The sequence below is a fragment of the Apodemus sylvaticus genome, chromosome 14 (assembly GCF_947179515.1).
Source record: "Apodemus sylvaticus chromosome 14, mApoSyl1.1, whole genome shotgun sequence".
Lineage (NCBI taxonomy): Eukaryota > Metazoa > Chordata > Mammalia > Rodentia > Muridae > Apodemus > Apodemus sylvaticus.
The window spans coordinates 18,141,853-18,204,545 of NC_067485.1; the positions used below are offsets into that span (position 1 = coordinate 18,141,853).

A 62,693-nucleotide genomic window follows, 5' to 3' on the forward strand; every position below is an offset into this window, starting at 1 on the left:
AGGACTTTCATCCCATGTGTTAGGGCCTCAGCCACTGAGTCCCGAACATTCACTCAACACTGACGTGAAGGTCTTCAACACCGCTCATTCATGGCAACCGACATCATTCACCAAGTGCACCATTAAAACCAAGCAAGACTTTATAAACTTGGGCTTAATGTTAAGTCCATAAGAAAATCTCTGTAATTTCCTGCTGGGCAATGGGGATGCTGTCTGGTTCCTACAGGCCATAATTTTAAGGGGAGAGAAATGTTCCTCATCACACAAATGATAGGAAGTCAGTAGTTACAGTTCTGGGCAGCTGTTGACACTGGGAAACTGTGTGGCAGACTTCCACCTACCTCAGCTAAATGGTATCTTTATGAGATCCGTGAGCTTCGGCCTCAGTGAAGGGCAGCAAAGATAAATAAATAAACAAATAAATAAACTTTCAAAGCCTAATATCATTGTCAAACTGACCTTTGGGAAATATTTTTCCCACCCAGTTTCCAAGCTGAGGGAAAATGTATACTTTATGCAAAGAGGAGCACCCTATAAGGAATACCAGGGAGCACTACAGGCAGGAAGAGCACTTGCTGGACTCTCAGGGAGTCCTAGAATTATAAGAAGGCCTGGTGATACACGGACCCTGAGATAGGAATACCAGAATAGTGCAGACATTCTGGGTCCCCTCCTGGCAATGGACTTAAGGAGCCAGGCCTGGCCTCACAGAGCACATACTCTGAGAAATAGACTGAGGAGACGGCAGTCTCTCTTCTCTCTCTCTCTCTCTCTCTCTCTCTCTCTCTCTCTCTCTCTCTCTCTCTCTCTCCCCCTCACACACACACACACACACACACACACACACACACACACACAAATGAGATGGAGGTAACAAAGGAAGACACATGCTATGATATCAACCCCTGGCCTGCATTTGTACACACACAGCGTGGACACACGTTCACACACACATCCATGAAAGAGTGAGGAGAGGAGCAGGGGTGACCCGGGCTGATATGGGGGGGCATCTGCTGTCCATCAGACTCCTGGCTGCCCTGGGGACTTGTCCCTCCAGTCCTGTGGGACCTCCTCTTTGCATGCTGTAATGGGGCCCAGCAGTGGCACCTTTGTGGCTCTGGTTTTTATGGTGCCTGGAACAGGAGGCAAGGGGCAGTACAGCAGGCTGCTGACTCTTCCTGCTCCCTCTCAGATCTCTGCCTCAGACTCCCAAACTCTGGGAATCTGCCTGGTTGGCTGAGCTAGTAATGAAACCCTGGGAGTTGGGGGTTGGGGGTTGGGGGTTGGGGGTTGGGGGTTTCATCACCCACCTCATGATGAAAGTACCTGTCATCACCTTGCATTCAGTTGGGGAAACTGAGGCACACTAGGTCAAGTCAGATACACAGGGTGTTCCTTCCAGGCTCGGGAAGCTAAGGAGAGGAGAGGGGCCCTTTGGTGGGTTTCTCACCTCTGTCCTTCTTAGAGGAGGAACAGTTACTAATTACCACTCACTAATTACCGCTCAGGCAATTTCACTAATTGTCTCAAAGGGGGAAAAGGCGATGAGCTAAGTCCTAAGTTGTGAGGGAAAGCAGCCCCCGGGAAGCCAAGCCAAGGGAGCACGTGGCCACCCTCGGGAGCCCTGGAATGTCTGCATCCAGCCTCCCTGCTCCCCAGCACACAGAAAGGGAAACTGAGGCCGGCCAGGCAGGGTGTCAGACCTCACACACACACAGAGGGCCGGCCTGCAACCCAGAAGGCCGCACTCCCCGTGAAGACCTTGGGACCCTCGGAATCCATCAGGCCTCTCGCCCTGGACAACCCTCCCGGGGCCGCGCACGCTTCCTTGAAGCTAATTGCCTTAGTTTGAGGTAATATTCGTCACAGAAACACCAGCAGTAACCTTTGGTCTTGGCAAATTCTCCCCTCAATCACATAACGTAAACAGCGATAAACGAGGGCTTTTTAAGGCTTTCTTCATAATACGTTACACATGCATTTGTTACCGAATCTGGGCCCTCCAAGCCCTGAAACCCGAGCTCAGCGGGGCGGTGAGCTGGCTGGGCCCCCGTGCTGGGGTCAGGGTCCCCCCAACCCGGACCATGCTGCCCCTCCCCCTCCCGGGCCTGCTCTCCCTTTTCTCCCCACCCCTTGCACTAGCTCCCTTTGTTTCTCCTCCCTCCCTCCCTCCCTCTCTCTCCCTCTCTTTCCTTCTTTCTTTTACCCTCTGGACCTGTGTTTCTTCTTTGTTACCTTGTCTCAGTTTCTGTCTCTGATGTTTCTCTCCTTACCTTGTCTCTGCCTCTCTCTGTCTCTTACTGCCTCTCCCCGTGCACCCTGTCTCACCCTCCAGTTCTCCTCAGACACAGGCCAAGTAAGGGCCTGTTCCCAGTCCTGACTCTTTCCTTCTGCCTCAAGCCGGTTGGTATTTGAGGCCCAGCAGGCCCAGCCTGGAGAACCAGCAAAGGCACATACAGGGAAGAGAGGAGTACCAGGTTCAGGAGGGATGGGGGAAATCACAGTGGGCTGCATGGCAGCGGTGACAGGCACAATGTTGGAGAGGAGCAATAGGAACTGGCCACAGGAGAACCGTGAGGTGAGAGTAAGCATTCCAGGCTAGGCAGAGAGTCTGTGAGGGAACAGAATCAGGTAGCTGGGAAGAGCTGATGGCCTGTGTGGGTAGACCCTGCCTCCGTCAAGGAAACTCCTCAAGGCCTGGAAAGCAGGTCCTTGTCTTGTCCACAAGGCTGCTTGTGAGCCTCGTGGGAATAACTTCCAAATCCATGCCAACTTTCCCATGTCCTGTGGGTGTGGCTTTCCCACATGCTGTGGGTGTGGCCACGAGGCTTGAAACCGAATGACAAGGAATGCTGAGGGAAACTAGGGATACCCTCCCTGACAGGAATCTCACTTCCTAAAGACACCTGGCAACTGGGGAAACTGAGGCAGCGAGGTTCAGGCAGCAGGAGTATGCAGAACCAGGGACATGCCTGCCCTCCTGGGCCCAGACAGGCTGCCCCTCTTTGCTGGGCTTCAGAGAGACTCAGGAAAGTGACCGGCTGAGTCTTGCCAGAAGCTCTTTGGTGTGTGAGGGACCCTCAGCCACATCATGGAGCGGACCGTATGATCTGCAGAACCAGCGGGAGAGAGGGATGGGCAGAGAGAGCATGCTGTGGAGGCTGGAGACTGAGGCAGGGCTTCCGAGCCTCTTCTTTATATTCTAGATAAACCCCACAGGGCACAGAAGGGCTGGCTCCAGGAAGGCCCAGCTGCATGCAAAGCTTGCTTCCGGAGAACCAGCAGGTCCGTTCCCAGCCCACAGAAAGATCCACATTCTCCCTTCTTGCCCTTATCCAAGATAGCTTTCTGTCTATCTGTCCTGTCTATCTGTCCAGCAAGCCCTCAGCCAACCCTGGGTAATAGAAGCAGCCTACCTTTCAGGGACCCCTTACCCAGAGCCTGAGTTTCACTCCAGGTCTTACCCGAGACACTCCCTGGTCTCTTTCTTTGCAGAACTGCCCAGCCTCCCTTTTCTGGGGTCTCATATCCCATGACCCTGAGCTTTCTAGTTATCTCCCACTCTTCCCCTGCACCTGAGTGGGCTCCGGAACTGGGCGTTGCCTGCCCAGCCCTGTCTCTGGGATACTGTGGGTGGGGTGAGAGTCCCCGGTTCCCAGGTAACCCCTTCATTCCTCAGACCCTTCTGGGACCTTCACACATGGAGGGGTTGAGTGGTGGATTGCTAGGAGGTATGGCAGGTATGACATTACAGAAGCCAGCCTCAGAAGCCAGCCTCTGTGGTAAGGCTAGCCACACTCAGGGAGGAATATCCACAGGCTAAAGCTAGGTCAAGGCTACAGACCTCTGAGTCTCTCCCATCTCGCTGGAATTCAGGGAGCTGGTCTCTCCTGGAGACTATCTCCTGTACACTGGCTATACCTGGGACCCTCCCCCAACTGAGCCCGTGTGGCCTGGTACTGTTCCGAATATTGAGAAAATTGAAAATTGAAGCAATTTATTGTATAAGGCCAATTCCCTTCAGCAGTCACTTTGGTGAGACCAAGGCGAGGCTGAAAGTGATTTCCTGGGGTCCAGGCCCAAAAGGGGGGGCACCTTTACACAGCCTCCCCAATTCCCGGAGCTACACCCCAACACCAGCAAGGATTGCCTGCAGCTGCTCCCCTCCTGTGGAGGCCACTGCCTCTGAGCATCTCTACTAGCCTCTGGTCTCCAAACTCCTCCCTCCAATCCTGCACCTCCCCTCTGCATGTTGGGGTGGGGGTTGAGGTGCATATCCCAAACACTCAGGCAAGTCTGAGATGGTTGTTCACAATAAACCCATCCACTACCGATCTCTGGCAGCCCATGGGTGCCCTTGGAAATCTGGATCCACAGATCATCTTCCAGACATTGACTCCTCTGAGAAGGGGCCATCTTTCTCCCAAAGATCCTTGGTTTCATTTTGTGGGATGGTGATGAACTTACCCTAGGCAGTCCAGGAGAACTTGGGAGATGAAGGTGATGGTTCCACGAGGGGAAGATAAAAGTTTCAGAAATAAGTTTTGTTCATATGTGCTAGTGCGATACATATGTATGTAGTGTGTAGGCATGTGCATTGTATGTGGATATACCGCATGCACATGTATGAATGTACAGCCTGTGCAACTGCATCTGTGTGTTTGTTATGTATGCATCTAGATTGTGCATCTGTGAATATATATATGTACACATGTGTAAAAGGCCATTTCCTACTTGCATGTAAGAAGGTACCATGTGTGTATGCTGTTCCTCTGTGTCTGTTATATGGAGAAGGCGTGTGTGTGTATACATATATATATGTGTGTGTGTTTGTGTATATATATGTGTGTATATATATGTGTGTGTGTATATATATGTGTGTATATATGTGTGTGTGTATATATGCATATTTATCTGTACATGAAGGTATATAAAGATATGTGATATATAAATTATATATGCTTATGTATTATGTATACATTCATATTATATGCAAAATGGTTTTTTTTTTTTTTGGTTTTTTTGAGACAGGGTTTCTCTGTGTAGCCCTGGCTGTCCTGGAACTTACTCTGTAGACTAGGCTGGCCTCGAACTCAGAAATCCGCCTGCCTCTGTCTGCCAGAGTGCTGGGATTACAGGCATGTGCTGCAAAATGTTTATGTGTGTAAAAACTGTCTGCCTGTGTATATTGTGGGAAGTATGTATTGTGTGACATACATGTGCTGTGTATTGATATGCACGTATGTGTGTGAGTATGTATGTTTTGCATTTGTGTGTATGTGTGTGGGGAGCAGGTCATGTTTATGTATATGTATGTACACTGCTCCAAGTAAGGACAAATGGCCAAGGCAAGCATGCAGCTGAAACCCCGCCTGCAATTTAATGCATGCAAGACATCGGACCTGTGAAACACTATCACCATGGGGCATGAAGACGGCACAATGGCACCCATTTCCTGAGGCTTCCAGAAGGTTCTTCTGTGCAAGAACCCACCACACACCTGTAGAGTAGGTGCAGTGAGAGCATCAGACACCCAGGACTCTTGGAACTCCCACCCACGCACATTGTTCAAAGAAATCGCAGGAATGAGGACTGGACGCTGAGCTCTATCCAAGGCTGCTGTGTGCCCTGTGAGCTCAGTGGGGACTCCTGGGAACAAGGCCACCTTTGCATAATAAGTTCCTCCGCTATTGCTGCCCCAGAAGTAGCCAGAGCTGACTGTGGGAGCCCTGTCCGCTGGAGCAGCCTGGACAAGGGGTCCTGTATCAGCCTCAGGGCTGGCAGCAGGGCCTTTGTCCAAATATCTTAGCCCTCTCCCACATCCCACTGCCCATTACCACCCAACTCTGGACAAAGGGGCATTTGAGCCTCAGACACCGTGACACTCCCACTCTGTGCTCCCTGCCCAGGAAGCCAAGGTCAGAAGGAAGATACAGTCCAAGGTGACAAGGTCTGGGGTTCGTGACCATGTCACCATAGCGCTCTTACACACAAACACACACCTCACTCAAACACATGTACACACCACACAAAATATCACACACCATACATATCATATAAGCATATATAACATTCATACACTGTCTTAGTTAAGGTTTCCATTGCTGTGAACAGACACCATGACCAAGGCAACTCTTATAAAGGACAACATTTAATTGGGGCTGGCTTACAGGTTCTGAGGTTCAGTCCATTATCATCATGGCAGGAAGGATGACAGTGCCCAGGCCGACATGGTGCTGGAGGAGCTGAGAGTTCTACATCTTGATCTGAAGGCTGCTAGGAGAAGCAGCTAGAAGGAAGGACCAAAGCCCATCCCCCACAGTGACACATTTCCTCCAACAAGGCCACACCTAATAGTGCCACTCCCTGGGCCAAGCATATTCAAACCACTGCATACACCAATACTCCATAACATATATGCATGGCACACAACATGTGCATATACCACATGCACAGCACCTCCAGCATGCACACAATAGTGGGCGCTCACCCTGTCTCAGGCGCACTGGCTGGGCCTGGGCATTGATACAGCCCTGGGTTCAGCGGCTGGGGATGAGTCTGAGGATCAGTTACTCGCTGAGCTACCCCATTACTGAGCCCTGATGCTCTGACAGCTTTGGAAGCCGGCTCTCCTACCTATCTCCTTCCCAGGGGTGAAATGCAGAGGCAGAGGCGGGTCTGTAGCAGGCAGCAGGGGGAGAGCTCATCCCAAGCCTCACTGATGGGCCTGGCCACTGTGAAGGGCTCCACACCTGCCCCAGCATGCTGCTAAGATGGAATCTTACTGAGTAGCCCAGTGTGGTCTCAAACTTGCAGTCCCCCTGCCTCAGCTTCCCATATGCTGAGAATTTAGATCTATGCCAACATCCCTAGTTTCCTTGGCTGCTTTTACTTACTGCTCCTCTTAGAATCTGCTCCCCCAAGACACTACCCTCAGACCCTGTCCCCCAGTGCACTGGGATACTAGAACGCCAGAGCTCCATCCTTCCAACCAGGTATTCGGAGATGAGACTCTATCCGATGAATCACTTGTGGCCAACACCCAGCCAAGTATGAGGTGCCAAACCACCAAATTCAGACATGTCTCAGTGGCCTTTATTGACCAAATACCTAAAAGCACTTGACTATCAAATTCTAAAATATAGCAGACATGACAAATCCTACTAGCTCTGCCTTCCAGTGCCAACTCTCATCACATTCTCAGGCTGAGCTTTAAGGGTCTTTGGCAGAACATGGCGAGAACTGTGCATTGTACACACAACGGATGGAGAATGTCCCAGAATGTGTACATCAGGCTTAGCTGGTCGTTGCCTGTGATGGTCAGTCAGGAACACGTCAGTCCTCACTTGGCTTGAGCACACAGTATGCCCCATAGGAGGCTTCGTGGCTACTGATTGACTGGCTCCACATCTGCCAGGGGTTTCTTGGCTATTTTTTGTGCCTTCTCCCGAGTCACTTCTATACTGGCTCTGCTTGAGATCTGTGACTGTCCTCACATCTGTGTGACTCTGAAGTGGGCCAGGACCCTGCTGGCTAGAAGACTAAGTAAGCGCTGCGTTCGGTAGGATGGCAGACACGAAGGGCTGCTTTCAGAGATGAGACTGCTGTGACTTTCCAAGACAGGAACAAAGCCAGCGTGTCCTGGACACGGGGCTGGAGAGGGGGGCAGGGAGTGATGAGGGCAGGGACAGGCATGGGGGTGCCCAGGGCTGCATTGGCAGGAGCTAGAGAGAAGGCTCGGTTGGTAAAGCCCTCGCCTCACAAGCTTGAGAGGCAGAGTCCCAACTCCCGAATTCTCATGGTGAAAGCTGTGGTGACAGACCTGTAATTCCAGCGCAGGAAAGGATCCCCGGGGCTTGCTCGAAGCCAGCCTAGCCTACTTGACAAGACAAAGATAGGAGGATGCCTGGTTTGCAGACAGCCAGCCTCGCCTACTTGATAAGCAGAGAGAGACAGCTTTCCTGAAGATGATATCTAGGTTGCCCTCTGGCTTCCATGTGTACATACACACGTGTATGCATGTATGCACACATACATGCACACATACAGGAACTTGTGCATATATTAAAAGGAAAGAAACAGTGCAATAGCAGAGGACTTGTGGTGGCTTTGGGACCCTTCTTGTCCTATGTCGGGCCATGCCTTAGAGAGAAACACATAAAAAAAAATACAGATTAAAAAAATGGAACCAAGGGGCTGGAGCAATGACTCACTCAGTAAAGTTTGTGCTGTGCAGGTGTGAGGACCTAGTTTGATCTCTAGCACCTGCATGAAAACCAAGCATGGTGACACACACACACACACACATGCACACACACATACATACAGGAAGAGAGGAGACAAGCAGGTCTGCAGAGCTCACTGGCCCAGCTAATTGGTGAACTCGGGATTCAATAAGAGATCTTGTCTCTGTGGATGTAGCCTTGGATGGCAGAGTACTGGTCTCTCGAGGACAGGCTCTAGATTTAAATCCCAGCACTGAAAACACAACACAAAACCTCAAGACAGCCATGTGGCACCACGCCTGCAGTCCCACACTTGGGAGGCGTGGGTGGGAGAACCAGGAGCTTGAGGTCGACCTGGGCTGTCTCAAAAAACAAACAAACAAACAAACAAAACTCAACCAACAACAACAACAAAAATAACGAACACAAACTGAGTATAACAGCTAAAATCCTAACACCCTCAGAATAAAACATGAGTGTGAATATTTATGACCTTAGATTTGGTCGTGGGTTTGTAGGTAAGACACCAAAGAGTGGTCGACAGAACAATAAGGAGCTCTCTGAACTTCAGATTGAAGACCTGAAGAAAGTGAGAAGCCTGGCATGGTGGCCACACCTCCACACGGGTGTTCAGATTCTGGGTACATATGGAGAGGGTTCCTAGAGAGGATGGTCTGGGGGCGGGGCTTAGATGGGGCGGGGCTTGGATGGGGCGGGGCTTGGATGGGGCGGGGCTTAGATGTGGGCAGCACATCCTACAGATCTGGGGCCTGGATGGAATAACTGGGGCCTGGATGGAATAACTGGGGCCTGGATGGAATAACGGGAGAAAACGATGGAAACAAACTGAGCTCCAATACTCATCATCCCCTTTCTCTCTGCTTCCGACAACAACGATGGAAACAGCTTTCTTCTGTCTCACAGGAGGTACAAAGAACCAAATGACTATGAACTGATCTCTCTGAAACCATGATCCAAAGCAAATCCTTCCCGTAAGTTGTCTGTGTCGGGCATTTTGGTCACAAAGGCAGAAAGTAACAAATGCTTGGACGTGCAGAAGAATCTTGAATCTGATGCCAAACTACATAGTGAGAACCTGCCTGTGAGTGAGGGGCATGGCTGGGGGAGGGGCAGATGAGAGATTGCGTGCCTTGTGGGACAAAATAATTGCAAATCACATATATGATCAGGAATCGATATCCAGAATATTAAAGAACTCCAATAATTCAACGACAACAACAAATACGGTCCAAAAATGGGCAAAGGACTTAAACAGGCATTTCTATACACAAGACCAACAGGCACAGAAGATGCTTAGTTTCAGTAGCCTTAGGGAATTCCCATCAAATCCATGGGGAGAGACACGTCATACCTGTTAAAATGGCAGATAGCAAGGTCTGAAAGAATATGGAGAAGTTAGAGCCTTCATACATTAATACGGTAAGTTGGTGCAGCCACTGTGGGGAACAGCTTAGAAACTCTTCAAAAACTCGACTGTAGAACTAACTATATCCCAGGAAATCCCAAAGGACTAAGAGAGGACTCAGAGTGACACTTACATGTTAATATTCATTGCAGTCATTAAATCGTCAAAAGGTGAGAGCAGCCCTGGTGTCAATGAACAGAAGAGAGGATAGATCCACTGTGACACGTATGCACAGTGGGAAATTGTTCAGCCCAAAAAGGGAATGGGTGGCCATGCTGGCACATGGGCGAACTTAAAAAAGGGCACAGTCGGAGAGATGGGCCAGACACAGAGGGAACCCCATGATGCCCTTTTGTAGACTATCTAGAAGTGGTATTGTAGATAGGAAAGCTTGGTGAACAGTCTCTGGGTGCTGGATGGGGCTGGGGGGGCGGTAGGCGGGGGAGTCAATGCCTAATAGAGCGTCAGCTGGAGCAGATGAACATTCTGGAACTAGACAGAGGTCACTAGACATGGCACTGTGAATATGATGAAAGGTCCCAGAACTAGAAGCTAAAAATAGTTACATCACAACTTGAAAATTAATTGGGTAAGGAATGTATCGTTGAAATACACACACTAGAAATGAGTTAGTTACATTATGTGAATTCAACATAATATATATATATGTATGTATGTATGTATATGTGTATATATACACATTATTAATGAGGCATTGTATGAGCATATTTACAGTTTACCCTCTGTATTCACAGACCCCATTTTGGAGATTCAACAAGTCTCTGATCAAAATTAGTAACATTATGTCTATATGGAATACTCGTTTTCCCTTACATTGCCCTCTTTTTAAAAAGCACAGTATAATAAGGCTGGCTCTGCATAACAGCTCTGGCCATGGGATGGAGGTGACACAGGAAAGGTCTCAGCGAGCCACCGCTGTGCAATGGACCACCCCAGAGCGAGGGCAGCACCTCGCTCATACGGAGGTGGCCGGCTTGGTAGTTTGGTTTGTCTGAGCTGACTTGGGTATCAGGGAGGCTGCAGTCTTCTCAGCCCACTCACAGGTTCAGAGGGTGACTGGCTGGATGCAGGCCAAGGTGAGCTTAGCAGGCATGGCTTCCCACTGCTCTGTGTCACCTTTGATCTTAGGGACTGAATATGGACCACCTACCCCCATGTAAGACCTTTCAGAATAATTAGGCCATGAGAGCCATCGAGAGTCTCATTACTGTGTTGTTAGTTTCCTCACCACTGTGACAAAATACCTGACCCAGCAACTTGAGGAAGGAGGCTTTATGTTGGTTCGCAAATTGAGGCTACTGTCAATCACAACAGGGGAAGCATGGAGGCGGGAGGATAAGGCGACTGGTCACATGGTATCTTCACCCGGCAAGCACAAAGTGGTGAATGTCAGAGTTCAGATCACTAACTTGCCATTCAGTCTGGGCCTCAGCCTATGGAAAGGTGCTGCTGCCCACTCAGCGTGGGTCTTCTTACTTCAGTCAACATAATGTAGAAAATTGACCCCAGACATGCCCAAGATCTTGTCTCTTAGGTGTCTTCATATCCTGCCATATTGACAATCAATATTGAGCATCTCAGAATTTCTTTAAGAAGGCTGGAAAGATGGTTCAGTGGGTAAGGGTGCTTGCTAACAAGCCTGAGGACCTGAGTTTGACTCCTGGGACTCACAGGATGAAGAGAACTGAATCCCATTAGTTAGTAACTGATCTTCACATATATGTCATACTGCACACATGCACACACACACACACACACACACACACACACACATTTATTAAGAGAGAGAAACTAAAATCCTATTTCCCCTCTGTTTTTGGGTACACAGTGAAAGTCAGGCTGTCTCAACCCTGGTAGAGCAGTCCTTGGATCTGCTAATGGTCTGGATGGACTTCTAGCCAGTAGATACTGAGACATACATGTCTGCTACTTCAGCCACCCAGCCTTCACTAAAGCGTTAGAGGGGCCGGCATCAAGTCAGAGGCCTAAGGAGTTCTTGTTCTATGCAGCCCAGACCTGGCAAGTGGGGTCTGACCTTTATTTTGTGAATAAAATTTTATTGACACTCAACCATCCCCTCTTCTGTAGCACCTATAAATATTTTACGTTACAAGAGAAACTAAGGAGTACTGTGACTCAGTGGCAGAATGCTCAGCTACCGATGGCTTACACACACACACACACACACACACACACACTTCAGAAATTACAACAAAGTGACCTGCAGGATCCAATGTGCATTATCTGATCCTTTCTGTAAAATACTTGCTGACCCCCAAATCAACTGCAGAAGGGGAGACTCTGAAGGGCTGCCCAGGCTCAGATCATTTCAGAGGCACTGGCGGGGAGGATTTGGTTAAGACCCTCCAGGCCCCGACTCTCCGACAGTGTGGTTCTGGGTGGGCCAGACCCCCACTAGCCTCAGCACCACACGTGCAAAATGGTCATAATTGCTGCCCCGGGGGAGGGGGGGAGCTTCAAGCATCCAGAGAAAATACCCATGGTAGTCTCGCCCTAGTCCAGCATGGCTGGGAGCTCTGAACAATCTTGCTGGTGTGGAGAGGTCCCTCCCCACCTTCCTCCCCATTCTGCTGCTGGGACAAATTCCTGTAGCCTTGCATCTGAGGACAGATCTGCTTCCCTATCTGTGTTCTGCTAATAAAGAGAAAACACACTTGGCGAGGTTAGACAAACAACCGGGCTGTGATTGACAGCCCAGCCCACTCTGAGCGCTCCCGCCAACACAGAGCTCCTGAGAAAATGCAGCGCAGCCTAGGCTCTCCCCAGCGCAGGGGCCTGTTTGCTTTCTATTAGCCTCACATTGTGCCCTTTAGTCACACCGCTGCCACATCCCCCCAGGACTAGGGCCTGGAATCTGCTCTAGGTGGACTGCTGCCTAGGCTTTCTCAGTTGCTTCTGTGGGGCATCTTGGCTGGTCTCTGAGTTCCTGTTGTCCCCACCTGTTCAGTGATGCTCAGAATGATTCTGCCCAGGATCCCTCACTGGGACTCCGATGAGGCCCAGTTGCTTCTCAATTACCTGAGCCATTCTACCAGCAGACCTGAGTTGAGCTGGCCTGGGCTTTGACTAGCAGCATTCCTGTAGCTGGCCAGGGGACCTGGTACCTGGTCAGCGTGGGTCTAAGATGGCAGGGTATACTGCACAGAGGGTAGCAGTATTTACTTCACTTGAAAATCTCTTCTGCCGCGAGTTGGAGGTCCCATCTCAGTTCTTCCGAGGCCATGGGAGAGGCCCAGGAGCAGACCGCTACACAGCAACACAGTGGAGTCTCTCATCCCTTCTACACCTCTCATCCTTTCCTTGGTCAGGTTTGTTTCCAGTGAGAGGGACTGTCTCCCAGGGTTGGATGAAGAGCTGCCCCAGGTAGTCTGTTTTACCCAAGCTAGGTGACAAGCCTCTCTGTGAACCATTTCTAAGTGCAATGGAGAAACTGAGGCTCAGTGTACGGAGGTCAGATGCCCCCAAACTCCTTGAGATGGGTTAAGATTCTCACCCAGGCCAGCTGAGCCAGCCCTGTCCTGTCCTATACTATCCAGTCCTCCCACACTGTTAGAATAACGAGTAATATAATAATCTTCTATATACTGAGTCCCTTTACTGGAGCCACTGCAGAAAACCCATCAGCTGATGTTTTAGAGTAAGTCTCGGCTGGCTCAGGCCTCAGTTTCCCTTTCTGTGTGTGTGTGTGGGGTCTGTCACCACTCTGGTGAGGCCATGAGGAGGTGCCAGCAGCTGCTACTAATGATGGTGGGTAGTCTGTGCCCGTCTGACCAGAGAGACGCTAGGCCCAGGGTCCTGTGCAGCCTGTCTCCCCCAAAGGGGTCCTTCTACCTCCCTTCACGTGAAGGGAAATTACCCATTAATGAGACAGAATTACAATGTAGTGCCTGGCCCTCAGCCCAAGGTCCTTGGGCGAGTCAGGAGGGAGCCGTGGTTCTGGATGGGGAATTGGAAACAAATGCAGGAGGTGCGGATACACTCACACACACACACACACACACACACACACACACACACACACACACACTATTATTATTATTATTGTGGACTCCCTGCCCTCCCCACTCCATTCCCTACCACTGTCCCAAATTTGGACTTTTACGGAAACGGATTTCATGCCTGGGCTTCCCGTGAACTCTCTTAATTTAATTGTGGGGCCATTATCGGCACCGGGTGTAATGGGCTGTTTCCGCAGCCTTGGGGAGGCGGAGGAGGGGGGTGGGTGCATCTCCCTTCTGCAGGTGGGGGCCATAGGAGAGGGGAGTTAGAACAAGCTGGACTCGTGAGCACTGCCTGCTGAGTTAGGGATGTGAGAACCCAGTGTCCAGGGCGACAGGAGGCTAAAGCTCAACACAGGGCCTTGGTGTTCAGGCTCCAGGCCCAGTGAAGACAGAGGGCAAAGGATCTGTAGGCCGGCAACTTGGGGCTGCTGCTCACATTCTAAGAGGTCATAGTGGGAGGACTCGGCTCTTGCAGCTCTGAATGGGATCACCATCTGCCCAGAAGCCAAGGGTCTAGCCAGCGAGCCCCTTCCTGAGCTCCTCTCTTCGGGGAGCTTCTTCCATCCCTGAGTCCCTGCTGGGAGCTCACCCACCACCTTCTCCAGGAGGCCCGCCCGGGGCTCCCACAGAGGCTCCAATTCTGCCTTCAAGGCATCTGTGACACAGTGGCCTTGATCCTACCTCAGGGAACTCTGTTCAAGCACTGGCACAAGACAGAATCCTGGAGGAGAAAAGACTAGAAGGAGGACTCTTCTATCTCTGGGTCAGAGCAGAGTCTGCAGAGATGGCTGCTGGAGCCGCCAGCACCTCCTTCCCTTAAGTCCGGGGTCACACCCTTCTTAGAAGGCTAGCTAGTATCCTCAAGGTGAGAGCAGCGGTATAGCAGCTTGTGGAGGGTTTTCCTTCTGTAAAACAAAGCTCAGCTTCCCTGCATGACTGAGGAGGGGAAGAGAGGCTAGAATGAAGACTTACGGAGTCAATTCCTCTGCCCTTCATGCCCAGACCCTGGTCTTTGATATCAGCGCTTGGGAGGCAGAGGCAGGTGGATCTCTGGTTGTGGTGATTTGAATGAGTGGCCCCCCTAGACTCGTAGATTTGAATGGTTGGTCATTACAGAGAGGCACTACTTGAGAGAGGTTAGGAGGAGGGAGTTGTAGCCTTCTCAGGAAAAGTGTGTCACAGGGGTGACCCGAACCAGTCCCAGTGTCTTCCTGCTGCCTGGTCATCCAGATGTAGAAGCCAAAGCCCCTCCTCTAGCACCATGTCTGCCTGCATGGCGCCATGCTTGCCACCCTGATGCTAATGGACTAAACTGCTGAACTGTAAGCCAGCCCCAGGTAGATGTTTCCCTTTATAAGAGCTGCTGTGGTCATGCTGGGAGGTGATAGCACACTCCTCTAATCCCAGCACTCAGGAGGCAGAGGCAGGCGGATCTCAGAGTTCGAGGCCAGCCTGGTCTACAGAGCGAGTTTCAGGACAGCCAGGGCTACACAGAGAACCATGTCTTGAGAGACAGAGAGAGAGAGAGAAGAGAAGAGAAGAGAAGAGAAGAGAAGAGAAGAGAAGAGAAGAGAAGAGAAGAGAAAAAAGAGAAGAAAAGAAAAGTGGTCCTTACTAAAAATAGGTATGGGGGAGGGGAGAAGGGAGAGATGGGATGGGGAAAGAAGTAGAGAGGAAAGAGAGGAGAGAAAAGGGGGAGAGGGAAAGAGGGGGCAGAGAAGCAGAAGACAGAGGAGAAAAAAGAAGGGAGAGAAAAGCAAAAGCAGAAAAAAGATGAGGAAGAAAGAAAACAGAGAAAGGGGGAAGAGAGGAATAGAGTACAGAGGGAGAAGGGGGAGAGAGAGAGAGGAACAAAGAGGAGAGGAGAGGGAGGGAGGGAGAGCGCACTTCCTGGGACCTCAGTCACCTCTTTAAAGATCCTACCTCCAAAAGAGGTCACAGTCTCAGGTCCTGGTGCTTAGAACTTCAATCTAAGAACCTGGGAGATGGGCAATCAGGAAAGACAAACCTCAGGTAGAAAGCAAAGACAGAAGGCAGAAATGTGAAAATTATTTCAAGAAGCACATGGCCATGGCTGCCCTCTCAGAGTTGGACTTCTGTGTGGTCAGGGCCTAGGACAAGCCAGAATCTTCCCCTCTCCAGTAGCTGGCCTCTGACACGGCCACGGCCCCTTGTTCCCCTATCCTCCCCTTCCCCCCAAAAAGGTAGACCCACCAAGGCCACTGGGGTCATTCAGAGGGTCCCTCCTGGGAACAGAACCAGGAGCTAAAGCAAGCAGCAGGCCCCTTAAAGCAGTCCTGACCAGAAGCTGGGAGAGGGCTTCCTAGGGTTACCTAGGGCTCCCTCACCTGCACGCCCTGAAAGCAGGGAGTGGGGAACTGGGCAGAGGCAGCTGCCCGGTCTCTTTCTCAGAGCCCTTTGCTGGTCTATCACAGATGTCCTTCCAAATGACAAAGACTTTCCTCCAGGTGTTTGTCTGCATTTCTATTGTCTCGGATCTGTAGAGGAAAGAGTGTGTGTTGAAAGGCCCCGATTTTCTAGGCTACAGACAGAGTTGACATGGGGCAGAAGTGGGCTGGGAGGAAGCGGGCAGTACCGGGCACCAGTGGCCAGTCTTCCCCAGGCCCCTGGAGAGGGTGGGCACCGCAGAGCAGCCTCCCTATCAGATCCCAGGGCTGTCCCAGCCCCACTCCCAAGGGAAGACAGCCAAGGCGGGCAGAACTTCAAATACTTTGGGGTTATTTTATTTTATTTTATTTTACATAAGTGGAAGCAAAAATTGGTTTCTCGTGTGGTCTGGAGCTTTCCAAGCAGTAAGAGCTCTTCCAGCTCCGTCCTCGTGAGGTGGGGGGTGGGCCGAGACTGGGAATGAGCCTGGAGATTGTTTCCTCTCACAAGGACACAAGAGCAATGTGCCCTTAGCCTCCATGAAGCCCTTACTGGGTCTCTGGCTGGCTGTGCAGGCTGCGTAGGCCACCCACCCTCTTTAGTTCATGTCCCCTGGAGTATAAAATGCTCTAAAGGGGGCTGGATGGATGGCCTTTCGAGGATCAGGGTTTGATTCCTGGCATGCATGTGGTGGCTCGGTGAATCCAGAAGCTTTCTTTTGGCCTCTGTGAACACTGGGCATCCACAAGGTGCCCAGACATAAATCTGGGCAAAACACTCACATACACACAAACAAACACAACTCTTTTAGACATGCTCTAAGAGTTCCTTTGTCTACATGAAGCATTCTGGGGGTTGTGAATATCTCCACAGGCCAGAAAGCCACTGTGTCAACTGAGAGAGACCTCCCCCTGGGACTGGACTCCCGCTTCCCTGGTCCCTGAGGCAGTCCCTTCCTTTGATAAAGCTCACTTTACCCTGGGCAGGGAACATGTGGAGACCTAGGGGATACCTAGGTCTGACACTCATCCCAACAGGCTTCCATCACAGCCTGTGCTTCTTCCACCCCTAATCCCATCACCCTCCCTCAGTTTACCACGGATACTCTCCAGGGACTCTGGAGAATATGCTCTCCAGCTAAGCTCCCCATTTTTCCTGACTTCTCCCTCTGCCCCCCCCCCCCCATTTCCTCCCCTTCTTCAATCTCTGCTCTAGCTGCCTGAGGGAAGTACCCAGGCTCCAGGCCCAAACATAGCCCAGAATATTCAAGTCTGCTCTGGCTCTAAACTGCTCTCAGGACAGAGCCACCCAGGGCCCCTGAGGTCCTGCCTCTGCCCACCCCTGCAGACTCATCTCCCTCTGCTGTCCTGACTCCCAGCATCCCGCCAAGTATCTGAGAAATGGATGATTTTCTCCCCACTTTTCTGCCTACCTTAAACCCGAGCATCCCTATCCGACATCCTGACCTCCAACCTGTAGCTTCTAATCCCAAAAACTATATGCCTTCCATTCCCCAGGCCTTCCTTCACGGGCATGGTATTGGACATGCACGTCAGCCAGCTCCTGCCATAGACTATAATACATTAGCCCACCACGTAGCGGCTGAAATTTCCCAACTCACCTGCAAAATAGCCATTTACAAAGTTCGCATTCAAGAACTGTATAATACATTGCAAAAAAAAAAATCTCATAATCTTTTTAGTAAGTGTATAATTTGTGTTGTGCCGTATCTACAGCCTCATGGGTTGCATGGGGCCCTAATTTCACAGTCTGGGTTAGGTGGCAGCTAAAATATCTTGGGACTGGGGCAGGGTGACAGAACAGCCTTGCTGTTACTGAGCCTTGTTCAGCTCCAGGGTACACACGTGGTGATGTTCTCAGAGATAGTGCTCACCCCAGGGCTGGCGGCTTCTCCCTCCATCACAGGCTCAAGTCCGATGTCTAAGGAACTCCCTGACTCATGGGGGACTGGTGGGCAGACACTGAAGGTCATCAGACTTACAGTGTGCTGGCTTCTGGAGGCTCCTCTCCAAGGCCTGGGTACCTTCACAGCCCCTCCCTTTGAGGGCTTCGACACTAGCGACACTAGCGTTTCAGCCTCTAGGAGGATCAAGGGGCCAAGGGGCCTGAATCCTAGAAGAGCAGCAGATCCCAACGTGCAGACTTGTAGTGGCTATTCCTGGTTGTCAACTTGACTATATCTGGAATGAACTACAGTCTAGAATTGGAAGGCTCACCTATGATCCTAATTTGGAGGCTCAGAGATGTAAGTTTTTGACCTGGATCTTGGCATGGAGACCTTGAAGCATGGTGGCTAAGACATGGAGATCTCTGAGTTCAAGATCATTTGGGATTAAAGGCATGGATGCACACACCTTTAATCTGGGCCACACCCTCTGCTGGAGACCTACAGCCTTTAATCTGGGCTACACCCTCTGCTGGAGATATATAAGGACATTGGAAGAAGGAAGATTCTCTCTCATTCTTCCTTGCCTGCTTGCTTCGTGGGACTGAGAAACTGCTAGATCCTTGGACTTCCATCCACAGCTGCTGCTGATCATTGTTGGGGAGTTGGACTATAGACTGTAAGTCATTGACAAATTTCCTAACTATATAAAGACTATCCATATGTTCTGTGACTCTAGAGAACCCAAACTAATACAAGACTAGAAGAAAAAGCAAGTTCTGTCTACCTCCTGGTCCCCTCTGGAAGAGGCTCTCCAGGTCACTGTCCCTGGAGAACTCAGCCGCTAGCTCCAGTGATGGCTACAGTTTTTTTTTTTTTTTTTATCTGCACAGTAGAGAGTCATCCCACCTGTCTAGAGGGCTTCCAAAAGACCCAAGGGGCACCAGGATTGGGTGGACGGTATTTACTCCCTCCGGGGTTTCTTGGGCTCAGATCCCCGCCCGGCAGCTTCCAGCAGTGGGGCTTTGGCAGTGAAAACAAAAAGAAGCGACAAGAGTCTCAGAGTGCTCAAGGGCCAAGGGTGTCCCAGGACTGAGCCAGGCTGGGCCACTCCATGATGACAGATACCCAGCTCCCACTGCATCTCAGACCCTGTCCATCCTTCTCAAGCTCAGGGCAGCTTCATCAAGAATCCACCCAGGGACTGGCAGACCTGTCACTCAAGCCTAATCCCCACCCATTATCCACCAGCCACCTGTGCCTCCTGCTTCCACTCCCTCCCCATGGTTTTGTCAGGGACAGAGAATGTGGTGGGCAGGGCAGACAGAACACCCTGCACTGAGACCTGTGCACCTCTCCCCCCCCACCCCCACCCCACTACCCTATCTACGATCGGGGCTCTTCTGAAAATATTCAGAGCCTTGCTAAAGGGACACTCTGCCTGGCTGATGACAGAGATGGCTCCAATAAAACGTTCAGATGCCCACAAATTTCTGTCTTGAGGGGACTGGGTACAGAACCTGGTGGCCAGGGACCCCCTAAGTCACGTGGTACTCCTTGGGCTCCAGAGTTGGAGCCAGGAAATACAGAAATCACTCTCTTGTTGGTCAGAACAGAAGCCAGATCTCTCCTTAGACTGTCAAGCTCAGATCCCGTCACTGTCCCGTTGGGTCCTATTTATACCCTCCAGACTTCACGTGTCCTCTCCAGGCCTTGCCTCAGCGCCTGCATCTGTCTCAGCTGGCATCACTCTGCCAATCAGCCCGAGTCCTTGGAACTGGCAAGAAGCCACAGCACACCACCCAAAGTTTTTTGGTGTGTTTCTATGAAGTCCCAACAGATGCAGCTCAACTATACAAGATAAGGCTGACCAATACATGTGTGTTGTTAACAAGGAATCCTTTATCACGTATCCTTTCATGTGCTTGCTTTAGCACAACATCCTCTCTCCTGTGTCTGCTTCAGTGTCACATCCCTTCTCAAGTTTGCCTTAACTTTTCACACCTGTGTCCACTTTAACAAACCATTTCTTCACATGTCTGCCTCAGCAAAACATTATCCAACCCACTTTCCAAAGAACCCTTAAGTTTCCACTTCAGTCTTGGGCTTGGCCACATCCACCCAATGGTACTCTAAGGTGTCCTTTGCCATCAGAGGAGGGAGGAGGACACATCCTGGGGCCACACAATAGAACCTCCACATCAGGCTGGAGAGATGGTTCAGTGGGTAAGAGCACTGACTACTCTTTCAGGGGTCCTGAGTTCAATTCCCAGCAACCACCTGGTGGCTCACAACCATCTGTAATGGGATCCAATGCCCTCTTCTGGTGTGTCTGAAGACAGCTACAATGTATTCATATACATAAAATAAATAAATCTTAAAAAAAAAAAAAAGAACCTCCACATCTAGCCCCTTGCCTGGAGACTCCTGAGGTGACAGGTCTCTGCGGCAGAAGTGTCCATCCTCTCCCCATCTTGATCTTTGGCCATCCCTTTAGTCACAGAGAGTGAAGTTTCTCTCCTGAGGAGACCTCAGTTCACAGCACTGTCCAGCCAGACTGCATCTGGTATTCACATCTTATGGTAGATGGGAGGGGAAGGGTCCTCCCCTGCTTTGGATGCTCTTCCAATTCTCTGCCCTGCTCTCCTGACTGCTCCCCAATTGCTGTCACTGCTGCATCCTACTGCCCTGCCCCAGCACTGAGCAGCCTGGAGGCCAGATCCTGTGGAGTGTCTGAGATGCTCGCCCGCTCACCCGCCCCTGTGTCTTGTCCACTGACAGACACAGAGCTGGCGGGGCCCTCCAGGGACCAAGCGACATTCCGCACCTCACCTTTGCTCAGAGAAACATGGCTTCAGGCATGTGGCTGGCTCTGTCACTGAATATCAGATACTGATCCAGTCTGGGCTTTCCTGAGTCTCCCCCCGGGGAGGCCATGGCTCAGAGAATGGAAGTGGTTATCCCCAGTTGAGCCGCTGTCCCCAAGAAAACACACAGGAGCGCTCAGAAAGAATGTTAATTGCAGCCGTGTTTTTGTTGCAAAGCTCTGGGCCCACCTAAATGGTGCCTGCACCCATCAATAGGCAGTAACAGAACAGATGAGGGAGCTCACAGCGGCTTGGAGATAGAGGATGGATGCCTGTTTGGGCAGGTTAAGAGCCTGGGAATCACAGCGTGACAAAGACAGCTACAATTCAGAGAGGCCCAGGACACGGGCCCGGTGAAGCCCTCAACACCCCAGTAAATCCTGCACCAAACAAACAATCCAAGGAAGACATACTTGAGGTAACTGGGCGAATGTGGATGCCTCTGGGCCTTAGATGCTCATTTTGCTGTGCTGTGCTGAGGGACGAGTTATCTGATCTTGAGGTCGCTATGTCCCAAGATGCTGGCTGGAGGTAAATATATCCCAAGACACTGGCTGACTTTTTTTTTTAGCATGTCAGCTAAACGTGGGGACTCTCAGAATCTCGATCACATGTTCAGAAAAGAGCATCCTCCATTTCTGTCCAAAATGATCTCTCCCTTTAGAGACGACTGGTTGGTTCTGATGAGGGGTTGGACTTTCCTTTTCCTAACCAGAGACAGACGAGCAGCCCTCAGCTCTGTCCTCTCTAGACATCCAGTCAGAGGCCTGAGCCAGTTGAAGCTGGTTCCTTCCCAAGTGCCTATCTCCCCAGTCCATGTTAATGCGCAGCACACAGGACCAGACCCAACAGTCACGACCCAGGTCCAAGGACAGGTTGCTCAAAACCTGCTTCTCACTCCCCAGCTGACCAGCCTCTAGCTAGTCACTCACAGACCTTGTGCCTCTGTGTGGCTCTCTACCCATGATGCCCTAGCAGTGCTCCTGAGGAGGAAGGGTATGTGCTCAATGCTCATTCAGCACCTAACTGACAATAAGCCCTCGGTCAACTTGCCCAGTGTTGTGATGGCTCCCAGCATCAGCACCATCATCGTTGCCATGGAAACCCAGCACTGGCCAGTGGCTGTATTTCCACAGCCAAAGTTCCGGCTCTCTTCTGCCCCTCATCCAGTTTACCTTTCCTCGATACCAATGGCATTCCTTCTGGCTGTTGTCACAGTTCACAGGACAGTACAAAGATGACCAAGGGGAGCCCAGGCAATAGCATCAGCTATAGTAGACAGAGTGGCCTCGGTCCAGAGAAGCCCCTCTGCATGCAGCAGGAATCTGGGATAGAGAAGACCCTGCTGGGTACTTGCTAGCCCTGGACTACATGCCTTCCCTGCCTGTAGCTAAATGTCACCAAGTCCACAGTGACAATAACAGCAGAAGTGACATCCCATGAGCCACCTTAGATGTGTTAGCTAGCTAGGTCAAGGCCATGCAACAGGGGCCTGTAGCAATCTAGTTTTCTGTATGCACAAAGCAGGGCAGAATATCTACAATGAGGCCGGCTTCAGCTACAGAGAGCCAGCTGGAGTCTAGACTCCAGAGGAGGAGCTGGCCAAAGTCACGGAGCTGGCATGGCTGGGCCAGGAGGAAAGCTACGAGCTGCTGAGCTGGCCTTGCTTCCTATGCCACCTGGTACTCTGGTCACTCTTCTGGGACTCAGAGTCCAGTGCTCCCCGCTTTAACTGGAAGAGTCAAGCAAAGCCACAGCACAGCCCCGGCGCCACAGATGCCGCCTGCCGGAGGCCCCGGGCAGCCACAGGATCTGCAGTCGTGCACATGATTGATGTCAGCTTCGCGGAGGGCGAGGGTCCACAGGAAATTGGAGTGGATGAATTTAAGAGAGAAACCCCTTGTTTAAACAGAACTACTTTAGAAAATAAATACTGCTGAGCTTGATGGTAAATACAGATATTTGTGAGGGATGGAGGTGGAAATACGAATTTAATAAAGTTGGCGGCACGTGGCTCTGTTCCAGGGAGGGCTCTAAGTGACTGTCCCAACAGCTCAGGGCAGAGCTGGGCATCCCAGTGGCTGGCACCAGCTGGCCCACTTACTGTTTCTGTACTTGGTAACTTGTATCTACTGAGCCTCGAAGGGAGTCAGCAAACTCCTGCTGGCAAATGGGGGAGATGGTGGCATATCCCACCTTGTCTGAAAGTTCCCTGTCCCCCAAGCCACCGAACTGCCATGTGACAAGATCATATTAGGGACAGAGACTTGGTTCGTGTTGTCCCTCCTGCCAGGAGTCCCCATGACTCCCACCTGTCTTGTCCTCTAGCCCTCTATAACCCAGTGTCCCTCTCCTCCAGGGATGTCCCCTGGCCTGGCTGTGTTCATGACACCCTTGGTCCTATACCAGCTGCCCCGGGCTATAAGCCCACAACCTCTCACACCTCTCCCGGGACCAGAAGACCTCAACCCCATTGGTTTGAAAACACAGTAGTTCCAGGGGCTACAATAAACGTCCCCAGATGACATAGAAAACAAGTGTCAGAAAGAGCAGCCCAGGGTTGGAGATATGACCGTTTCAAGGGGGCAGGGCCAAACTGTGGCCTCGGTCCAGCTTCCAAGGAGTAGCAAAGTGGAATGAAACGGTGAAGCTCTGTGGGGGCTGGCTCCTGTGTGTGCCTTTCTCTCCCTGGGTGTTGTCTAGTCTCTTTTACAACCCAGTGTAAGAATGTGAGAGACGCTGGAACATCTGCTGTGACCACACATACCCCATCTATGACGGATGGATGGATGGGCTTGGCCAAGCTGTCTGTATCTCCTAGTTTTCAAAGTGGGGACCATTTATGGCTTGCCAGAATGGCCAAGATGGCTGATACCACCTCATAGAGACAGAGCCTCAGCATCTCCAACACAGGGATTGGGGTTCCCAGAGAGGAAGTCACAGCACAGCCATGGCCTCTCATCTGGAGAAGCCCGGGGCAGACAGTCCAGGTCATGGCTTGCTCTGCTCCCAAGCACAATGCATGCTTCCTTTTCCCGGAATCTCTAGAGAAGGTGCTGGCACCACTTTTACTTTCAGATGGGGAAACCAGGGCATAGACAGGGAAGGATGCAGCCTAGGGACCTAACAGCATGTGTCAGCCTGAGGCTGTCTACAAGGCAGTCTCTGGATGCTGAACTCACACCTACCTTATTCATATGCCCTCCTCAGAGCTGAGCACAGAGAGGACTCGGACGACAGAGTCTGATGACAGTCTAGCCAAGTAAGCAGAGCCCGGCATCCCTTTCTCTCATAGGAAAACTGATAACAGCCCCCAGGCCCTTGAGGGCTGACTCAACAGATGGGCAGGTAGCAGAGGCCACATCCCTCCAGAGCAGAGCAAAAGACACCTGGTATGGGTGGGCGCCCACTCTGGGAGACAGGTCTCAGGAGCAGGTCCCCTGCTATGTCAACACATGTTGCACGGGAGGTGATTTACATGGGCCTCCTAATCCCCCGCCGGGCACCCTGACTCATGCAGCCTGGCACCCCTGCCCACCACAGGTGGACGGACACTCACGGCGTCTGCTGCAGAGCCGCTGTTAGTTTTTCATAAGCCTGCCTTGAAATTTGTCAAACCGCATATTGTTCCAGCCCACACCCGTCAGAAGAGCGAGCCGCCAGATGGGCCTCCTCCTCCCCCCCCCCCCCAACTCGCTCCAGGCAGAGAAGTTACACACAGGCTTTGTGTCAAGCCTTTAAGAGGAGGAAAATAAAAAGAGAAGACGGGGCAGAAATTCTTTAAGAAGGGGGGAAAAGTGAATTGGAGTTTGAATAGGGCAGGTCTCTGGCTCTGCACAAATCCGAGCCTGCTAGTGCCGGGGGTTCACACGAAAAACCCCAGCCAGTGGTAAATAAAACTTCCCGCCTGTCAAACCGTTCATTACCGAGGTGCACATAATTTATGTACTTAAGAGCTGCCTCAGCCAAGCTATCACACGGCGAGCATGCTTCATAGGTGTTAGTGTTTATACGGACAGTAAATAAATGTCAAACACACACAAAATCCACTCTCTGGCGGGTGGTGACGTGGTCCCATCCATCACTGGAGCTAGAGGCTCCAGCCCCGACTGCCAAGGCCTCTAGGCTGCTCGGCCTGGCAGCTGGGCTGGTGGGGGCAGAAAAGGCTCTATGTAGGAAGGGGGAAGCCTTGGAAGGGAGGAAGGTTCCTACCTGTACAAAGGTGCAGAGGCATCTTGAGCTGGGACAACAGCCCTGTGCCCAGCACCCTCACACAGTCAGTCTGTTAGGAGTGAGTAGGCCCCACGCCTCCCCTGGCCTTGGAGAGTGCATCCAAGCCCAGCCAAGCCAGCTGAGCCTGAGTCTGGAGCCACCTCAGAGGCCAGAGCTAATAATAGCAGCGCCTACCAGTGAGCCCAGCCAGACTAGAGAGTTTCCATCCGTTAGCTCACTGTTCCTCACGAAGCCCACCAGGTAGGTCCTGTTTTTCAAGGCTTCAAACTAGTTTAATGGGATTTTCAAATTCAGAAAGAATGTTTTGCATGTTTTACCGTGTGAGATGCACAAGGGGTAGGCACAGGCCTCCCCCAGCCCCACTCTGCTTGGTCCATCCCATCCTGTGGGAGCCACGCATGCCTGGACTTAGCCACCCGAAACTGTAGGAGCTGTCCTAGCATCCTCAGGAAATGTCACAAGCATCCTGTCATGCAGGTCCCCTCGCTCTCCTCCAAGTCAAGCAGCCATCCAGGTATTCATGCAGGAAGCTGAAGGGCTACTGTAAAATATGTCCCACCCCCACACCCCGTATACATCTCAGTGTGACACTTTACTTGGCAATAGGGCTGGTGACCAGGATATTAGTTAAGATGAGGTGATGGTGAAATTGACTGGGACCTAATCCTGTATGGCTGTGTCCTTACAAAAAGAAGAAATTCAGACAGAGATTCATGCCCAGAGGAAAGGAGGCAGCAGGGGGAGGCTGCGGGTGGCTCCTGATCAAGGAGGAAGCTGTCAGAAGCTCGAGAGGCCCAAGCGGGTTCATAGGAACAAGTCTGCCAATACTTTGATCTTGGACTTGCCACGTTGAGAAGAAAGAGACGCAGTCTCAGCCGTCCAGGCCACCGGGCTTTGCCCCCACAGTCCCAGGAAGGTTACAGGGACACTGAGGGCTTGCAGCACACACCTCCAGGCACACACAGGGAATAGGCTAAGGGAAAGTTTGGGGACTGGATGGTCCTGGGGGTGGATGTAGGTCTCGCCTCTCTGGGGGTGAGTATCCATGAGTCACATGACCTCTCTGGACTCCCTGTTCATCCACAGAATGGGACAATAGGAAGACTACGGCAGCTATGATGAACACAGCCCCAGGCTCCCAGGAGATGTCAATGAAGACCACTCTCCAGACAGAGCTTAAGGGCAGAGTCATAGTGAAATCCATCACCAGAGACATTCTCACTGTCATGGTGAGCCTCATCTTGGAGGTAACTTACTGCTCACAGCTAGTTAACCCAAAGGCTTCTGGGAGAGAGTGATGGTAAGGTAGAAGTTATACAACCATCATGGACTCAGCCCAACCTCCCGTGCTCTACAGGTGAGAAAGTCACCCGGGTGTGTGAATGAGCTCAGGGCCCGGTGACTCTGAAGCCCAGATGAGGCTGAAGTCCCTGACTCTAGTGCTCCCTTCAGCCTGTGCTGCCGTGCTCCCTGTCCACCCATCACAAGAATCATGTGGTAACAGCCTAGTGCAGCGTTTCTGTTGCCACCAGACCTCTCGGGAGTCTGGTATCCACTCTGCTGGGCCACCAGCTATTGACTTGGTTAGCTGGGACTGCAAACATGTTGTTTAACCATTGATCCAAGCACGTCAGTAACACCCAAGCATTCAATAGTCAGTAATGCAAAAGCAGGGACTTAGTTAGAATGCCCACGGCTCCACTGTCTGCTGAGGTTAGGTTAGCAGAGATTGAATGGGGCAGTTTGTCTGTCCCACAGCAACATGAAAGGCATAAGGCAGAAGCTATAAGTACAAACGCACACCTTTAAGGTCAGGCTCCCCAGGAGGTGCACATCCCATGTGTGACTGCTAATATTGATTGTCAAGTTTGCAGGATCTAGACTCATCCAGAAAAGTCTGCCTCACACTGGTCTACCCCACTGTAGGCCCAACCCACCACTGCTCCATTAAACCACAGAGAAGCCCACATCACCCCCACTGGGGGTTGCATCTGCTTCTGGCCACACCCAGATCACACCCCTCCTCACACTGGGCCCAGCCCATTCCAGGCTCCCTTCCCCATGAGTCCCCCCTCTAGATCCCACCCTGCAAGTGTGATTTTGTGACTTCCTGTGACCTCAGAGAGGTCTGGTTATCTCTTCTACAGAATGTGGCGATGTCGTGTGTTTGAGGATTAGCCTGTCACATCTCCTTACAGAACCCTAAACCTCTAGCCCATAAACCAGAGGTACAGAGGGTACAAACAGGGGGTCGTTCCCAGCCACACCCCTAAAACAGAACCCTGGGACCAGCACCTTACAGTTGGACCCAGGACTCACAGTTGGCAGGAATTTCTGCCGACCCGCTAGCTCACTGGTCCGCATGTCGTGCTCTGGAACTTTCGTCGGGGAGACTGGACACATGATTTCTCTCAGTCACTTAACCCCACTTCTTTATCCATGGCTCAAGCCAGCCAGCCTCATCCTGACATGGGCTCTGAAGCCTGGGTCACTTGGCACCCTGGTGGGCTGCTAGACATGGTGACTTTAGTCTTCCCCATCAAAGCTCATGTCAAAATCCCAGTGGGATCTGTGGGAAAAGGTCTCACCCTTCCCCCCTCGATGGTGGAGCTGACTCAAGTCTTCCTTGGCACCCGCAGCAGCTCTGCAGTGCCGGGAAGAGACCTCCTCGGAATGAGGCTGGAAGAGAGGCACGCTCTCAAGCTGAGCCCTCTTGAGACCATCTGGTAGCTGGGACAACTTGAGATACACTCCTGGGATCTAGTAACTGAAGACAAGCGAGTCTGCTCAGAACCTGAGCGGCACACAACACCTACCTAGAAAGCGATTCCCACCATGACACCAACACCCGGAGGCTAAGACCTGTGTCCAGGCTGAGGCGGAGAAGCCGGAGGTGCTGAGGGATTGCAGAGCTAAGTACTGGGCAGGGCTCCTCAGAGCCTGAAGCAACCTCCATCCCCCCACACTCCCACACCCCCACACACCCCATAATTCTTCTCTCTTTCACTAATCCTGCTCAGATCAGAAGACAGCCAGGAAAACACAGCCAGGTCCATGCTGAGCAGAGCAGCAACCTTCAAGAATTCGTTTCCTAGCAACTATGGCCATCCAGCCTAGGTTTCTACACCAAAGCTCCACCCCAATGCTCTCACCAGGATGCTGGCTTGATGATGATGGTGGTGACGACGATGATGATGATGATGATGTAACAATACCTTGATGCACATCTTTTGTTTCTTTTATCATGTTTTAAAATGTCTATTATTGTAGATCTTTTTATTAAAACATTTTTGTAGCCAGGCAGTGGTAGCACATGCCTTAATTCCCAGCACTTGAGAGGCAGAGGCAGGCAGATTTCTGAGTTTGAGGCCAGTCTGGTCTACAGAGTAAGAGTAAGTTCCAGGACAGCCAGGGCTACACAGAGAAGCCCTGTCTCAAAAAAAAAAAAGAAAGAAAGAAAGAAAGAAAGAAAGAAAGAAAGAAAGAAAGAAAGAAAGAAAGAAAGAAAGAAAGAAAGAAAGAAAGAAAGGAAGGAAGGAAGGAAGGAAGGAAGGAAGGAAGGAAGAAAGGAAGAAAGAAAGAAAGACGGAAAAACATTTTTGTGAAAAGCTTTCAAATAGATGGGTGGTGATGGCACACACCTTTAATCCCAGCACTCAGGAGGCAGAGGCAGGCAGATCTCTGAGCTCCAGGTTAGCCAGGGATACACAGAGAACCCGTCTTGAAAAACCAAAACAACAACAACAAAAAACCTTTTAAAACTTTTATTATTTATTTGTTTGTGGTGTGTGTGTGTGCATGCATGTGGGTGCCCTTGGAGGCCAGAGAGGGCATTGGATTTCCCTGGAGCGGGTGCAACAGTGGTTGTGAGCCACCTACCATGACTCTGGAAACTGAACTCAGGTCTTCTAGAACAGCAACAGATGCTCTAAATTGCTGAGCCGTCCCTGAAGCCCCCTCTCTTCTTTTATTTAGTAGTGTCTTTTATTCATCCTTTGATAATTTCACGTCTATAAAGAATGCACCTGGATCATATGGTCCCCCAACTCTTCCCCAGCTCTCCTCAGGGACACCAAACTCTTCCCTTCTGTGCCTTCTAGGAGGGAGCCCTAGGGAACACATCTCCTTCCCTCCTTCGTGTTCTGCCATTTTTTGTTAATAACGCACAGGGTCTGACTAGTGACGCCTGATGCGATGCTGATTGACCTTGTTAGCTTGATCTTCCACAGGTTCGCAGGTACCATGGCCACATCGCGCCCTGAAGACAGCGTTACACAGAACTCCTTCCCACCCTCAGGCTCTTCCATTCCTGCAGCTTCTCTTCCACGGTGTTTGCCGAGCCCTGGGCTAGCGGTGGTATAGATGTCGCACTCAACAGTCCCCTATCCTCAACACTTGGACAAGCCGTGAGTCTTTGCCTAGGCGCTGCACACAGCAGACAGAAGCTTCTCTGGACCAAGTTGGGAATAGCATGGATCTATAAGTGTAAGCATAAATACTCTAAACAATAATAGCAGGTTCTCCCTAGAGCCTGAGGCCTCTCAAGCCACAGACTTTTAACCACATTTACAGTAGCAGGTTTGAACTCCTGTAGAATGGGGCTGAAATCAATCCCCAAAAGTTGGTAATGCCTATAACCTGCAGGCCGCTATTGCACTAGTGGTTCCATCTTGCCAGGCAGGTCAAGTCTTGACACGACTGAAGCAGTGTGGACAGAAACAGAGAGAAGAAAGCATGCTCTGGGTGTCGTGAGTGGGGCAGGGTGATGGGATAATGAAGGCCATAGAATAGCAGACTCAGAAGACCAAGAGGCAGAGCCCTGCTGAGGACCAGAGCAGGTCTCTGACATTCCTAATTGAAGGGAGTAGGTATTCGTAGATGACAGGTAGCTTGGACCTGTCACAGGATGGCTCAAGGGGAAAGGGTCCCAGGGCTGACCTGCCTCCTTCAGCTCAGTCCTCAATCTCCCCTCTTCCTGACCTCTCTCAGACACTTCTCTTGCTCCATGCCCCTCCACCTCAGAGTATTTACCTCTTCCCTCTCTCCTTTCTGCCACCTCATACCAATCCTAAAGGCGGCACACAAAGCCTTTGCCTGTAGGACAATTTTCTATGGCATCCGTGGTCAAATAAAAACCTTGGAAGCCATGGTGCGCACCTAGGGCCTGGGTAACCTTGTAGTGAGCCACCCTTTGTTCTTTGTTACAAGATGGCGCTGGCCACATGCAGCTCCCTGGTAGTAAATCACTTGAGTACATGCACAGTGTGCTGTATTCCTATCACACTTACATGCTAATGAAGCACTCACTTAGTTGACCTATGAGGAAACGGCTGGCTATCTCCCTGGGCAGATGGAGCTGAGTAGGCTTTATAAGGTGAGGCTGGGGGAGAGCCCAAGGCCGCCAAAAGAAGAAATAAGCTTAATTCAAGGTTTCCCGAATAAACCATTAAAGGAAGAAACTCCCTGGTGTTGCGTCCTCTTTGCTGGCGAGGGTGGACGTGACATAACCTAAGTACAACACCCCCTACATCTCAGCTCCTGTGTATCTCTGAGCCTCAGTTTCCCCCTTTGTCTGCAACAACAGAAGGAGTCACCTCCTTTGAGGACCCTGTAGTGACAGCAGACACCTGGGTCCCAGGGTTCCAACAGATTCCTTCAGAGCCAGAGAACATAAAGCAAAAGTGTGTACTGAGCTGGTGGTCTTCATCCTTGCAGGCTGTAGTTCAGTGGTAGAACGCATCTGCGTTTGCGCATTTACCAGATCAGATTCCGACAGGACAGATAATGCCTTGGGTTTTGTACAATTCATAAGCAACAGCCTCAGACCTGTGCACTCAAACCTGAATCCTTGACATTTCTTCACCATATCCCTAAATTCAGACTAAGGCTCAGTAGACTACTGCCTCCAGACCAAATCCGGTTTGCGCTCTGGTTTTACTCAGTCTGCAGCTAAGCGTGGCTTTATTGTTTGCAAATGGCTAGGAAAGAACAAAGAGAAGGAGGAGGAAGACATGAAGCCCGAGGAGGGAGAATAAAAGTGGGAAGGGAAAGCAGTCAGGGCACAGTGACCCATCTGGCTGGCTAGACCTAGAACCTTTACAATGAAGTTTTCAAACCTTTTGTTTGGACGTTCACAAACAATGTAATGACCTTGATTTGTGGTGGCCACAGCCTTCTATGGCCTCCACAGCTCATTGCAAACCACAAACACGAAGCTGCAAGGAGCAGGTTTAGAAAGGGAGGTCCTGTGTCTTCGTGGCTGCTGAATCTCTAGCCACAGCCATGGAGCAGGGTCCCAGAAGCCTGGTTCCCAGCCAGACTAATGCTTGCTACATTGTTTCTTAAATCACTTTCCCTTTCCTCATGACTCTGCTCGCTGGACTTGTGCATCCCTGCTACCTCGCAGCCAGCTGGGAGGAAACAGCTGATTCCCACGTGCCTCCATCAACAAGGAGGGTCAACGGGGAAAGGGGTCCAAGGTGCTTGCCACCTGCCTCACTGGAGGAAGGTCTATTGGTGAGCACAGTGTGAGTTAATTCTGAGTGCTATCTCTTTCTCTGAAAAAAGGCTGTAGAGAGCAAATCAGCTTGTCCCCTGTGTTTTAGATGCAGAGATGGGGCTTCCCTGAAGCCAGGAGGTATTGGTAGTAAGAATAAGGAGACTTGTCAGGGAACAGAGAGAGGGGTGCAGACCTCAGCTCATAGACTACCACATCTTAAGAAGATGTTATCCAGGGGTACACCCTTCAGGGCATGGGTGTAGTTGCTTGCACCTATTACAGACATAGAAATGTTTCATCTAGAACCTGAGGTCAAGTCCCAGCTCCTCCTTCTGGGAGCAGTTGACTATGGTTACCTATTAGTGCCCCCTCCCCTAGACCTTCCCCTGCAGGTACAGCCTAGGCATGTGTAGCCTCTATGACTGTTGTAACCGTGAACACACAATGCTAGTCATAACCTATCCCAGACATGCCTAAATGTGTCTAGTGGCCCGGGAGAGCCTAGCGTGGTGAGGCCACATCCCTCCCAGGCTTCGGGCCATGGAAGGAAGCTCATCAGCAGATCACTAGTTCCTTCTCCTGAAGGTTCCTAAGGCTCCTCTTCCATCTCTTCAGTTTCTAGAGCCAAGAAGTTCCTGCCCAGGTTTAAACCAGTTCTAGTTGGTTTCTGTCACTAGAAACCAACAAAGTCTGACTAAGGCCTCAGGTGTATCCACTGAAGCAACCCCACGTTCTCCGAGACTGCCCTGCGGTCAGCTGTGCCATGTCGGAACCCTTGCAGTTTTGCCCCATTGGCAGTCCACGATTAGAGGTCAGGTCTGGGGAGTTAGGCAGTCAAGGACAACCTAGGAAGGTTCCTGGCCAGCAGGAGCTGAGCTAGGCTAGCGGGAGAAGCACTGGAGGAGCAGGAGGAGTGGGGAGAAGATTGGTGTAGACACAACGCAAGGATGTCATTCTGCATTCCGCTGGTGGCACAGGCTAGCCCAGGCCATGCAGGGGACCTGGAGAGGGAGCAGAGAGAGGAAAGGTTAGGTTCCAAGAGGTGATGTCTGAGATGGGGGGGTCACCTAATGGGGCCCTTCCCACTTGTCACAAACACCCCATAGACCATTCTTAGCCAGGTCACAGGCTCATCTGGGTTAGCCATGCTAGTGACGGCAGAGCAATACGGGGACTCACCAGCGAGCCAGACTCTGCACCCACCCACCATTTCTTGGGACCCATAGCCTGTTCCTTGAGGGAGGACAATTTTCATTTCTTTTCAGCAGAAGGGCCAGTAATTTGACAGTAGGGTAAGACACTTGTCCCCAAGGTCGATGACCTGAGATTGATTTCAAGTCCACACAGTGGAAGAAAAGAACCAGCTCTTGTGTGAGTTCTCCTCTGATCTCCACATACACTGTGGCATGTGTGTCACACACACACACACACACACCTTGTAATTAAAAAAAAAACATCCAAAGAAGGAACAAACACCGGAACCAGCTTGCACGCCGCACACCGCCCAGCCCAGCGCTCTTCGGTGATTTTTCTCATCCAGCTCCATCTTGGTCAGATATTCAATACTTCCTTTAGGAGAACACATACATTTGTTTGACTTGCAATATTGAATTTGGAGGCCGTTCAGCAATTTCAAATTTCAGGAGTGGGGCAGTGGGGAGACACTGTAAATTAAAAAATTCTTTCCTCTTCGGTTTCTACCCAAGATTGTATATTTTTTTTGATGGCAAAATTAGGGATTAACTATAAACATGTGTTTGTTCGATACTGACGAGGTTGTGAGAACAATGGCTGAAGCCACGGGGAGGGGGAAGGGGCCTGCAGGCTGCAAATCTTCCGTGGAGGAAAAAAACCGCTCTGTCTCCCACAGGCTCCTACAAGGGTGGAGAAAGGGAAGAGTTGGATTCAGAAGGGATGGGGTGTGGGAGGGCAAGATCTGGAGGAGAGGGAGGAGGAGGAGAGGGAGGAGCAGGAAGAGGACCCCTCCCAGCAGCAGCCCAGACCTCAGAGCACTGCAAGTCCTCACTCCACCTGAGCACCATTCTGCCCTTCTGGCCTCTTCTTTCTCCTCAGGGTCTCTCCTCTAGCTCTGTGTTCCTTCTCTAGCTCCCCACAGGGCCAGGCTGAGCATCTTATGCACCAACGCTATATCAGGCTCAGGAGACTGCCAAGGCAGGGTAGGAGGTGGCCGCTCCCATGCCTGTCCTTCTCCTTGCAAAGGAACAGCCAGTAGGCCACTCAGGAAGAGCATGAAGAGCAGGTTCACGGCAGTAATTACAGATGGGTACCACCTCAGAGGCAGGCAGAGCACTTGTACCTGTGACTGTCCCAAGTGGATAGAGACTGGGTCTGGAGAGAAGTTTGAAGGGTAAAAGGAATTCACTAAGAGAGGGAAGCTCAGAAGAGTCTTCCAGGCAGAGAGAGAGGCCTGTGCAAAGGCCCTGGGGTACAAGAACATAAAGATTTGGGTTAAAGCAAGGCCAGCAAGTAAACATATATGAAGAGTGTGGCCCAGTCAGGGAAGACAAGCAGATCTGGGAAATTCTATCAGCAGCAATCCATGGGTAAAAGCTAAACAGTGGAGGACACTATTGGATCAGGGAGCCCATGGAGGTGACAAAGATGAGTGAAGACAGAGATAGCAGATGCCACTTTGCTGATTGGATTGGAGTGGAACTTGGTAACAATGTGACAGAGAGCTGAGAACAGAGCCGGAGTGGAAGGCAGGTGAACTTGGGGTGTCAGGAAGGAAACTGAGTCTCAGTGTGCAAAACCAGGAGCAGCCTGTGCCAAGAATCCAACTGAAGCAACCCTGGGAGCACTGACTGAAGGGCCAGCACCAGAGGAGGAGCACGGAGGGGAGGAGGAGCACAGAAGGGAGAAGGAACACAGAGGGGAGAAGGAATACAGAAGGAAGGAGGAGCACCGAGGGAAGGAGCAGCACAGAGGGGGAGGAGGAGCATAGAGGGGAGGAGGAGCACCGAGGGAAGGAGCAGCACAGAGGGTTTGGGTAAATGGCCTGTTCTGTAAAGTGCCTGCCCATAAGCATGTGAACCCTAGCACTCAGGTTACAGATGCTGGGGTGCAGTGGCATGCACCTGTAATTCTGGCTCTGTTGGAAAGAAACAGCCTAGCCAATCAGCGAGGACAGTGGAGACCCTGTCTCAAAAGATAAGTTGGAAAGTAGTAGTGGAAGATACCTCATACACAAGCGTGTACATACATGCACATGCACGCATACACATACTCATACACACACATGCACACACATGCACACACACATACACATACTCATACACACGTGCACACACATGCACACACACATGCATACACACACTCACATACATACATATTCATATACACACGTGCACACACACGCACACACACACATACACACACTCACATACATACACACTCACATATACACTCACACCCAATGCACTCACACATATACACACTCAACACATACACATACACACACATATACATGCACACACACATACACTCACTCACACACACAGACACTTACACACATACACACACATACAGACTCACCTACTCACACACATACACACACACTCGCACCTATACGCACACACACTCACACACATACACATGCACACACACTCTATACAGGGAGGGAAAAAAACATAAAGAGTCCCAAAAGGAGAAAGGGGACTGGGCAGGTCGAGGAGACTCCCCCATACCCACCCCACCCCCACCCCCACCCCCACCCCGGCCATCTGAGTGAGGTATCCAGTGTGTTTGCTGACTCCTTGAGGCTGGGCATGGTAACAGACACCTATAATCTTCAGGAAAATGAGGCAGGAGGATGACGGCAAGTCGGTTGCCAGGTTGGCATAAACATAAAGAGCTCTAGGCCAGCCTGAGACAGAGAGTAAGAACCTGTGTGAAAATCCTTAAAAAATAAACATATCAAATAATCCTTGAGATGATTGCACATTTTCCTCCCTGGCCTCACCTCACCACAGGGTGAGCATGTCCTCCCCAAAGCCCCCAAGAAGTGGCTACAGGGCAGTGACAGGCCTGAGGAGACTCAAACTGGGCAAGCAGGAGCCTAACCTTTACTAGCCTCTTGGGCTTCCTGACAGCATGGCGACCAGACGAGGAAGACCCAGCACTCCTACCAGACATTCCCGGCTGAGTTGCTTATGAAGAGTCTGTCTGTAGGACACTCGCCTATTGCTAATGTCTCATGGGCTGGGGCTCCTTCCATGGCTGAAGCCAGGATCAGTGTGGGGGGGTATGGCACACGGAGACAGCCCAGGGTGGGGAGGACTGGACAGGCACCCTGTGGGAGCCGCAAGGGGGCTGCAGACTATGCTTTGAAGGTGCCGGTGACTTGCTCATGTGTCAAGAACAGAAAGTGTCAATAGAGAGGATGAGGGTGACGAAAGTCTGGACAGAGGCTGTGGTAAAACCCAGAGCACTTTACTGAGCACTTACTTCAGCCTACGCTCCATTCAGAAGCCCGTCATACAGATAGCACAGGGGACCCAGGGCTGAGGTCCCAGGCAGGAGCTTTGAGGCCTAACCTCAAAGCCATTGTCCCTAAGCACAGCACCCGACCCCTTGCAGGCACAGGTAAGATGACACGCTTTGTGCCCTGTCCCGACAGACACTCATTCACATGCTGAGTGGGGTCCTGTCATGGTTATTTCTCTCCTTATTGTGACAAAATAGAATACTTGAAGAAAATGACTTTAGCAACGAAGGACTTGTTTGGCCCGCAGTACCAAGGTACAGTCCACCATGACAACAGGAGATGAGACCACTGGCTACACTGTATCCACAAATTATGAAACAGAGAGCACTGGGTGGCTGGTTCAGCTCACTTTCTTCTTTTTATGGAGCCTGAGGTCCCAATCTGGATGATCTCATCTCCATTAACCTAATCTAGATAACCTCTCATAGGTAGGCCAAGAGACTAACCTGCCACCACAGGCAGGCCCAGAGGCCTCTCTCCTTGGTGATTCTAGATCCTGTAAAGTTGAAAGGCAATATCATGAGCCCTGATGCCCAGGACCTTAAAATTCATCCTTATTTGGAAACAGAGGCTAAGATAAGGGCACACTGGGGCAGCCCAGGCCCCAGTATACATGACTGAATCCCTAGAGAAAGGGGAAATTTATACCTGGAGACCTGTGTGTATTACTTAGGGTTCTCTAGCATCACAGAACTTATGGGTAGTCTCTATATAGAAAGGGAATTTGTTGGTGACTTACATACAGTCTGTAGTCCAACTCCCAACAATGGTCAGCAGCAGCTGTAGATGGAAGCCAAGGATCTAGCAGTTGCTCAGTCCCACAAGGCAAGGTGGTGAAGAAGAGAATGAATCTTCCTTCTTCCAATGTCTTTATGTAGGTCTCCAGAAGAAGGTGTGGCCCAGATTAAAGGTGTGTGCCACCATGCCTGGATCTGGGACTTGCTTTGTCCAAGTGACCTTGAACTCGGAGATCTCCCTGTCTTACTCTTCTGGGATTCATAGCCCCTATGCCTCAAGATCTCCATGCCGAGATCCGAGATCCGGGTCAGAAACTTGTATCTCTCAGCCTTCAGATCAGGATCTCAGGTGAGCCTTCCAATTCTGGATTGTAGTTCATTCCAGATACAGTCAAGTTGACAGCCAGTAATAGCCACTATACTGTGTAACTTTAATTTTTTTTTCAAAATCTATTTTTAATGATGGTTCCTAAATGCTTTAATCTCCCGTGTAGCCCACCATCCACCAGAGGTAGTGGGAAAGAATGGATATGGAGGAAATGGACCTGTTTACAAAGGTTCTTTGAAATAACTCCCATCTGTGCTGTCTGGAAAATGGCAGTTCAATTCACAGGTTAGGAATGGCGGCTCAATCCACTCACAAACACTGCACAGATACGCCAGCAGTCCAGTTTAGTAGTGTCAGGATAGCAAACATGAATCAACAGCTGTGGCACTACCTAGTAGCGACAGCCAGGCCTGAGCCTTGGCTCATCAGGAGGGACCAGGAGGAACACCAGGAGAAGTTCTTGGCTGTGCCTTTCTTAGGAACTGAAGATCAGCAAAGACATGAGACCCACGAGCGTCTATAGGCAAGCCAAGCTCAGGTTCCTGCATTGTCCATGGAGTCTTATGTATACCCTCCAAACGTCACACATGTCCTCCACAGCCCTTGCCTCAGCACATGCATCTGTCTCAGCTGCCCTCACTCTGCCAATCATCCCTAGTCCTCAGAAATGGCAAGAAACTGCAGCACACCACCAGAAGTTTATTGTTGAATTTCTCTCTATGGAGTCTCGACAAATGCAGCTCAACCACACAATGTACGGTGGACCAATACATGCGTGTTGTTATCTAAGTATCCTTCAACGAGTGTCCTTCCACGTGCTTGCTTTGGCATGTGTCCACTTCAGTGAATCATGAGTCTGCCTTTGTCTTTCACCCGTGTCCACTTCAGCTAAACGGTCCTTCGCGTGTTTGCCCCAGCAAAACACCATCCAACCGATTTTCCAAAGAGCCCTAAAGTTTCCACGTCAGACCTGCATGAGGGGAATATTATCTAAACACAGAGACAGGTGGGGAGGCTCTGTGATAGAGGCCTCGTATAAGATTCTAGGTCCCATCCTTAGCACTGAAGACAAAGAGAGGGAAGGGAAGGTAGTAGAAAGGCTGTAGTACATTTGGTGGGGGTGTTTGTCTATTGTACTTGAAGTCCTGGGTTAGAACCCCAGCACTGGATAAACCAGGTATGGTGGTGTACATATGCAATCCCATACTCAGAAAGTGGAAATAAGAGAGTAAGAAATTCAGAGTTATTCTGGGCTATATAGCAAGTTTGAGGCCAGTCCAGACTCTATGGGAACTTGTCATTTAAATAAACAAACACAAAAAAACCCCAAACAAACAAAACAAAAACACAATAGAGATAGAGATAGAAAAAAAAATGGAGGCAGACACCAGGACATCAGGATAATGTGTCTACAAGCCAAAGAACACCAAAGCTTGCCAACAAATCCCCAGAAGCTTGGGAGCAGGCAGGGGACAGACTCTTCTCTCGGCCTGGGAAGGAAGCAACCCTGCCCACACCTGGCTCTCGGGTTTCTGACCTGCAGAACTGTAAGATAATCAATTCCTGCAGTCCGGGCGCTGGGGCTGTACAGCTCCATCTCTGCAGCTCCAGGAAGCCAAGTCCCTGGAGAAGAAAGAGTTCAGGAGGCGGACAAGAAGGCAGAAGCCAAGACAGAGATGGCTTCCGGCGTTAAAGGGCATCTTTGTGCAAGACAGGCTCTGCAGACACAGCATGGAGAGATAAGCGTGACTTTCCTGACTAAGAAGAAAATCAGAATTCATCAGCCCCCAGAAAGGGATGAGAGAAGGTAGCCATGCGCAGAGTAACAATGTATCAACTAGCTGTTGCTGTGTTGGGAGCCCTTCCTTCTGCAAAACTTACTGCTTTAAATGGCAGCCGTTGCCCCTGGCTTACAGTCTGTGAGAGAACAGCCTATTCCGATGCCTGGTCGGTGCATTGACTGTGGCTGGCTCATCCTCTGTGTCTCCGCTCCATAAAGCCTCTCCTACCCCAACAGAGTAGAGCGACCCTGTTGACTTTGAGCTCAGAACTAGAAGGACCTTGATCAGGCACACTCTGTTATCGGCAGAGACAGAAAGCAGTGCACAGTGCATAATGAGACTCTTCATAATCAGCCATATGATAAGGCTTGATGTCCTCACTGCAAAGGGAAGGGGAAAGTGGCCAGGACTCCAAACAGTGCCTGTCCCTGACCAGTTCAGAGACCCTCTAGGTGTCCTCGTGTGAGACCAGACACTGGTTCCCTTAACTCAGGTTCTCTGGCGTCTAGGAAAGGTGGGTGTGAGCAGCCCTGGCTTGCCCCATGATAAGTTGTCCCGTATTTGTGACATGGCCACGGGAGTCCCTCAGCTTGCTTTACCTCCAGCATCCATGTCCATCTCCTTAGTAACTGGGTCCTTATCACTGAAATGAAGTAAAACACAGTGGTTGAACATTTGCAGAAAGCTGACTTAGAGCGTTCAGTTACTATTTCTTCTCTTGGAATTTTTTTTAATATTTATTTATTTATATAATGTATGGGAGGACACTGCTGCTGTTTTTAGACACACCAGAAGAGGACATCAGATCCCATTACAGACGGTTGTGAGCCACCATGTGGCTGCTGGGAATTGAACTCAGGTCCTCTAGAAGAACAGTCAGTGCTCTTAACTGCTGAGCCATCTCTCCAGCCCCCCCTCCTTTTTTTTCTCTTGGAATTCTTGTTCATATCATGACCCATATGTACATGACATGGTCATGAGACATACATAACATGGTATCCAGGAACCTTCTAATGCCTCAAAACCGGAGCCACCAGCTCTTGTGTTTGGTAGACAGTGATCAGGATGGAACTGCTTTATTAACTGCTGCCGCCACGGCTGTGGTGACCTGACATGGCTCCTAGATGTGAGAGTTTCCTGAAGGAATCTTGTCCCTGGGGGTGTCTCATAGTCAGATCAAGGCTGGGGAGATGGCTCAGTCAGCAGTGTTTGCTATATGTGCAGATACAAGTTCAGACCCCAGCACCATGTAAAAGGTCACATGTGACAGATGGCACACACAAGTGACAGACAGCACTGTGGAGGTGAAGATAGGAGTCTCCTTAGAGTTTGCTGACCTGGAGAGAAAAGGAGACAGAGAAAGCCAGCCTCAGAGATAGCCAGGAATCCTACCTTGGGGAAGGGCTTCTTGCTTGGTTTCTACTTGGCCACAGTGCTCAGGATCCAAGCCCAGAGTGTCAGGGTTCCAAACACAGTTAACTCTCAGCCCTTCCCCTCCAGCCTACAAAGCAGTTCTAACTAGTGACATATCAGCCTTTCCCAGAATTAGCCACAGAAAGGGTGGGGGGCAAGGGAGAGGTCCCCTACTCAGCCTCACTCACAGAGAGCCTTGACACTGAATCTGATCTTGTCCTTGCCTGCTACTGTTTCCTGGAGGTGCTACACAAGGAGCCATCCAGCATGGCTGGCCGTACCCAAGACAAAGAATGGCGTAGCGGAAAGGGCTTATGTCCCCCATACTTCTACAGGCACTTCTGCCCTTAGGTCTAGCTTCCAAGGACATCCTGCCTGACCAAAGCCTCCGGTGTGTTAAGGGATGGAACCGAGGCTCAAGACAGCCTTGTCACCACTGGGAACTCAGACAGATGTGGGAGGTGCATCGGAGCACCTCCCGGGAACAGCAGGCTGCAGGGCTCTCAGCCCACAAACTGGCCTTGAGAAACCACAGCGCAGCGGGAAAGGAATACCACATACAAGGCGGTGTGGTGACAGCGCCACCCCACCCACCTACATGAAAAGTCCCTTTCGGTCATTCATTTCATTAGAAAATATGGTTGGAGGGCCTGTGTGTGCCAGACACAGTCCCGGAATAACACACATTTTATACACTTGTGAAAGCCCAACCATTCGACACATCAGAACAGTGGTAGGGGAGAAGGGGGAATGATCGATAGAATGTGGCTATCTCACTTACTTATGCCAGGTCGCTGGCATGCGTAGAAGCCACGCAGGAAGGACAGACAACAGCACTCTGAGGGCTCCAGTCCCAAGTCCTCAGGGCCGCCTGTGGAAGGATAGGCTGCCTCTCATAGGAGAAACCCAGTTTCCTAGATTGCTACTCACAAGTTCAGTGAAATGTGAGATCCAATCCTTTCTTCCCCCTGTAGGGGGCAACCTTGAGCAGTGCCTCCAGAGCCTGCAGTGATGTGCACAGCTGAATTGTGTACAGCTCATCCCAAAGGTAGCACACCCAGGGAGCTGAAGGGTGAGACTCACCCTGTGGTCTCTTCCCAGGGTTGCCAGAAGTTAGGCGGTGCCTACAGTGGCTGGATCTCCTAGATAGCCAGGAAGGCTAACCCCACTCACCAGGGCTCCCAGCTATTCAGGGAAAGAGACACAGAGTCCATGATGACCATGACATTAATATGGAGTCACGAGGAAGAGCAAAGAGGAAACACCTTCCGGACAGAAACTTAAAGAAACCGGAGTCCCCTTGACCAGTAGGCAGGGAGCAAAGTGCCAGCCAGAAAGTGGCCAGGGGCAGGCACTGGTTAACAGGGCAGCTTTGAAGCCACATCCTGTGTAGTGTCTGCTAAGACAAACAAGACACCAAAGCCAATGTCACCTGTAGGAGAAAGCCACACTCCGTAGATGTTAAAACCATGCCCCATGCTCCCAGAAATAAGACTCAGACTGAAAATATATTTACAAATATCTTGGCTAGGCTCTTCCCTGACTAGATCTAACTCATGCTCTTCCTGACTAGATCTAACTCATGCTCTCCCTGACTAGATCTAACTCAAGCTATCCCTGACTAGATCTAACTTAAGCTATCCTGTTTATTTTAACCTACATTCTGCCATATGGCTGTTTGCTTACCTGTGCTCAGGTACCATGTGTCTGTCTCGTTACATCTTCCCGGGTGGGTCTCCCGTGCCTGGCTCTGTCCCAGAATCCTTCCTGCCTCCTGGATGTCCCACCCCTATTTACTGCCTAAGCCATAGGCCATAGCTCTTTAACTGACAGGCGAAAGCTCACCTGTCCTCTACGGGCCTTGTCTCAGCCTGGCTCTTGCCTCAGCACGTGCATCCAATCAGCCCGAGTCCTTGGAAATAGCAAAAAACTGCAGCACACCACCAGAGGACTTTTGGTGAAATTCTCTCTATGGAGTCCCAACAAATGCAGTGTAAGATGGACCAATATATGTGTGTCATTAGCAAAGAATCCTTCATCACAGCTGGGCGGTTGTGGCGCACGCCTATAATCCCAGCACTCTGGGAGACAGAGGCAGGCGGATTTCTGAGTTCGAGGCCAGCCTGGTCTACAGAGTGAGTTCCAGGACAGTCAGGGCTACACAGAGAAACTCTATCTCGGGGCAGGGGCGTGGGGGGGGGGAAAGAATCCTTCATCACATGTCCTTTCACATGCTTGCTTCAGAAGAACATCATCTCTCCTTTGTCTGCTTCAGCAAAATGTTCCTTCAAGTCTGCCATGATCTTTCAGACCTGTGTCTGCTTTAACAAAATGTTCCTTCATGTGTTTGCCCCAGCAAAACACCATCCGACTCACTCTCCAAAGAACCCTTGTGTTTCCACTTGAGGAAGGACCAGGGGTGTTCACGGAGCTGATCCAAGCTCATTCACAGCTCCAGACACACACGCAGAGAAGGCACGCACTAGGTCCCGCAGCACGTGTGGTAGTGGCTGTGGTAATGGCAGGGGGCTTTCACAGAGTGTAGAAAGGATTTTGAAATCTAATAAGGAACAAGGGGTCATCCCAACAGGAAGATGGGGCACAGTCTTGAACCCTTTCATAAAATAGCTTGCCACTCCACATGGCAGAAAATGAACAGCGTGAGCACACTAAGACAGGGACAGAAAGCCCGGGGAGAGAGGTGGGCACAGCTCACACCAGCAATCCCAGCACATGCAAGATGGAGGCAAGAGGAGTGGGGAGTTCCCCATCATCCTTGGCTACAGACTGAGTTTTGCATACCTAGCATGATCATGGAGGGAGGTTAAGACAATGTGGCTGCTTTGGAGAACTGTCTGGAAGGACCTAGAAAAGCTGAACTAGGCATATTCTTTGACACAACAATCCCACCCCAAGGGACATACTGAAATGTACAACATAGGCTCACCAAGCGATGGGACTCCATTTGTCAACACACATTCTGTTTGTTGTAGTCTCTCTGTAGACACAGCCCAATCCTTAGAGCCAAGGACATAAATATAATGAAAGACACAGAGCTGCCTGAGAGAGCCATCTAAAGCAGACTCTACAAAGTACACCTGAGTTTGGCCCCCAGGACTCGTGTGAAGAAAATAGGGTGGGCTCTAGGTGTGGCGAACCACATTTGTAATCCCAGACCTGGAAGGATGGTGACAGGTGGATCCCTGAGTCTTTCTATCCAGGTGGAGACCCTGGTGTTTTATTGGTTTTTCATTCTGAAAGAAAGAAAAAGAAAGAAAGAAAGAAAGAGAGAGAGAGAGAGAGAGAGAGAGAGAGAGAGAGAGAGAGAAAGGAAAGAAGGAAGGAAAGAAGGAAGGAGGGAGGGAGGGAGGGAGGGAGGGAGGGAAAAAGGAAAGAAAAGAAAGAAGAGAAAGAAACAAAGAAAGAGAAAGAAATGAGAATGAGGCTGGGGAACGGATCAGTAACCCTTTGCAGAGGACCCAGATTTGGTTATCAAACCCCCATCAGGTGACTCATAACCACCTATAACTCCAGGTTCATGGATTCTGATGCTACCATATGGCCTCCAAGGGCATCACACATGCAGTGCACATAAACCTGCATAGGCACACACACAAATATATATATTGCTGAGTGGCCTCAATGGATACATCACCTGAGGTTGTCTTCTGGCCTACACACACACACACACACACACACACACACACGTGAATGCTGAGGTCACTTGAACATGTTCATGCATACACACACATGCACAGGTTGTAGTCTCATGTATGCACACACCAGCACATAAAAAGAAAGGGGATCTAGATAAGAGACAGGAACAGGAGGGATAGCAGGGTCCCCTCTCCTCCTCCCTGTGAAGGTAGGTGTGTCCTTGGCACACTCCTGATACTTTTCAGCTTAGAAAATCTACCACCCAAGGACTTCCTGAAACCTGACATGACCACCCAGGATTTGACAGCACTCCTTCCTAAACAGCCCTTCTCTGGGACATTGGAAATGACTGTCACCAATCTGGAGCCTATGACAATGTGAAGGGAGCTCAAAACCCAAGTGCCCAAGCTACAGGGTCCGCAGTGTCCCAAAGGAGTGTGTCAGGGCCACTCAGCAATGGTACACCATATAGTCACATGTGAGCTGTGTTTCATGCTGCCAACCACTCTCTGATGCCACAAACACCCCAGCCTTGGCAGAGACCCTTCTGGTCATGTTCCCCACAGCCTAAATAATACACCTTTAATAGAAACACACAGCTCCATTTATACAGAGTGTAAAATAGATTAAAATAATTTTAAAGGTATGAGTCATTCACTGAGACTTAAAAAAAAAAAATCACAAGCAGCACTTTGTGGTAAGGACAGCTATGAACAGGGACTTGTCCTTTGGGGGACCCTAACAGGGTTAGGCCCTGACCATGTGTGGAATGCCTACTACACATGCCAGTGGACTAGCCGTTCCAGGAGGGGGACACTGAGTTCAGCCTTGTGCTCACAGAGCTAGTAAGGGGGAGTGTACCCGACTTTACTCACCTCATGGATACCTCAAGAGCAGGAGATGATCCTGTGTACTGGGTCTAGGAGGGTGCAGAGAGAATGTGCAGATGTCACCTGGGATGCAGCCTTGTCATTTATCAAGTGACACTAAAGCCTGGCAGTGTCCCTTTGGTGAAGCAGTCCTGCGCCATACCTCAATTGCATGCCTCTTGTGAAGAAGACCTCACTGTCTGATAGACAGCTCTGGTGACTGATTGTGACAGACAGTCCCTCTTCATCCACACCAGCTGCCCCCAGAACGTCCCCAGGAACTGTTTCTCAGAGTATCATGTGGACCAGAGCCCCAAGCGTACGCCTGCTCAGGAGACCCTTCGTATCTTCTCAAGCGCCTCTTAGATCCTCCTGACTGGTAACTGCTTGCTGAGCATAGCTTCACGGTGTGGGAGGCAGCTGTGGGCCCTCTGCTCCCCTGGGGACCTTCCCACCCACCCACAGCTCAGGCTAACCCTCAGCATGCTCCCCTACACCTCTCCAGCCCCAGCCTCACCATCTCCCTCCTTAACTGTGGCATCCCTCCCTACAACTCCTGACTGGGTGTCCACTCACTGTCACATGCAGAAAAGGGTCCCCCAGACCTCCATCAGACCCTCTCAAAGAAGAAAGCCGAGGTCTGGGCATGCCTCTTGGCTTCTAGCTGGACCTCTCAGAACTCACCTCTCCTTTTCATCCCCTCAACCTCTTGGTGCCTGTCAAATTCCTCACACATCCCCATTGCCTGCTTTCTTTTCCCTGATCACATCCTCTCCTCACTATTTGATCGCTGTCTGCCCCGCCCCCTGCAGGTACCCCGTGTCTGCAGCTGGCGTTTGGCTCAGTCCAAACAATGCTTGCCTTGATTTGATCCCCGGCACAGCACAAACCAAGTGTAGTAGTGAGTGTTTACAATGATCTCAGTCCTTAGAAAAGGACTGAGAGGGAGGACCAAAAGCTTAAAGTCATCCCCAGTCACATAAAGAGTACTGGATGCTCTTCCAGAGGACCCAGGTTCAATTCCCAGCACCCACATGGAAGCTCAAAACTGTCTGTCATTCCAGTTCCAGGGCATCTGACAGCCTCACAGCAGACCTACAGGCAGGCAAACACCAGTGCATATGAAATAAAAATAAAATAAATAAGTAGTTTGAAGCCGGCCTGGGATACATGAGACTCTGTCCCAAGAAGGAGAAAGAGGGGGGGAGTGGGTAAATGGGGTGGGGCAGGAAGAGGGGGAGGAGGAGAGGAGGAGGAGTCCACACTAAGTGTGGATGAAGCACGTGCTTGAGAGACTGCTCTGAGGTGTCAGCGCTCCGGAGTTTATGACGTACAGACACAGTAGCTGTTCTAAAATCTGAGTAAAATACGCATAACATAAAATTAGCATGCAAGGCTGAAGAATTGGCTTAGCAGTTAAGAGCACTGACTACTCTTCCAGATGACCCCGGTTCAATTTCCAGCACCTATGACCCTGCGTAACTCCAGTTCCAGAGGATTGGACGCCCTCTTCTGGCCTCTAAGGGCACTGCATGCACATGGTGCACAGACACATGCAGACAAAAATAAAATAAAAATCAAATAAATAAATCTCTTTTTCAAAAAGCTGACTCTGTGTAGTTCCATGGTTTTGATGACATTCGCATTGCAATATAGTTATCACCACCTGCTGGGGCCACCAGCATCGGGACCTGTGCCCACTGAACACAGCACCAGGGACTCATCACACCCTGCATCAGCACCAAATTATGTGAGTTCCACGCTGCAGAAACAAGGGGCAAGACAGACTCAGACGCCACTGTGAGCTGCTTCTCGATGCCTGGGACACCTGCTGGGGCCAGAGGTGGGGTCTTGTCTACACAGACACCCACCCCCCCTTACATTCACACCAAGAAAGCCTGAAAGGTTTGCATTGTTTTTTATATACAGGTCAAAGTGACCCACTGGCCAAAGGTCATCTGTTTCCTACAAACTGTTCCAGTCAACTTCATCATCTGCCCAAAGTCTCAGGATACCACAGCCCAGTCCCTAAGGTATCCATAAGGACCACAAGAAAGAAAAGGGAGAACCGAGTCATCCCAATTACACTTCCTGTCCACTCTAGTCACCTTCTCCACGACAGTGTTATGGGGGCTGTGCTATGGTTGACTATTTTGCTAAACAGCAGGTTGTCCTCTAGGCCTATAACCTTTTTTTTTAAAAGCATAGGTCATGGTTTCCTCATTTCCAAGGCTGAATATTATTCAATCATATATAGCCATAGGATCTTGTCATCTGTTTATCCAGTAATGGGCACCTTCTAGGTACAAACATGGCTGCCCTCGAACATGACTGTCCTATCCAACACACCCTAATGTCACCTGAAAAGAAAGCCTCATTTGAGAGATCGCCCAGGTCAGATTGGCCTATGGGCATGTCTGTGGGGAGATTATGTTTTGTTTGTTTTGTTTTTGTTTTGTTGAGGAGACAGGATTTCTTTGTGTAGACTTGGCTGTCCCAGAACTCATTCTGTAGACCAGGCTGGCCTTGAACTCAGAAATCTACCTGCCTCTGCCTCCTGAGTACTGGGATTAAAGGCGTGCGCCACCACCCGTAGGCTGGGGGATATTATCTTAATTGTTAATTGATGCAGGAGGGGCCTGCCCACTGTGGTCACTGCTCCTCAGCAGCGTCCACCAGGTTTGAAGGTACCGGGTGTTTATCCACCAATTCCCACTAGCCCCTGGTTAATACCAGGATAAGGGGTGTGAATTCCTGGGCACTCTCAGGCTCTGATCACAGCAGAAGCACCAAGAAGACCACAGGGGGATCATCCATTCAGCACCAAAATATCCACCACTCATCCGTCATCCATTCATCCATTCATGAATTCATCCATTCATGCATCCATCCACCTGCCTTTCTTCCCACCTATTCATCTATACACCTATCTATCCACTCATGCATATATCCATACACCCATACACACACTCATATACATACATACATACATACATACATACATATACACATACATACACCCACATGCTCACCCTTGCACCTACCTATCCATCTATGTACTCATCCATCCTTCCATCTATTCATCACAGGGTCTAAAAGGCAGAGAAGGAACAGCTAATGGGTAACTATGGTCATAGCCTGGCCTGACCTTCAAGGTTCTGAGCAGGCAGTCAGAGCAGAGATCTCCGACAGAGGCTGCCAAAGATCTGCACATCACCTCACTCCTACTTCAGCTTGCCACCAGCCAGCGCTGGGAGAGGGGATTTTATACTGTGGACCCAGTGAAAACAAAGACCAGGCTAATGATAGGTGAAATCGTCACAAGATACAGAGTAGCTGGAATCTCCAAGTCCAGGCCTCCCTTCCCCCAGTCAACACAGGCACGGGTGGAGAAATCCTGGAGTACAGCAGGCACGCTTCTAAGGCCTGGCACAGAGCGCTAACTCCAAGGGGACAGTGAACTGTGGCCAGTGGACCTTGGTGGCAGCAGGGTCCTCAGGGAACCCAAACCAGGTGCGCGTGCATGCGTGCGTGTGTGCGTGCTTGTGTGTGTGTGTGTGTGTGTGTGTGTGTAAAGCCCAGACTCCTTCCTTGTCAACACCCATTCCATTTTCCTTTAACCCTGTCCTAATAACTCAGCAAGCTTGTAGGGTACGCCACCTCAGCAGCACCCATCATTCCACTGCAGGAGGAAATAAATCTGATTGCTGCATACCCAGGCACCTTAACGAGACCATGAGGTGTTGTTATTCTTCCCGTTTTAAAGAAGGGGAAACTGAGTCACGGTCCTGGTTAGCTCTTAATGCAGGTCTGCGAGTGCAGTGGGTATCCCTGTCGGGGAATACTGGGTAGATAGGAACAGGACCATGCTAAGGACTAAGGCTGTGTCGGGAACTGAGAGACGGGGGCTCCTAACTACAAATACAGGACATCTGAGGGTAATGAGCCCCAGAGAGCAACATTGGGCCAGAACCACAGGGTTTGGGGACCTAGGTTTAGAGGGAGGACTGCAAAGGCAGGTGTTGTGTCTCCTGAGGAAGGAGGGAACTGCACAAGGCTGCAGGCAAGGAAGCTTTCTTTTCCACTGTCTACCACGCAAAGGACTCAGGTCTGTGCTCAAACCACAGGGTGGTTTGGGAGACACACACACACACACACACACACTTCCCAGTCTTCCTTTCTTTTCTCCCAGATCTGCAGTCCCTGCCTTCCCCTCCTCTTCCGTGCCCCCACCGCCAATCACATCACCTCTTCAACAAGTGTGGGTCAACTTTTGGCTTCTCCTTCGGCTTTGCCCTACCTCAGTCTCTCTCCTCTCCGCTTCCTTCCGTCTTTTCCCCTCCCCTTTTCTCCCCTCTCTTTTCCCCTCCCCATCTCTGTGCTCGCCCCCACCTCACTGGGCAGGGCGGCTGAGGGCCAGCTCCCGCCTCCACCTGCCCCTTCCCTCCAGCAGCGCCCCTGCAGCCTGCCCTGCCTAATGTGTTTCGCATGGTGCGTCAGTCAAACTCCCTTCTAATGTCCTTAAAGCACGCAGAAAATTGCAACCTTATGAAAAAGAAAGAACACGCATGTGAACACGCGCGCGCGCGCGCACGCACACGCACACACACACACACACACACACACCACAAATTTGCCTGGCAGAGGCGGACCTGCCACTAGGGCTGGAGTTTGAGCGTATGCTCCCAGACCTATTAAATTTCGAGCAGGAGGCAGAGGGGCCGCCTCCCAAGGCTGCCTCCTTCAGGCCGCCTTCCGGGCAGGTCTGGGTTCACCTCCTGGCTTTCTACTCCCTCCCTCACCTCTACTTGTGATTTCTTTCCTTTGCTCGTGCTCTGACCCAGATCTTTCCCCAGGAGTAGCAGAGACACTTTCTTCTTGTCACTTGAGGCTTCAGTAGAAGCTTCAGAATCCCCCTGACCACCCTGACTAAAGACGACCCCATTCTTTGTCTATAGGCTGTTAACTTAACTTTCCCTTTCTTTCTTTCTTTCTTTCTTTCTTTCTTTCTTTCTTTCTTTCTTTCTTTCTTTCTTTCTTTCTTTCTTTCTTTCTTTCTTTCTTTCTTTCTTTCTTTCTTTCTTTCTTCCTTCCTTCCTTCCTTTCTTTCTTTTTCTTTCCTTCCTTTCACCTTTCTCTTTTTTCTTTTTCTTCTTCTCTTCTTCCTTCCCTCCTTCCTTCCTCTCCCATTTTCTTTGTTCTCTTTCTTCCTTTTTCTCTCTTTTCTTTCTTTCTCTTAGCTTGTTTTGTTTGTTTGTTTTCTTTCTCGTCCTGACTGTCCTCGAACTCATTATGTAGACCAGGCTGGCCTGGGACTCACAGAGATCTGCCAGCCCCTGCCTCCCAAGATTGCTGGTAGTAAAGTTATTAGTCACTGTACCCAGCACATTTGCTGAATGTTCAACTGACTTCTGTCATCCTGTGCCATTGTCCCTGGTTCTAACTGTGACTTCATTACCTTCTACCTAGCCTGCTCCCACCTGCAGTGTGAACTGAAGGCTGTGGGCCCTGTGCCCAGCACGCTTGCTCAAACACACACACACACACACACACACACACACACACACACACACGACCTTCAGGCTGCAGGCAAGGGGTTGTGGTGACCCCCCCCCCCCCGAGTCAATTCTGATCCAAATTCCACTCTTGGTGTTTCTGTGTTTCTAAGCCAGCCACCTAACATCCCTGAACCTTATGTCAAATGGGAGCACCTCTCTTCCTTGGCTAATGGTTGTGAGAGGCACACAAGGCTCATGGAAGCAGGTGTGTCCCCAGCACTAGAAGTTGCACACTTCAATAAATGCTTGTTTGGTTGGTTTGGTTTGGGGTGGGGGTTGTTTGTTTTTGTCTGATTTTTGAGTCTGGACTTTCTCTGTGAAACTGCCCTGGCTGTCCTGGAATTAAATTTGTAGACCAGGCTGGCTTCGAACTCCTAAAGCTCAAACTGCCTCTGCCTCCAGAGTACTGGGATTCGGAGCTGTGCACCACCACTGCTGAATGCTTGTTAAAGAAAGAAGAGACTGTTAGGAGGGGAGATAGATCAGTTGGGATCATCTCACAAACCGGAGGATCTGATTATAACCCCAGACACTGCTGTAATCCCAGTGCTGAGGAGAGAGCCCTCAGGGAAGATCCTGAGGCTCCTGGGCTGGGTGGTCTAGCCTGATCTAGCCTTATCAGTGAGCCCCAGATTGCACTGAGACACCCCATCTCAAGCCCAAGGAGAGCAGCTTCTGAAGGGTGACACCTGAGCTTGACCTCTGGCCTTCACACATGTGTACACACATGTGCAGGCCCACTTACGTGAACACGCACATGTGCATAAATCCTTTGAAAGGGAGGAAGGAGCACGGTGAGCTGGCCTTGTGGGAGCCTAATTAGTAGTAGAGGCTTTGAGGTGTCATGCTGTCAGTCGCACTAAGGGAAAAGAAAAATCTTCACCCCTGAAGAAGCCGCTGCCCCCTGCTTTGCCACTACCTGGGAATTTGAATTCCTGCTTACCCAAAGAGCTCTGCAGCATTATTAGGACGTAGATTTTTTTATTATTATTATTACAAACCATTCTTGGGTTTACATTTGAAAAATAACAGAGAGGTCCATGAACACTGCTCGGTGGGAGAGCAATTGTCCCACATGCAGGAGGCACGGACTTGGCCCCCAGTGCCACAAAAAGAAGATTTAAAAACTTAAAAGAGGGAAGGAGGGAGGGAGAGACTGATCCGCTACAGTGTTGTTCCCATGGCTCCCCTCTGGCGCCCTTGGCCTTTTCCCCTACTAGCTCAGTTTCTACCTTTTGGCTGAAACTACATTGGCTCCTACCCTGGTCCTGGGTGGTACCTCCTGACCTAGAGACACCACAGCCAACTCCCCCCTCCAACACCACCCCCCACGCACCACACACACCTGTTAAAAGGTTGTGAGAGAACTAGAAGCTTTTGAAGTCTTACAGATGGATTCCTTTTCGAAGTAGGAAGAAGGAAGGCCTTGCCTCTGAAAGTGCCAGCACTGAGTCAGCCACCTGTCCCCTGGGAGCTAGCTGTGTCCCGCACCCCAAGGTCCTGCACACTCAGCGTGCCCGGGTGGTGCCCTCCGGTGAGTGAGGTATCCCAGCTCAGTTGCTTCTCTGTGGCTGCCAAGCAGATCTAGGATTCCAAGCTTCCCACGAACTCCTGCCCTGGATAGGATTCAGGAACAGGCTTTTTTCCCCCCCTTGGGTTTCTTCTCCCTTGCTCGCTGCTACGTCAGGGCTTCCCAGGATGCAAAAACAGATTAAGGGGTGCGAAATGAAACCAGGCCGCGGGACCCTGGTAAAAAGAAAAAGCTTCTAGTTTCTTCAGGGGACCTCGGAGTTGCCTCGACAAGGCAAAGTTGGAGCCAGCCTTTGGGCCACCTGCAGCTGAGCGAGTTCTGGTCCTCGGCTTCCCCACCCCCACCCCCGTAAAGGCTCGGAGGTGCGCCCTCCCGTTTCAGGTGATCTTAAATTCTGTCGTAATAAACCGGACCCCGGTGTGAGGTTCTTTCTTCCATTTTGTAAGTTCACACCCACCATTCTTCAAGATATCAAGAACAAGGAAGGGAACACAGCGACTTTTATTACTTGTTTTTGAAAAAGTGGGGCACTGGCGTGGAGTGGCCTCGCGGCTGAGACCATGCTGGTGATGCACGGCGCTGTGCTTACGGCCAGCGGCGGGGCGAAGGCTCTGAGGCCAGTGGAGAAATCTCGGTCTTCCGGCGATCAGTCGTTCCCCGGGTTCCAGAGGTAGCTCCCAGAATGGAGCCGGGCTCCTGACTCTGAGCTCGGGACCCGGGGAAGCGTGCCGCCGCTCTCCGCGGAGCGCTGCTATCACCCTGTCCCCGAGTTCCGCGTATTGAGGAGCCGCCACCGAGCCCGTGCGTGCCTGCAGCGCGGACCTAGACTGCGAGCACTGCCGGTTCCCACCGCTCTTCCAGCGACCGCCCTTCCCTTCCCGGAGTCCCGCAGGTCCACCCTGCCCCGGGGCTACCGCTAACCAGGGACACCAGAGCCCGCTCTCTCTTTCCGAGAGCTCCGCGAAACACCACCCAGGCCGCAGCCGCCTGCGATATTTCTGAGGTTTGTTTCCCAGGACCTTGGGGGCTGAAAATTGACTTTTGTGGCAAGGGTCCAGGAGGAATGAGAGGAAACCTTCTCTTCCCCCCCCCCCAAAAAAAAAAAACGCCCGCCTGGAGTGAGGGGCGTGGTCAATGAAGGAGGCAGGGAGGGGCCCTCAACTCTGGGGGCTCCAGCGGGTGGCACACGGGCTAGCGCCCTAGGGCTCCGGTGGTTAAGAGGAGCCCCTTACCGCGAACCCCGGATTTTAGAACACTTGGGACTTCTCCCCTCTCGGAGCCTGGAAGTGTCCATCGAGTCTCAGGTACTCTCCCAAGCAAAAACTCCTATCTGCCAAGAAAGGAAAAGCATTACTTCTCTGCTCCCTGACTCGGTGGCTCTGTTTGCGTTTGCATTACCTGATTCTAAAGTATGCCCAGAACTCCGTCGCAGTCGCGCAAACAGCAATGAAACCTTGGCACCTCCTTCTGCACTGGGATAAAGAACCAACCGCCTTTTGAAACCCAGCTTGCCTCTAATGACCCACCGATACCTGGGGAACTGGAGCCAGCCAGCTTCCTTGTCTGTGTATGGAAGGCGCTGCACTATGAAATTTGCTTCTGGACTGCCCGTAGCCCTCAGCTCCTCAGCTGGGGTCAGCCAGTGAGGATTCTCCCTGAGTAAGCCTTAGATGCACTTAGCAAACAATTTGCATAAGATTGGTTTCTTCAAATTTAGCAAAAGAAGCGGGCTGTACAGTTAGAACCCCTGTACCCACCTTTGGGCAGCCAATGGGTTCTACCCTTCTATAGTTGACAGAGAAAGTCCTCAGTCCCCCAGGCCTTTTGGTCACCTTCTTGAGCTGTACGGATTAGCTCAAATGACTATTAGGGCCTGCTACAAGAATATTTCCTAATAGCACTGCTAGACTGAGCTAACCTGGGACCGGAAGGAATTAGAGGGGCACAGCATCTCTCTCTCTCTCTCTCTCTCTCTCTCTCTCTCACACACACACACACACACACACACACACACCTTCCAGGTGGCCAGGGCTGCAGCCTTCCTCTGGTTGTTTGTGAGGCTGAAGAGCCCGGAGCAGAGATGGTCTCTCCTAGCACAATGGGTTGCCAGGAGAAACTGCTCATAAAGCCCTCACAAAATATAAGTTTTAGTTTCCCCAGACCGCAATCCTGGAAATCCCAGGAAGTCTAAACTGGGTTCTAGGAAGGGACCATCTGAGCAGATATGAAAAGTCTGGATCTGGAGAAGCAGTGCAGCCGCTGAGAGCTTAAATACTGTTCTCGCAGAAGCCAGAGTTCTGGTCCCAGCGTCCATGGTTGTCCCTTGGCTCACACCTGGCCCTGCTCTAGCTCTGAGGCATTCTGATTCCTCTGGCCTTGCCCCGCAGCTGCACTCAGGTGCACATAGCCACTCCACAGCACGCGCGTACACACACACACACACACACACACACACACACTTGAAAATACAACATTTTAAAAATAAAGGGAATAGTCACCAACACAGGTGACTGCCACACTCTTAAACTTAAAAGCCTTGCCGGAGCATGTTTTTTCATCCCATCCTTTGGGAGGCAGAGGCAGGTGACACTCTGAGTTCAAGACTTAACCTAGTCTACACAGCAAGTTCCAGTAACGATTATGGCATGAGACCTTGTTTTAAAGCCACGACCACCAAAATCCAAACGCAAAACCAAATCACAAAGCCTAAAGCATTTTGGGGAACCTGAGAGGACAGGGCTTCGAATGCTAATGTGTCCAAAACTGCATGTTCAGGTTGTACCTCCGTTCTGAATGTTAGCTAGTAAAGTGACCATTCCTCCATTCCTTTCCGGTGGTCACCATGACCCCCCCCCCAAACAGAGAGACAGAACGTCATATGATCGCCCCCCCCCAAAAAAAAACAACTGAGACTTTTTTTTTGGTTGGGAGAGTCACTAGTAGGCATTCCCTGTCAAGTCACTAGGACTGCTTGGCATACACTGAGGATCCCATTTGCCTTAAAAGAGTTGGTCAGGAACTCCCTAAGGAAGTTCCAGGAGACCTAATCAACAACTTGTATAGCTCAGAGCTCTGGAACACTTATGAAATGGTGGCCAACTGATATCTCTGATGGTGCTCCCCCACAGCTGGGAAGGGAGAGTCCATACTGGCCCCGCACACTCAGGGTTAATTCCTAAGTAACTGCAGTGCTTGGGCCAGTAGGTAAGGGCACCGCTTGCAATTTCGAGTGCCTTTCCTATCTCACCGACCCTCTATCCCTCACGAATTCGGGAAGCCCACTATCAAGCCCCCCACTTGTGTCATAAAATATTTTTATTGGAAAAAAAGAGTCACCGTCTTTGCAAGAGAGGGGTAGAAGCCTCAGCGACATCGGGGACCAGTTATCAGCTGATCTGCTAGTGAAGACTCTGCAGGGCAGGGCTGTAGAGACCTGCACCCTGCGGCCCGGTCCCCAAGGCGCGGAAGCGAGTGTGTGCCTGCCGGTGTCCGGGCCCAGAAGGCCGGCTGGAGGCCGGGGGTTGGGGGAAAGTGTGGGCAAGGAGCGGGGCGTGAATGCGCGTGGAGCGCCGGGCACTGCGGAGGTCCGAGAAAGACCAGAAGCTTCGGCCACGCTGGACACGACTCTCCCAGACTGGGTGCAGGAGCTCGCTGAGACCTGGGATTGGCTTCCGGGCCTGTGTCCTTCCTTGTCTGGCCCTTAATTGTCCGCATTCAAAGTAGTAATGAAACGTTGAGAAAGCAAACGGGCATGGGTGCGGAAGGGCCAGTTCCTGGGTCCCCGCCTGCCGGCCGACCGCACCGCACCCTCGGCGACGCTCAGTCCTCGCAGTTTCGGTCGCTGGGCTCGCCCGGCGTCTCCGCTGTCTTCTCTGCCTCCTTGGCGCGTTCTTGCTCCGAGAGCTGCTCGCTCGTGGGGATGGAGTTCTTCTTGGGCCGCCCCTTGGGCTTGGTGGGGGACTCCAGGCCGCCACCCTGCAGCACCTACTCCGTGAATGAACAGTATTAGGTGATGAAAGAATCAGATCAAGAACCACCCGGTGCCCAGGACTCAACCGCGGCACCACCAGTGACTCCAAACCCTAAAGAAAAGGTGGCCGTTAAAGTGCTGCTGGGGAGAACGAGCCGGAGATGGGGGGCTTAGAGGGTGCCAGGAGGTGCCTGGGATAGGAGGGTGTGTCGGCTCCCTAAAGAACCTAAGCAAAAACAGCAGTGCACTGGATGGGATGGGCAGAAGTCTTAGTGTGAGGAGGGCGGGGACGACACCAGGGACAAAGCCCAGGAAACCCCGGCCCACAGGAAGCCACCAACCACACTCACTATTTTCTTCCATTTCATCCTCCGATTTTGATACCACGTCTTCACCTGTAACTGGCTCAGGCCCAGGGACTCGGCTAGATCTATTCTGGAAAGAGCAACGTACACCCTCAGCAGGTCAGACCACCACCTGCCTACTGTCCCCTCTAACCCAGTCTTGCGTTCGGCACTACCTGTCAGGGGTAGAGAGGTACTTCTGCTTCTCGAAGCGTTTCTCCAGGCCCATCAGCTGCAGCTCGGTGAATACGGTGCGGCTCCGGCGTCCTTTCTTGGCTTTCGTGCCGGGTTCTCCGGAGCCAGCTGCTTCCAGCTTCCCGCGGAGTTGCAGCTCCAGCGGCAGGTGCGATGCGCCTGCGGGGCCCGGCATCCCAGGCCCCGCGGCTAACAACGCGGAGCCCAGCCCGGAGCAGCCGAGCGGCGCCAGTGGGAACTTGAATACTGCGGCCTGCTCAGCCTTCAGCACCGCTACAGGGAGAGAAAAAAAAGAGAGAAGAGAGCCGGGGTGAACTGGATTCCAGCTTCGGAGGCCACAGCGCTCTGCTGCGCTTGGGAGTCTGAGCCAGCCACTCTCTGGGGACTTTAAAGCCAGCATCCTGGGCGACCCTCCTTCACGTAGCTATCCGGGAAGTCTAGAAAAGAATATCCCTCCCACCCCTTGCTCTGTTTTGGCGTCCCCATGAGTCAGCAGGCTTAGAGAGAGAAATCTCAGCAGAGATTTCGGGATTCTTTAGAATAAGGCCCCTGCTCCGAGGACACAGAGTATGCCTTTCGTGAAAAAGAGAAACCAAGAAGAAGCGGGTGGATTTGGAAGGTACGGGGAAGCTTTTGCGTTGGGAATAGAACACTGTGGAATGTGAGCATTTGTTTTTCTGGCCGTTGTGCTGTATCTACATCTTAGGCTTGGCTATTAGCTAGGAAAAGGTCACCCAAGCATCCTTTGCACGTGAAAATTGTCTTTCTTGTTTTCTCTGGTCGGGCTTTCCCCCATAAAAATCTTTCCCTGTTCGTAAGCCCTAAATCGGCTATTAGCCCGCTTCAAACGAATTGCTAACAACAGAGTCGTTTTATAGAAAACGGCAGCAGAGAGACCATGAACTAGGTGAACATCAAACAGGCAAACTGGACTGGCTGCCGCCAGGAGAGAACAGAATCTGTGGCCTGTCCCGAAGGCCTCTGGCTGAGCTGGAGTCTGTATAGGACGCTTCTGTTCCTGGTAGGCTTCTCATAAAGGAGACCCCTTAAAGGATGGACCTCCCTGGCCGAAAACCATCGGTGAGGAAGGGTAGTAGGAAGGCGGAAGAGAATCTTGGGGAGGTCGAGAAATAGAGGGGAGACGAATCCACTTTACCAAAAGGCTAGGAAGGAGGTCAACCAGAGAGAGTTACTACAAGCCCCAGGCCGAGCTGCAGTACAGGGCAGACTGCCCCACAATACTCCAAGAGACAAGCCCAAGACAGGAAAGATCTGAGCAAGGGGTTCAAGACCCATGGCAGTCCAGTTGACCTGGAGTGGAAGGGCCAGCTGGACAGCAGACCACAACCAAGCCTCTTTCCTTCAAACAAGGCCTACGGAGATCCTGGCTGCAACCCAGGCCTTGGTTGGTTGCTGACTGCAAAGCACGGGGCTCAGGGAGGTTCCTGGGTGGCTTGGGCCACTGTCCCACTGTCAGCATTCAGCACTGCCAGGCACGGCCCTCTTCTCCAGAGGTCTGAGCTTTCCCAGTCCGTGCAGCTACTGTTATGCCTAGTCAACCCTACTGCGAAACTCAGGCTCCCCCGGGTTTGAAGTCATTTTGATCCAGAGTGCTAGGTAGATTGCTTTTGCATCGACCATGGGGATGCGGACTCTGGTTCCTGGGCCTGGCCTATCACCCGATTTGAAAACACGAAGCCGCCCTGAAGTAGAAAACTTGAGGACGCAAGGCCTGGTTTCTGCGTAGCCCATTGCTCACACCCTCCACTTTCCCGTTGGAGTGCGCCAAGAGAGGTGCCTGGGGCCTGCGCTGAGCTGCATCCCAGGTCGCCCCAGAAACAGAGGGGAGAAAGAGGATGGATTGTGAACAACCCCACGGCTCGACTCCTATCCTCCCGCCAAGTCCCGACCGCTGCACGGCGGCCGCTGCACGTACCCAGGTGGCTGTGGAAGGGCCGGGCGGCCAGCAGCGCCTGCACGCCGAACTTCAGTAGCTCGCCCGCGGCAGCAGCGGCAGCCGCAGGCGCTGCGCCCTTGGGCCCGGGAGGCTCGGTGAGGATTTCTTCGATCATGAAACTGCGGTAGCGGTGCGGTCGATGATCGGCACATCCCTCGGGCGGACCAAAGCGCGCGGCGCCGGGCTCCCCCGGCCGCTGCATCGCTGCTCCCGGGGATGCTCCCGCGGCTAGGAAGCGACGGCGGCTAAGCTCGGGCGCGGGGCCCGCGCGGGGCTCTAGGCCGGCCCGCAGCTCGCGGCGGCGCGCGGGCGCCGGCTCATGCCCCCTCCCCCGCCGGCTGGCCGGGCGGAGGCGCAGGGCGCGGGCGGGGCGCGCGGGGCTCGGCCAGTCGGACCCGGGACTGCGCCCCCGCCCCGCGCCGCCGCGCCTCTAGCCCGGCCAGCCCCGCGTCACTGCCTTGCCCCGCCCGCCCTGCCCCGCCCAGCTCCACGCCGCCGCCCCCCACCCCCTAGGCCAGGCCGGAGGGAGGGACCCAGGAGGGAGGAAAGAAGGTTGGGAGGAGGGAAGGAGGGAAAGAGCCCAGGATAGGGGCTCGCCGGACGGGACCAAGGGAGAAAGAGGAGAGCTCGCCCAAGAGGACAGCCGGGAGGATAGGACACGGCGGAGTTGGGCAAACCGAGGATCTTGAATGAGAGGCGAGAAAAAGTCTGAAGACAGACAGCAAGGACTGCGCAGGAGCCTAGGCAGTGATGTGAAGGTGTCCAAGACGCCTCCTAGACGTGAGTGAGCCGGAGACGTAGAAAGGAGAGAACCTGGGAGGCGCAGGAGGGCACAGAGAGGGCACAACAGTCAGGCCAGAGGACTGGGTGGGATGGGGAGGGGCCGAAGTGGTCAGGAGGAGGAGGAGGGGCAAAAGCCACGCAGGGAGAGGGGTAGCCTTAAGCGGCTTCGTGAGGTCTGCGGGATGCTGTAGGGATCCAGTGCGCAATACCCCAGGGTGTAACTCTCAGGATGGCGACCACGCCTTGCACCACCCCCTTCCCTGTGCACCCCAACCTCATTTTACCATTCTGATCTCAATTCTCTTGAAGCTGCGCTGGGAGAGAAAAGATTCTCCAACTAGGATTTACCTAGATTTTGAATTTAAGCATACCTGGTTTCTCAGTCAACCGCCAGACTCAGTGGGCTGAGTTATGTTTACTCAGAGCAAAGGACAAGATCCGGGCAGAGGAATAAAAGGGGGAAAGACTATCATTACATGAACGTAGGGGTAGAGGATCATGGCGTGCTCTGAGAGTCTGGGGGCCTCATCTCTGAGCCCCAAGTCTCTTACAGGACTAAAGTTGAAGCTGTTAGATCTTCCTCCTTTTCTCTCCCTAAGCTAAACTCTGTTCAGCATGGTACTGACAGTTTCTGAGTTGGCTCAAGCCTGGAAAACTTGACTCTTGGCTCCAGGGAGTTTGTAGGGGTGGAAGGTGGGACCTTTCTATACCCAGCATGCCCCATGCTGGGCTGCTCAGGGGTAACAAGAAGGGTAGGGTGTCTTTGGGAGGTTAGGAGAGGTACTTCCTCTCTCTGTAGTCTTGGGTTCTGTCTCCACCCTACCCAACCTTGCCAGGCAGTGCCTCCTGGACTGGACTCCATGTTTTAAACCACTCCTACTTCCCACGAATGTTCTCCACAGAGCCTAAGTCCTCACCTCTGGGAAATGGAGTTCATCACACCCATAGCCCAACTCTTCAAGTTGAAATTTCTTCTGCCTGGGAAGGGAACAAAGGACATCTTTCCAGATGCTCTGCTGAGACACAGACCCCCACAAGCCTGTTGCTACAGCTCAGCCAAACATTTAGTGACTTTCTGAGCCACAAGACCACCATCAGGACCAAAGGGAAGTAATCTTAGTGGCTTCCAGTTGATTCAGACTCCCCGAGGGGAGTGATCAGGTAGCCAAAATAAGTCTTTTAGAAGGGTGATATGGGACCCACCAAGACTCATTGTACCCACACACATGTCAGACACAGAGTGGCAATGGTTTTTCCCACTTCTGACCCAATAGTCATCTTACTTCCCACCGAATAGAAAGTTAGTGACCACTCAGGACATAGAAATCTTGGCCAAACAACCTCCTCTCTCAATACAACTCAGTGCAAGGACTGGTCCAGGCACTCCAGTGAGTAGAAGCGCTTTCTAGGTACCCTGCCCACACCAGAACCAAGGCCTTTCTACCTCCACTGCTTCCACTCTGTCCAGCCCTGGCTCAACATCAGGGCCCTCCACTTCCTCTTGTTCATCAGAAGGAGTACAGCCTGGAATGGTTTCTACTGAGGGAAGAGTCCCAGCCTGCTCCCATCCTATCTTCTCTTATTTTGTCCCTGACAGAAACCAACCGTATCGTATCTGAACACTATGCACCTCCCTTCCAATTTCAGCCAGGTTTCCCAAAGGCAAGATTGGTCCTGGAAACAGGTTTGAGACACCAAGGCCACTCACTCCTATTGTCGATATCCAGTCACCAAATCTGTTTTTATTGCCAGCAAGGCGCTTAAGGTCAAGCTCAACAGAGGAGGCTCGTTTTCAGCACGAAGGCCCTAATTCTAGCTGTAGAGAGGCAAAAGAGACCCGCCCCCACTCCATTCCACAGGTGTGCCTCTCCCCCTCCCACACACACCCTCTAGCTCCTTGGATGCTGGCCAGGGCTGTTTCAAGTAGCCCAGGCCAAATGCCTGCAGTGATTCGTGCCTGCTGGGAATGAAGCCCCAAGGGCTAAAAGCTTAGCCTGGCACCAAAGGCTCAGGGCCAGGCTATGCCCTGATGCCCTCTTTAAGCTCGGGCCCCTGACTCATCCTTTTCAAACTACATTCTTCTCAAAGTCCGAGGGGACTCTAAAGCAAACCTGCGAATAAACCCCTTTTAGGCGAAAAAAAATTGCAAAGATATGGCGTCAGAGATCCTTTGTTTAGGAATTCTGCATTGGATGGCTGGAAAGGGGTTCACAAGGAAAGGGGTTCCCCCTTCCACTTGGAGGATGCGGGAAGAAGGGAAGTCCCCACTAGAGGCGCAGCCGCTTGAGTACTAAGCCTGAGACCCGCCAGGGCCTCCCGCCGTCGCCCAAGCTAAAATCCCGGAAACTGGCCGCGCTGGGAGAGGCAGGCGCGGTGGAAAAGGTGACCTCAGCGTCCCAGGCCGGTCACACTCCCGGGTGGCCCCGAAACGAGGGACTCTAGGCCGCAGGAGACCCTTGGCGCAGTCTCCTCGCCAAGAGGGAACCCTTGAACGTGGAACCCGTCCCCTTTCCTACTTGCGAGCCCGGAAGACCCCAGGGCTTCAGTTGGCTATGGCGGGTAGAAGGGAGGGATGGGTCACCGCCGAACCCTAAAGCAAAGTTGTGAAGTTTCGACCCAAACCATCTCCAGCTGCAGTTTCTTTCGCAAGCACCTCCAGGAGGGAAGGGATTCTGTAGCCGATTTACCCGGGAAGTAGTAGTCCCTTGTGCTACTAAGCAGATGGAGCAGCCCAAGGCCAGGTCAGCGACCAGCTTCTGGGGGCTTCTAATGGGGCTCCCCTCCAACCCTCCCTGGACCTTGAAGATTTCTTTTTTTACCTTCTTTTCTACTTGCAACCGATCTGTACCTTATTCAGCAAATTGACTTTGGGACCGCGGGTGTCTGGAAGGAAGATTTCTTAAAACGTAACTTCTCTGGGCCAGGCAACTACCGGAGGGGTTTCTGATTCCAGTCCCCAGCTCACAGTAAGCGCTAAGCCCCACCAAGTTCGTAGCTTTCCCAGAGCGCTCCGGGTAAAAATTTCTTTCCAGGAATACCCTGGAGAGCCCCAAATGGGATTCGTTCTCCTTAGCGGTTTACTTCTTTAAGCCTGCCTCTCCAGTAGGGTTTGCGGTGGTGGCTGTGGCGGTAGCCTTCCGCAGTGGCTTCAATTTAGATGGCCATCTCCGAACAGAGGTCGCCTGGACCCGGAGGGCAATGTGTGATCTGGGCAGGCTGCAGTCTGTGCCCTGCACTTTGCTAGAAAAAAAAGGCCATCAGTTTGGCTCCAACGCACAAAACCGTCGAAAATATAAAATTACGCGGTCCTCACACTCACAGATCACATCCTAAGTTGCCTTTCGTTGGAGAGCCGGTCTCTGTAACTGTTTCATTATGGGTAGTTAGATGTCCGGGTGGACTTTCGTTTTGAGTCTTTCCTGACTCTTCCCGGAGCTTGAAAGTCGAATGCATTTTGCGTGACAGAGCCTTTGCAG

The 62,693-nt window shown here is 51.5% G+C and overlaps 1 protein-coding gene across 1 annotated transcript; it reads right to left on the minus strand.

The window, feature by feature from the left end:
- Positions 1–55,265: 55,265 nt before the first annotated feature.
- Positions 55,266–58,844, minus strand: Barx1 (BARX homeobox 1). The gene is made up of 4 exons (XM_052156738.1): positions 58,414–58,844; positions 56,459–56,750; positions 56,289–56,373; positions 55,266–55,952 (listed from the first exon to the last, which is right to left on the minus strand). Exons 1-4 carry the CDS (start codon positions 58,634–58,636, stop codon positions 55,788–55,790), a joined length of 765 nt encoding a protein of 254 aa, XP_052012698.1. The 5' UTR covers positions 58,637–58,844; the 3' UTR covers positions 55,266–55,787.
- Between the last annotated feature and the right edge of the window lie 3,849 nt (positions 58,845–62,693).

Coding starts and splice junctions, on each gene's coding strand:
- Barx1 (XM_052156738.1), bottom strand. CDS start 58,636: ATGCAGCGGCCGGGGGAGCCCGGCGCCGCGCGCTTTGGTCCGCCCGAG. Junction 56,374..56,458: donor TACCTCTCTACCCCTGACAG/GTAGTGCCGAAC, acceptor TGCTCTTTCCAG/AATAGATCTAGCCGAGTCCC. Junction 55,953..56,288: donor GGATGAAATGGAAGAAAATA/GTGAGTGTGGTT, acceptor TTCACGGAGTAG/GTGCTGCAGGGTGGCGGCCT.